Source organism: Pristiophorus japonicus, chromosome 6 (genome assembly GCF_044704955.1).
Source record: "Pristiophorus japonicus isolate sPriJap1 chromosome 6, sPriJap1.hap1, whole genome shotgun sequence".
Lineage (NCBI taxonomy): Eukaryota > Metazoa > Chordata > Chondrichthyes > Pristiophoridae > Pristiophorus > Pristiophorus japonicus.
The window spans coordinates 167,355,931-167,428,019 of NC_091982.1; the positions used below are offsets into that span (position 1 = coordinate 167,355,931).

Below are 72,089 nucleotides of genomic sequence, written 5' to 3' on the forward strand. Positions count from 1 at the left end.
ATGATGAGCGGTTTAGATGCACGTGGCTAGAACATTTGGGTATGAATAATACGGATGAGGAATAGATGAACAAGTGTTTGGACCCCTGAAAGCAGCTTTCGTGGCAGGTCTAAAGCCAGAACTGTCCAAAATGCTTAAGGTAGTGTTACCGGACTGGGAAGGTAGAGGACCTACCTTTGCAGCATTGGTGGATCGATGTAACCATTAGATCGGGATATGGGAGCTAAAGTCCGAGCTGTACAGGCTATGGGATGGAAATCCCAGGATTCCGATAAACAGTTATTCGAAAAATTACCCAGAAAATGTCATTATTGTGGGAAAGAAGGTCACTGGGCCAAGACGTGCAGGGCAAAACAGAAAGGTCGTGGCTGGGGAAGAGGACGCAGCCAGGGATACAATTCAGCCAACAAACCAGGCTTGTCACAAGATAACGACCTCATAGAAGCATTTAAGCGACTGACAATACAACAACAGAAGGAGTTACTTGGGATAGCAAAAAACGATTAGAGCCTACCCTGGCCCCCCTCCTCGCACTAATACAACAAAGGGGAGATGGGCTATATATAACTGTGAGGGTGGGCGATAAGGATGTGGACTGTCTTTTAGACACAGGGGCGGAATTAACGTGCTTACCCCTACAATATGGAGACTTTTTGCCGTTGGATGGTAGGGCACATACAGCCTATGAAGTTGGGGGCCATAAAATGGAAATTAAAAGAACAACACCGATACTTATAGGGCTGGGTCCACATGAACTAACCACGCCGGTCTGAATAGGCCCAGTAGATCAACCCCTTTTGGGAATGGACGTTCTAATCCAAGTAGATTCATCGTTGCATTTCGAGGATGGTCAGGTGACATGGTCAATTAGAACTTTGAAGAAAGAAGAATTGAAGGAACACCTGATATGGGCTAAAGATAAGAACGAGTGTGGCCTACTCCAGATGGAGCCTGCGTCATTTACCGGGACCAAGCCTCCATGCACTAAACAGTATTCCATCAGTCCAACTGCCATCGCGGGAATCTTACCGGTTATTCAGCAATTGGAGAAACAAGGGGTGCTTATTAAAACGCATAGCTCCTCCAATATTCCTGTGTGGCCGGTACAGAAATCTAATGAGACTTGGCGTTTGACCATTGATTATAGGAAAGCTAACCAGTGTATTGATCAAAAAGCTCCTTTGGTCGCAGATCCCTCCACCATTTTTAATGCCCTCAAACCGGAACATAAATATTTCTCGGTTATAGATATGGCCAACGGATTTTGGTCGGTGCCTCTGGCATCGGAGGTTCGACAGTGGTTTGTTTTCACGGTCCAAGGACAACAGTATACTTGGACCCGGTTACCGCAAGGTTTCCACAACAGCCCTACGGTATTCCACATGGCTTTACAACGCCATTTGCGAGAATTACCTCCCCTGTCATCCACAGTCATCCAATATGTAGACGATATCCTGCTAGCTTCAAACATGGTAGAACAGCATGAACAAGATTTACGAGCTTTGCTGGACCACCTTTGGCTGAAAGGACATAAAGCCAGCATTGACAAAGCACAAATATCCCAAGAAGAGGTTGTATACCTGGGACAAAAGATTTCACAAGGAAAGAGAGAACTTACCCAGGATAGAACTGCAGCCATTCGGGCTGCGAATAAACCCACCACTATTCAGGAACTAAGGTCTTTTTTGGGATTGTGTAACTTTAACAGAAATTGGATGGACTCCTTCACACAGCTTTCTCAGCCACTGAATGATATTTTAAAGGGGAAACGTGCTTCTAAAGAAGCCATCACCCTCACTAAGGAACAGCAAGAGGCCTTCCTGAGTTTGAAAAAGGCTTTGTGTTCAGCACCGGCTCTGGGAATCCCCGACAGTGGTAAGCCATTTACCCAGTTTGTCCATGAGAAAGAAGGATACATGACAACTATACTGACACAAGAACATGGGGATCGGCAAAGACCTATTGGCTATTATTCGGCAAAACTAGATGCGGTAGCCCTCGGATGGGGAAGTTGCCTAAGAGCCATGGAAGCTATATGTCGAGCGATAATGATCACTGCGGGTCTAGTCCTCGACCAAAAGCTGATTGTCAAGTGTCCCCATACCATACATGCTTTGCTGTCTATGAATAGATTGTCTCAGGTGACGGCAGCTAGATGGACCTGCTGGACAGTTGTTATGGAAGCTCCTAATCTCCATATCGTCTGGGCCAGCCCGGTTAATCCCACAACTATGCTCCCGATGTCAGAATCGAGGGAGCAAGAGGGAGGAGAATGTGAAGAGCATGACTGCGTGGAGATTTTAAAAGAAACAGAAGAAGCAGCCTTAGCAGCAGAGGAGCCTCTGCACAACCCAGACCTCATCCTGTTTACAGATGGTTCCTCCTTTGATGACAATGGTACCAGAAAAGCAGGATGGGCAGTTACAACCTTATCTGAGGTAGTGGCAAAAGGACGTTTACCCTCAGGAACATCAGCACAACAGGCCGAGTTACGGGCCCTGTCAGAAGCATGTCGAATAGCAGAAGGACAGACAGCTAATGTCTACACAGATTCGCGTTATGCTTTTGGAGTCGCTCACGACTTTGGTCTGTTATGGCAGAAAAGAGGATTCCTCACTGCTGCTGGTACACCTATCCGAAATGGAAAAGAAGTCCGAGACTTACTAGAGGCCATACAATTACCTCAGGAAGTGTCCATCCTGAAGTGTAAGGCCCATACCAAGGAAAATACCACGGAAGCACAGGAAATGCCCTAGCCGACCAGGCAGCTAAAGATGCAGCCTCACAGGGCGTTTCCTCAGACGAACCAACACAGATGTGCAGATTGAAAGCACTCAGGACTCTGACACGAGACCTTCAAACAATGCAAGGCGAGTGCTCCCGAGAGGAAAAATGGACATGGATTGAGGCAGGAATTAAGCTATGCGAAGATGGTGTCTGGAGACAAAGAGTTACCGACAAGCCAGTCGCGCCACAAGCGCTTCTGCCTTTTTTAGCCCAACAGATCCACTCGTGGGGACACTTGGCCTCACAACAGATGATGGCACGGTTCCAGAAAAGCTGGTGGGGTCAGGGATTTAAAAACCATGCCTAGCTGGTAGCAGACCGCTGTGTGGTCTGCCAGAAAAATAATTCTGGACCCATCACGGTAATGCCCCAACTGAGGCCCCCTGCCCCTGTCGGACCATTCCAGCATCTACAGGTTGATTATATATCTCTTCCTTCATGCCAAGGATACACTAACATTTTTATCATGGTCGACAGATTCTCTAGATGGGTAGAAGCTGTCCCAAATAAAACAGCCACAGCCAATCACACTGCAAAGATCTTGTGTAAGGATTACATTCCCCGATGGGGAGTCCCAAGTAGCATTGACTCAGATCAGGGAACACACTTCACAGGTGCTGTCTGCCAAGAAGTCTGTAGGTTACTGAACATTACGTGGGATTTACACTGTCCTTATCATCCACAATCATCAGGACAAGTAGAACGAATGAATCGAACTCTGAAACAACGGGCTTGCCAAATATCACCAACAAGGAACACCATGGCCCCAGGCACTACCAATAGTGCTATGTAGCATTAGGGCAACCCCGAACAGAACTACAGGTCGAAGCCCATTTGAAATTATAACAGGAAGACCCATGTCGCTGCCAGGAACTATTGATTTAAGGAAAGCTGATGTTCACTTAATGAGTGACACGTTGTTATCATACTGTCAAAACCAAACCAATACTATTAGTTCTGTTTCCCGACAGGTATCGGCAGCTTGGGGTAATCCACTCGAAGGAGGACACGACATCATCCCGGGAGTCTGGGTGTATGTGAAAAAGTTGCATAAAGAATCTTTGGGTGCCAAGTGGGAGGGACCTTACCAGGTGTTATTGACCACCCAGGCAACTGTTAAAGTCCAAGGAAAGAAAGCCTGGATCCACGCTTCACACGTTAAATGAGCACCAGTAACTGAAGCTGAAATCTAATAAGGACAATTACTTTTTGCCAAAATGTATAAATTTACTGTATTACTGACTGTAGGTATTCTAGGCATAGGCCTACTTCTTACTAGCCGACCCTCTGCACCAAAGGGAAATAGTAGGATAGCAAGGGGTATAGTAACTGCTCCCAGAATTATAATATAATCAAGCCACGGAACCATCCAAACTGGGCCGATGTGGGAATTTTTAACGTAACGGGGATTCTGAATAAAACAGATGGATAAGCCTGGACAGGCCCCGGACTGTTGCTGACAAAGAAACAGCTAACCTTCATTGCCTATAATGGCACCTATTGGGTATGTGGCCACAAGGCCAATCCTTGGCTGCCCCAGAATTGGACGGGATCCTGCTATTTAGCCTACATTGTGCCTTATATATATCATATAAAGTCACTGTCGGAACATTTACACCGTCCTAAGAGAGCTATCACAGAAACAGAGAGGTTCTTTGCCATTCTGATCCCCAGGCATGGGACCACCAGGCTGGCAAGGGAATCCATTAACATGGCATTCATTGTGGAACGGGTAGCAATGATACCTCAGAGGCCCTAGTTAAAATCAATGCAGAAATGGTAGCAATCCGCACAGTAGCCCTACAGAATAGACTGGCCCTTGATTACATCCTGGCTGAAAAGGGAGGTACTTGCGCTCTACTCGGAACTGAGTGTTGCACATATATCCCAGATAGCTCTGAAGAAATTACCCACTTAGCGGAGCATATCCAAAAGGAGGTAGAAAAACTTAAACAACCCCCATCATTCACTTTGTGGAGCGGAGCCACTGAATGGCTAGGTTCAATAGGAACTTCATTGGTGGAAGGTTTAATTCTAGTCGTTGTAATTATTTTACTTTTATATTGTTCGTTTATGTTGATTAAATGTTGTTGCAACCAGGTGGCTGTAGCTGCTGTCTCGCATGTGAGACACCTTGCAGGTTCCAGCAGACCGTCTGTACATGGCACAGGGGTATGTTATGCTTAAGGGAAGGTTGTTTATTGGTTGAATTAAGATATTGATTTGGATTAAATTGGAATAAGGTTAATTAACCTACTAAAACCAGACTTGCATTGTGGCCATGATGGAACTCGGGTTGGGGGTGTAAATTTGTGTGGAAGCTACTAATCCGGACATGTGGCGAAACACATCAACAAATTTTAAAAGGAAACTCTATTAACATGTATGAAATTATTTTGTAGAATGTTTAACCAGTGATACCTGATGTTTTATGATTCAGTTTGTGAAAGAATCAAAGGGGGGATTGATAGAGAATTCAAACAGACTGCATTTGGACAGGTTGAGAAAACACAGACTCCCATGTCTATGTGCGACAGAGCAGATTGCATTAAGTCATCAATCAACTTGACATTTCAGGACCTTTGACAGTGAGCCAATTCGGGGTTCAGAATATATCAATTGAGCCAATAAGGTCAAAGGAGGCGAGTTCTTTTCTGTAAATTGAACCAGGTATAAGTACAGCCATTTGACCATGTGGTCTCAGAAGGACAAAGGCCTGGCTTAAAGCCAGAAGCTTGTTGCTGCTGCCAAAATAAAGTTACATTAAAATTACAACCGCAGTTCGTATTTCATTGGAAATTAAGAGAGCTAACAGTTGTCAAACTTTTGAATGGACAAACGTGCAGAAAGCATTTGGATCAGACCAAACTGCGATTCACTGACAACAGAGAACAGTTTGAAGAGGACATCACCATCATTGATCCACCAACATACACCCAACCAGCATCCGACCTCGCGGTCAACTATGAGGTTGAATCCACCATGCCCGACAGTCCGATCAGACCAGCCACACTGCAGTGCAGCAATGATCCGACCAACTCAGCCATGCCAGGACTTCAACTCAGGTGATCAACCCGGGAACGTAGAGCCCCGGATCGCCCCAACTTGTAAATAACTTGTATCTAAGACTTTGGGGGGAAGTGATGTTTATGTGAACTTTACCAGTGTGTAAGACATGCCACTAGGAGGCGCACCTGTTGGAGACCCAAGCGTCACCTGCACACACCGGGCAAGTAGCTATAAAAGGCAGTCTACCATGCTGCTTCCTCACTCTGGAGTTACATTAAAGAGACCAAGGTCACAACAGTTTGAGCTTGCAGTATACAGTCTTGTGAAATTATTCTGAACATAACAATGTTCCAAAGAAACTGAGCAGCTGTATGAGGCCCTCAATAAAGAAATGTTCCGCCAGTTCTTCGAACTCAGTTACGGGGATGTGAGTCGGGAAGAGTTGTACGACGTTAGTCTGGGGAGGCAGAGGCAAGGGGTGTTCAATGATGTCGCTAAGGCATTTAGCGCGGGTACATCTCTCATCAATAGTATGGACGACATGCAGCTGCAGATGCAGGTTAGTGGTTTAAAAGACCAGCTGCGGAAGATCCTGCGGGAAGGGAACAAAGTGGTAGGGTTGGAGCTAAAGGAGGACCAGGCGATGACTATTCACTTAAAAGAGGTCATCGCAGAGCTCGAGACACATGCTAAAATAGTTAATTGATTAATACGGGAGGACAGGAATGCCTTGGCACAAGCAGCCATGAATGAAGTGTGCATGTTGTACAGTGCCTGGTTGCTAGGCGAGGGACGCAGTCAGCAAAATCGCTTGCCATCGTGAGTGAGCAACCGCACCTCGCAGCGCTCAGCCCATATCATAATACGATGAGTCTGTGTCAGCTCCGTTTAGCTTCCGAAGCCTACCCAGTCCCAATGAATTGCGGTCGGTCCAACCACTTGGTTATGGGGATTGTAACAATCTACAATGACAGTTCAGAATATCAGTGCCGAGTATGCTGTTAATGGGTGGGACACCAAAGACAGCACTGGTATACAGACTGGAAAACATTGGGGTCTTACAGGAGGGGGTGCACATGCGGTACCATGGGGCCCCACTGTTTGTAATAAAGTGGGAGCATGCCATGACCGGTACTGACCTCATGGGGTGCCAGATCAGGGGCACACACATCATATTGTGTCCCCAGCATTTGAACGTGTTCGATCGGTTTGAATCAGAGAGTGCAGAGCTTATTAATTGCACCTTGGAGGTAATGGCTCAGAGCCATGTTCCACCTCAGGTAGCATATGCGGGACGTACTGTGTCACGGCGAGAGTGGATCAGTACTGGGTGCACCGCGACACTTAGTGTCCAATCACCGACATGACTTTCTGCTTCAAACCCCACACCGAAATACAAGTGGCCCAAGAGCGCATCCTTCCAATCCCAGAGCCATCCACAGTACACATCACGGTGAACGACACAATCCATAATCTGCAGCAGTACATCACACAGTGCGGATATCAGATTCCTTTTCTGGCCGAACACTTCACAACATTAATAAAAGCTGAGGAGCTCTCGCAGAAACATTATTTTACATTGGAACAGACAAACCGGAACACGGAGGTGGGGGCGGTGGGGGGGGGAAATTAAAAGGATAAATTCCCCGCCCTGTTGGGACCTTGGTTTGAATGTGGAAGTTCCTCCGAGGGTCTGGATTTGTTTGCACACTCTTGTAATTACACAGTTTCTCATTGTAATGTATTTGTTGTGGCTGTCTTGCAAAAGGCGAAGCAAGGCACTCCGAAGTCAGTGGGAGGCCTTGGTTAAAGTTTGAACCTGAATGTTTTTCTCTGTAAATATGTTGTACGAATGTGTTTTCATGTTGTATTTTAAGGGATGTATTCAGGGTATTTAAAAGTAATGTATATAGGGTTGGTTGGAGGCCACAATGTTTTTTTCATCAGCGGACATTTGATATTCCAGAGGGATTCTTGAAATATCAAAGGGGGGACTGTAAGAATCGGCATAAACATGAACACAGAATTCAGGATTTTGGACTTTAAGTTTCGGACATTGCTTTTTCATATTTCATATGACAGCATGACTGAGACAGGCCCAGGCATGTTACAAAGAAATACACATCAGATGGGCGGGGATAGTCTGGGATGGCTGTAAACAGATGGAGGACCCTTTTGTCATGTAATGGGAACCCATCAGTGAGAGATCAGGTAAACTGGTCAGTGCTCAAACTATCGAAATGACTGAGAGCCCCGGAACGCGGGAACCTCAGGACAAAGGAAGCTATTTGGCCACCCAGACTTGTTGGAGCCTTTATCCCCAGGAAGAGCCCGGTAACAAAGGCACAGGCCGAAGATGTGATTCATTGCTCTTTAGTTCGGCTGCCTCAGTCACAGGACTGGCCTTTGGCGCGAGGATTCAGCAAGCATTTTTCTGGCGTAAAAATAAAAAAGGGAAGGTGGCTCAACCGTGGCTATCAAGGGAAATCAGGGCTAGTATTAAAGCCAAGGAAGTGGCATACAAACTGGCCAGAAATAGCAGCGAACCCGGGGACTGGGAGAAATTTAGAACTCAGCAGAGGAGGACAAAGGGTTTGATTAGGGCAGGGAAAATAAAGTCCGAGAGGAAGCTTGCAGGGAACATTAAAATGGACCGCAAAAGCTTCTATAGATATGTAAAGAGAAAAAGGTTAGTAAAGACAAATATAGGTCCCCTACAGTCACAAACAGGGGAAGTCATAACTGGGAACAAAGAAATGGCAGAACAATTGAACAAGTACTTTGGTTCGGTATTCACTAAGGAGGACACAAACAACATTCTGGATATAAAAGGAGTCAGAGGGTCAAGTAAGGAGGAGGAACTGAGGGAAATCCTTATTAGTCGGGAAATTGTGTTGGGGAAATTGATGGGATTGAAGGCTGATAAATCCCCAGGGTCTGATGGTCTGCATCCCAGAGTACTTAAGGAGGTGGCCTTGGAAATAGTGGATGCATTGACAGTCATTTTCCAACATTCCATAGACTCTGGATCAGTTTCTATGGAGTGGAGGTCAGCCAATGTAACCCCACTTTTTAAAAAAGGAGGGAGAAAGAAAACAGGGAATTATAGACCGGTCAGCCTGACATCGGTAGTGGGTAAAATGATGGAATCAATTATTAAGGATGTCATAGCAGCGCATTTGGAAAGAGGTGACATGATAGGTCCAAGTCAGCATGGATTTGTGAAAGGGAAATCATGCTTGACAAATCTTCTGGAATTTTTTGAGGATGTTTCCAGTCGAGTGGACAAGGGAGAACCAGTTGATGTGGTGTATTTGGACTTTCAGAAGGCTTTCGACAAGGTCCCACACAAGAGATTAATGTGCAAAGTAAAAGCACATGGGATTGGGGGTAGTGTGCTCACGTGGATTGAGAACTGGTTGGTAGACAGGAAGCAAAGAGTAGGAGTAAATGGGTACTTTTCAGAATGGCAGGCAGTGACTAGTGGGGTACCACAAGGTTCTGTGCTGGGGCCCCAGCTGTTTACATTGTACATTAATGATTTAGACGAGGGGATTAAATGTAGTATCTCCAAATTTGCGGATGACACTAAATTGGGAGGCAGTGTGAGCTGCGAGGAGGATGCTATGAGACTGCAGAGTGACTTGGATAGGTTAGGTGAGTGGGCAAATGCATGGCAGATGAAGTATAATGTGGATAAATGTGAGGTTATCCACTTTGGTGGTAAAAACAGAGAGACAGACTATTATCTGAATGGTGACAGATTAGGAAAAGGGGAGGTGCAACGAGACCTGGGTGTCATGGTACATCAGTCATTGAAGGTTGGCATGCAGGTACAGCAGGCGGTTAAGAAAGCAAATGGCATGTTGGCCTTCATGGCGAATGGATTTGAGTACAGGGGCAGGGAGGTGATGCTACAGTTGTACAGGGCCTTGGTGAGGCCACACCTGGAGTATTGTGTACAGTTTTGGTCTCCTAACTTGAGGAAGGACATTCTTGTTATTGAGGGAGTGCAGTGAAGGTTCACCAGACTGATTCCCGGGATGGCGGGACTGACATATCAAGAAAGACTGGATCAACTGGGCTTGTATTCACTGGAGTTCAGAAGAATGAGAGGGGATCTCATAGAAACATTTAAAATTCTGATGGGTTTGGACAGGTTGGATGCAGGAAGAATGTTCCCAATGTTGGGGAAGTCCAGAACCAGGGGTCACAGTCTAAGGATAAGGGGAAAGCCATTTAGGACCGAGATGAGGAGAAACTTCTTCACCCAGAGAGTGGTGAACCTATGGAATTCTCTACCACAGAATGTTGTTGAGGCTAATTCACTAAATATGTTCAAAAAGGAGTTAGTTGTAGTCCTTACTACTAGGGGGATCAAGGTGTATGGTGAGAAAGCAGGAATGTGGTACTGAAGTTGCATGTTCAGCCATGAACTCATTGAATGGCGGTGCAGGCTCGAAGGGCCGAATGGCCTACTCCTGCACTTATTTTCTATGTTTCTATGTTTCTATGTTTTACTCTACCTCTATCATGATTCTCTTTCTATCAGAATTGTTTCTCTTCTACGGACTGTGCCAAGTTTGCTTTTAACAACGAGGATCTGGTTCGTGGCTGTCGTTTGAGAAACACATCTGCTGGTGTTCTACCAGTAGTTGAATGAAGTTGTGTTACGATAGATAATTAGAAAATTCGCCAATTCGTGGTCCAATGACAAATGTCATTTCTTTGAATTTGGATGTTTGATGTGGGCACGTTTTACAAGTTGTACTGTGTGCGCTGCTGCATGGGTATCTTGGTTCCTACAACATCTATGTGGATTATGATACTTTATGAATCGCTGTTAGTTAACCTCATGCTCCTAATGATGTGTAGCTCTAAAACCTCCTCATACTGTTGTTTTTATTCCATGCTATGTAGTCTCTGGGGATTTCTACTTATAGCTTTGAAAGCTGGTTTACCCTTCAGTCGGCATGCCTTCGCAAGATGCCCACTTTTCCTGCAGAGAAAACACTCTGCCTTCACATATGGACAACTTTGAGCAATGTGTTATCCCAGGCACCAATAGCAGGACTTAAATGCTCTGTTACCATTGCCAGTTTTTGAGACCTTGTGGCCGAACTACCTTTTACTTTTAACCTGTAGGTGATTCACCTCATTGTCTGATGACTGGAAATAGTATGAAATTCTCAAGAATATTGGTCGGACAGATTCATTGACATAACTGTCTGACACGCTAAATCAAAAGTCAAGTTAGGCATTGTCAATAACTTTCTTCTGATCGCATCATTTTTCATCCCACAAAAAAGTGGGTACACAATGCTCGGTCCTGAAAGTTTCCAAAATTACAGTGGATAGCTTTTTTAATGCTACAATGTACTTTCTGATATTTTCTTCGGTTAACTGATCTCGTATTCTGAAATGATAACTTTCAGCAATTTCCAGAGGCTCAGGACTGTAGTGCTGAATCTGCTTAAGAGTTGTATCCTTTGGCTTGACAGGTCCAAGCAAATTTTTCAGTGTTTTATACACCTCGGGCCCTGCTTCAGTTAAGAAAATCGCCTGTTGTCTTTCCAACACCACCCGGTTATGGTTTTCATCATTGTGGACTTCGATGATATTATTTGAGGTGAAAAACATTTCTAGCCGCTCCACATATGCTCCAAAACTTTCACGGTCACGTTGAAACTCCCCCAAGCGCCCTATTATTCCCATAGGCGGAGGCATCTGGACTCTGGCAGTTCAAACAAGTGTGCTTGTAATTTATCTTGGATTTGTAACTGTTAATCGAAACATCAAAGCTCTCAAAGTGTCTCAGTTGGTTAGCTGAATCCTCCACCAACAAAAATTGAAACTTTTTTTTCACGATTATCCCATCTTCATCGCCATTGTTATACTTTCAGTACAACTCACAAACACACACACAGCCTTAAGATGGCAGAACACTCCGGAACTCTAGTCAGGTGACCTGTTCCCTCTTTATTTGTACAGAGCACTGGCTGCAGTGCCACAGTAGTCCACAGGTGGAGCTATATATATTACAGGTTTAATTCTCTCTCCACTTATAGATGGAACTCTCAATATTTGATGTAGTCCCTATTCATCTTATGGGAATATAATTATTTTGTACTGTGTTCTATGTAGGTGTCCCATTGCTAATCTGTCTACCTGGTTACTGATGCCAGTTAATTTAGGCCCGATCCCCAGAAATTCCAGGCGATCATCTTTAGGACAGGAGGATAAAGTAAATGGAAAACACATGGTGAGTTTCAAGGCAGTCTAATGACCTGAAGAAGCGACAAATACATTTTGGCCTCACCTTTACTGGAAATGTACAATTGGCATAGAAACCGGGACAGGAATTTGTTTCAAAATACTGAAGATATGAGCAACCCATTGAAAATACATTCTGGTATTTGAAAACAAACTTTTCAACACTTGAAATAAAAAGAAGAAATTGCAGCTCTTAAACATCCTGTACCACTGTTCACTTTTTCAATGAAGCGTGAAAGGGCATTCACCCATTAACTAAATGCCTGCCTGATACCAATTTATTTTTGTTCAGTTCTATTAGTTTGCTTTACATTACAGCTGATAAAGGGATGATCCTTAAAACGTTAAGTTATCTTTCTCTATTGGCACTGTGGCCTCACCAATATTGAATTAGTATCGACTAACTGTAAGTAAACAGCTGCTAATTCTCATATCTGTTGCTTTGAAAGTCTTATCTAATCCACTAATCTAATCTGAACTCAGAGAGTTGTTAACCTGTGGAATTCCCTACCGCAGAGAGTTGTTGATGCCAGTTCATTGGATATATTCAAGAGGAAGTTAGATATGGCCCATACGGCTAAAGGGATCAATGGGTATGGAGAGAAAGCAGAAAAGGGATACTGAGGTGAATGATCAGTCATGATCTTATTGAATGGTGGTGCAGGTTCGAAGGGCTGAGTGGCCTACTTCTGCACCTATTTTCTATGTTTCTATGTTTCTATGAAACACTTTTGGTGCTCATCTAAACATTCCTCTTTTGTTCCCTTGTAGATCTAAACACTCGTAATGGTGTCTGGATATGAGTTTGCCAGGCCAAAGAAAGGTGGACTTTCCACCGGGATTTTCCGATAGGAAATTACCTGAGCCTCTGGAGAAACAGCATCAATGGCTAAGAACACTATTTATTTGAGTTGTGGGGGGTTTCTCTGATCACTAGTCGTTGTTGCAGGAAATGGGGAGAACATCATGGAAATTCCAGGTACAAGTAACTCTGCATTAACCAGAGATTGGCCTTGGGACCTCTCCGGCCTACATAACTTTGTACCACAACACATGATCCATCCACCAACTGAACCGGCAGCAAACACAGACAGTTTGAATTGGCTGCTCAGGAAAGTCTCAGTGGCTTACGTTTTAAAAACCGACGGCATTATTACCCCCGTTACTGTGTTTGGACACTGTCGTCACAGAGCCTTGTTGTAGTAATACTGCAGAAACCACTTTGCAGCTTGTGCTGGTTAGAAAACATGAATAAATAGGGGGATTCAGAGGAAATGCCCTTTTGTGACATTGTGGTGACGTGTCAGTGCATGAGACTGAACTGTAGGTTTTTAACCAGCAGATAATTTCTGTGTATAAACAGTGACTGCCAGGGTTGAAGAGAAATAACAGAACTGAAAGATAATTGAAAGATAATCATCTCCCTAAGTATGAGGATGTTATTAGGACAATAAAGCACTAAATTGCAACTTGTTTATCATCTTTGGAAATATTAATTGTACCAGTGAATTATGTTCAGTTATATTCAATTACAGCTTAAGTTTGTGACAAAAAATACTCCACCAATCCAGCTATGAAGAGAACAAATCAATTTATGAAGCAATTATCATGTGTTTGGACCACTTATTATTTATATTTAAATGGGATAATTACAAGGCTGATTTTTTTCACCTCTTCACAGCTGCACTTTACACCAGTGAGCCCGAGAACTACAGGTGTAAAGGATCCCACAATTCCTTGCTTTGAGCCAAGGAAACAAAGGCAGCAGATTGGAGAATTCTGGCAGTGTTACCTGGCAAGATGTTTCAGTATTGTCGCTGCCTCAAATCTCCTCAACTTCCAGCAGTCAGTGCTGTTCCTTCAGCCATGCTGATAGACGGTGCCAAATCTGGGATAAGAAGTTTCGGAGTAAATGTTCCCTCTCCCTGTCCTCTCACCTGTTGCCCCTCCCTCCAAGGAGATTTCCAAACAGATGAGAGCAAGCAGCCAGTTTGCCTTCCACTTAATTACATTTAATTTAAGTTTCCATTCAACAGAATTGTTTTATTATCACATAGAATCCCAACATAATGGGTCATCTGAGAAAAATAATGGAACATAAGGTGCAAGTGTTACAAATCAAGCTGGTAATAGGGTATTAAAGTTGTTTGGGGTATTTATTTACGTATCTTTTCAGATTAAATGGAGCCATAAAAATTTCATCATCATCATAAGCAGTCCTTCGGAATCGAGGAAGACTTGCTTCCACTCCTGAAGTGAGTTCTTTGGTGGCTGAACAGTCCAATACGAGAGCACAGACTCTGTCACAGGTGGGATAAATAGTCATTGAGGGAAGGGGTGGCTGCGCTTGATTTCTGCATGCTCTCGGTGTTGAGACTCGAGGTGCTCAGCGCCCTAAAGGATGCACTTCCCCCACTTAGGGCGGTTTTGGGCCAGGGACTCCCAGGCGTCAGTGGGGATGTTGCACTATCAGGGAGGCTTTGAGGGTGTCCTTGTAGCATTTCCGCTGCCCACCTTTGGCGCGTTTGCCATGAAGGAGCTCCGAGTAGAGCACTTGCTTTGGTGTCTGATATGCGGACTATGTGGCCTGCCCAGCGGAGCTGATAGAGTGTGGCTTAGGTAGCGATTGAATTCCCATCTTGGGTTATAGCAAAGGCTAATTATAGAACACAAAGACAATCCATTCATCAAATTATAAATATATATATTTTAGAAACCTGATACAGATACAGGCGAATTACAAACAGAATAAATAACAGAACATGTCACCCTTTAAACCATAGTCCCTGATTTTGGGGGACATTCGAAAATACAGCGAAAAAGTAGCATTGAAGAATAATTTTAAAATTCAGCGGCTATTTCTATGTGCTTCACAGTGCAAAGACTCCGTGAGTTACTGTGCATCATGTCATGAAAATAATCAGCATTGTTCTCTCCAATCAATTGAAAGGGCCACGGCCTTCATTCAATCTGTTTCCAAAATATGTCAACAAACAAAAATGAGTTTTCCTCGCCTGACAGTGAAGATAATTTAAATGTAAGAAGATGTAGTAAAGGTTCATTGTTTTGTTGACGTATGTCTATGGGCTAAAATAGCTATAATTCTATGTTTTACATAGGACAACTATAGGATGTTTTATGGAAGTAAGTTACAATGTAATACATTTAACAAAATAGCACTTTGTAAATGCATATGTCACTCACCATCAATCAGTAATTTAAATGGCTTTCTCCTTTTTATTTTCATTTTCAAATTTTTTAGTTTTTTTATTAAATATAAACAAGGTTTGTCCTGCCTCAGAAAGGCAGGAGTTTTTATTTGTTATAACTCTTTTTGATTTTTTGGCTGCGATACCCACCCCGGCAGTGACCTGGGAACGCTTACTGTGTAGGCCCACACAGGCTGATGTCCCCAATTTCTGACACTGCAGATAGAGTCACGCCCCAGAACAGGTCATTGTCTTCAGGAGGCTAGGTGAGAAAATTGTGTGGGGGAGTGGGAAAGATTCAACTCTTGGTCTGGTTCTCTCAGTGAGAAAGTACCAATTGTTCCTTGTCCATACAGAGGCTGACACACCCGAACAATATTTGTAGCATTAATAAAACCAAATGAGTAAATCAGTGACATGTAGAAGCAACACCAACAGTAAAGAACAGCATCAAATTTGACTGATGGCGGTTCAAAAAATGTAAATTGTATGTTTGAACCTTCCTTGCATTTGTGAATTTTCTGATGACCAGGAATCTTGTGTAAAATGTAGGAAAGCAGACTTTAAAAAGAAAAATGATTTTTGAAATGTTTCTATGCTGTGTAGCCAGTCGTGGTTTCCTCATTAGTCAGAAACAATCCCCTCTGCTCCTTTTGGGAAAGCTTTTCCACAAGTTTCTTCACTCGTTCATCCTTCGGATTGGAGCAGATCCATCTATCCCTCAGTCTGAATCTGAAAAGGAACAGATTAGATTTATTTACAGCGATAACTATGTTTGACACAGGCTCCTAATAATGGTATTTAATGCCAGGCTCCAGAGATGGACAATGTTCTGAAGACTTACACCACCGCGTTAATACTGCAGCTGCCATCATCTTCCTGTATTTCATAATCCTTGATTTTTTTGAAGTTAGGGACCGACTTTGAGTATTTCAGGCAGCAACTCTTCCGTGGTCCAGTCGGAGCTGGAAAGCAAAAATAAAAGGTTTGTGATTCACTGCTTTAAGGAAAGAAAGGGAAAATCCTGCAGTAAATAAATTAAGGCCAGACTGAGGGGATTAACATGTTTTAGTCCGCTGTCTGTAAGGGTCCTTTGTGAAAAACCAAATCGCAATGAGCATGAGCCCGCAGCACAAAATTGCCCTCCTTCATTGCTAATCTGACAATCTCACAGACCGCAGGAGGGCTGGTGTGGCACAGCAACATATCACATTGCTGTATTAGGGCGTATTCTTCTGAGGTTGAGGCACATTGCTGGAGTAGATTAGAGGGAGGTTTAATTGTGCCTTACCTGACTGCTTGATACTGGCACTGGGTGCCTGAAATCTGAAATGGTGTAATTTTCCAGTGCTAAATTTCCCTTACATTAATTGACACAATTATTTTTAAAAAGCTGTTGTTACTTTAATGAGCACTTTTATAGATACCTAGGCTGCCTTGTCTTGTATTAAAAGCAGAATTTAAAAAGGAAATGTACATTGAACATCCTTATAGTCTATCTGGTGATTCTTCTAAACCAATAAAGATATAAGACTTAATATACTGAGCATCAAAAAATGGATTATTGATATCTTGTTGGCCAAAGTGCTGACCATTAATTAAAACATCCTAACTGGGATTGTGCTCAGCTTTAAAGAACAGCTTTTAAAGTTGGCATACGACAGGGGATGGTAGAAAAGTGGTTATGTTACTGGACCAGTAATCCAGAGGCCTGAACAAATAATCCAGAGACGTGAGTTCAAATCCCACCATGGCAGCTGGGGAATTTAAATTCAGTTAATTAGATAAATCTGAAATAAAAATCTAATATCAGTAATGTTGGCTATGGAACTATCGGATTGGCATAAAACCCATCGGGTTCACTAATATCCTATAGGGAATTAAATTTGCAATCCTTACCTGGTCTGACCTATATGTGACAGCAATGTGGTTGTCTTTATACTGCACACTGAAATGGCCACTCAGTTGTAAATAAATGATACAAAAATCAATGAAACTGGATGGACCACCCAGCATTGACCTTGGAACTAACTACAGACACGACAATGGCCCACCCATTCAGTCGACCCTGCAAAGTCCACCTCACAAATATCTGAGGAATTGTGCCAAAGTTGGGAGAGATGTCCCACAGACTAGTCAAGGAACAGCTTGACAGAATCATACTTTTCAGCTAATGTCCTTAACTCCTCCATCACTATCCCTGGGTGTGCCCTGTCCCACCAGCAGGACAGACCTACCAGGGGTTGTGGCATAGTGCTATATAGTCGGGAATGAGTGGCCCTGGTAGTCCTCAACATTGACTCCGGACCCCATGAAGTTTCATGGCTTCAGGTCAAGCATGGGCAAGGAAACCTCCTGCTGATTACCACCCTCCCTCAGTTGATGAAGCAGTACTCCTCCATGTTGAACACCACTTGGAAGAAGTACTGAGAGTAGCAAAGGCACAGAATGTATTCTGGGTGGGGGAATTCAATGTCCATCACTAAGAGTGGCTCGCTAACACCATTACTGTCTGAGCCCTGAAGGACATATCTGCCAGACTGGGCCTGCGAAAGGTGGTGAGAAAACCAAAACAAAGATAAAACCTACTTGACCTCGTGCTCACCAATTTCCATGTTGCTGATGCATCTGTTCATGACAGCATGGGTAGCAGTGACCACTGGACAGTCATTGTGGAGACAAAATCCTGTCTTCACACGGAGGACACTCTTCATTGTGTTGTGTGACAATACCACCATGCTAAATGGGATAGATTCAGAACAGATCTAGCAGCTCAAAACTGGGCATCCATGAGGCACTGTGGGCCATCAGCAGCAGTAGAATTGTATTCCACCACAACCTGTAACCTCATAGCGCGGCATATCCCTCATTCTACCATTATCATCAAGCCAGTGGACCAACCCTGGTTTAAAGAGAATATGCCAGGAGCAGCACTAGGCATAGCTAAAAATGAGGTGCCAATTTGGGGAAGCTGCAATACAGGACTACATGCATCTAAAAAGCAGAAGTAGCATGCTATAAACAGAGCTAAACGATCCCACAATCAACCGACCAGATCAAAGCTCTGAAGTCCTGCCACATCCACTCATGAATGGTGGTGGACAATTAAATAACGAATGGAAGGAGGAGGTTCTATGAAAGCCCCATCCTCAATGATGACAAAGCCCAGCACGTGATTGAAAAAGACAAAGCCGAAACGATTGCAGCCACCTTCAGCCAGAAATGCCATGTGGATGATCCATATCGGCCTCCTCCTGAGGTCCCCATGATCACTACAGTCAATCTTGAGGCATTGACAATCTCCAACAAGCAAGAGTCTAACCACCGCCCCTTGACATTCAACAGCATTACCAAATACAAAATCCCCCACCATCAACATTCTGGTGTGTCACCATTGATCAGAAACTTAACTGGACCAACCACATAAATACTGTGGCAACAAGAGTAGGTCGGAGGCTGGTATTTTATGGCGAGTGTCTCACCTCCTGACTCCCCAAAGCCTTTTCACCATCTACAAGGTGCAAGTCAGGAATGTGATGGAATACTCTCCACTTGCCTGGATGAGTGCCGCTCCAACAACACTCAAGAAGCTCAACACCATCCAGGACAAAACAGCCCACTTGATTGGCAACCCATCCAACACCTTAAACACTCACTTCCTCCACCACTGGTGCACCATGGCTGCAGTGTGTACAACATGCACTGCTGCAACTCGCCAAAGCTTCTTCGGCAGCACCTCCCAAACCCACGACCTCTACCACCTAGAAGGAGAAGGGCAGCAGGCACATGGAAACACCACCACCTCCAAGTCACACACCATCCTGACTTGAAAATATATTGCTATTCCTTCATCGTCAATGGATCAAATTCCTGGAACTCCCTCCCTAATAGCACTGTCGGAGTATGCTCACCACACGGACTGCAGCAGTTGAAGTAGCCGGCTCATCACCACCTTCTCAAGGGTAATTAGGGATGGGCAATGAATGCCAGCGTTGCCAGTAACGCCCACATCCCAGGAATGAATTTAAAAAATGACGGAGGTACAAGATGAGCACTGATCCCGAAACTGTACTGTTGATTCTATCTGTCATTCTAAGACAACAAGTGCATATGTAGATAAGTACATTAGAACATCTGATGTTTTAGTGTTGGTTATGGTTGCCACATGTTCCTTCAGTGGCGTCTTGCTCAGGTCATTGGCAATCCCTCATGACAGCACTTGCTAAAGATTGCAATAGTCCTTGCTGGTATGAGTAAAGACCAGTACTGAACACAAGGTATACTGGAACCACACAGACCAGTACCAGGCTATCGATAAATTAATTAGTCTATAGGGAACGAAGATGCAGTAAACCTCCTGCTCTATTCCAGTAGATAGCTCTATGTTAATGTGGTTGTGGGTTTTGTTGGTTTAGAATCAGTTTGCTTCGAAATACACAGTTAGGTGTTGGAATCTTGCTAACCATCTCCAGCCATCAGTTTTATTTATATCATAATTGCTCTTCCAATAACATGAAATTGAATTGTGCTGTACACACTTTTATAATAAATACTTTATCTCCTTCAGCTCGTTTTCTCCCATGATTTAGTAATTGTTCAATCGAAGAAACTCAATTGAAAAAATGAAACCGTAGATGAACATAAAGAAGGACTGGAATATATTCTGTAACTTTTTAGTTAAAATATGTCTTGCTAGTTTGCATTAAAACTATTGAAGTTTGCTTATATGTTCAGTACAGTCCTATTAATGACATTGTTACACATACTGAAATTCGGGAACCAAAAACTTCAAATCCCACTCAGAGATGGGCAATCTGACAGGATTCTGTAGAATCTACGAGTTGTTACTCTTAAAATTTACTTAAGTTACGAGGTTCCTTAAAATCAGACAGTAATCAGAACTAAGCAATAAACAAGTACGATGGGATTTCACTCACCCGCTAACACAACCAAAGTGAAGACACTGAGGCAAATCAGTACCACAAGAAATTGCTTCATTTCCTCACTGGTGGGACTGTTCCGAAAATCTAAACTTTCTTTGAATCGCAGCTTGTATATATCCTCTCAGATGGTCAGCTTCCTCTCTAAATTCCGTGAAGGGCGGTGGTGATGGGGAGGTGGGCTTACTGTGCCCCTGTGGAAAATCTGATAAGGTAACCATATTAGTACACCCTCATATTTAGCTGTTTCCTTTACATTTCTGTTTGCATGAACCAACTATTCACGGAAGGCAGAGGCTTGGTGGCCAATGACTGAACAGCATTTATTTCTCTCAAACTTCAGGTTGTTTTAGTTTTGATTGATGGCCAAATCTCTTTTAACGTGTTCAGAAAAGTTATTTCTTCCCGCTTGGTTTGATTTCTTAATTTTATGCAGCTTACCTTCTCAGTATATCTCATTAGTATATCTCTGCGCCTCATCTAAACCACACAACTGCCTGCAAAGAGCTGCAGAGAATAAATTGACAACGCTTCCGTACTCAGTGTAAAAGTATGACCGTCAGGTTAGAAAATAGATTTAGTTCTTTGTAGCAAGGTCAACTGAGGTGCAGAAGTTAAATGTCTACATTGACGGACTTTCATGTCATGCAGTGGAACCTCGTTTATCCTGTAGAACCTATAAGGTTGCAGATAATTGAGGCTCCAGCTGACCCAACCTTGCCTACTGGTATTGCAGTACTTCCAGGAATGGTGCAGTGGCTCTCGGCCTTTTGGCTAAGAGCATTGGCGCAGAGTGATCCTTGATGTGTGCAAGGTGACCTCTGGCGTTTGTGATTTGACAAAGAATTGGAAAGATTGGCTACGAATAAAGCTGCATCCAAGGTGGGTAAAAACATTTTCCCGACACAAACCTAAGTTGAAGCCCAATGCAAAAATAAAAGACTGGAGTTGCGTCCCGAAACCAACATGATTCATAGTTGCTGCTCAATGTGGGTAGAAGTTGCAGCAAAGTGCAGGAAAAAGACCCAAAGTTATAGCCAAGAATTTAACAATCCCAACTTGATGTTGCAAATCCCACTCATTCAGTGAGCAGACAATAAAAAATATAAATAATGAGAACTTTCTTTCTTTTTCTCTTTCTTTTTTTCTTTCTTTCTTCCTTTCTTTCTAACGTTCCACATTCTAACATTTCTATGGGTAAAGAATGCTCAGATGAATTCCCTATTAGATTCATTAGTGACTATCATATTTATTCTCCAGAACTGTTAATTCATATTTTAATTTGAAGAACAATATGATTAAAAGTATTCAATTGATTGGACTAAGGAAGGATGGATTAGATTATACAGGATACCTTCTCTGTAATTGTGTAGAGAGCAGTACACATGGAGTGTTGCAAAGTACAGGGGCTTTTAACGATTGTTTTATGTATATGTTCTCTATTGTAAAGGGAGCCATGGGCAGTGTGGTAGATGAGGGCCTTCTGCTATGGAACTAGCTGTGTTTCTTTTGGAACACTGCATCCATTGGCAAAATGAGCTGACCATGTGCCATAATGCTAGGTCAGTTCCTTTATGCAATATTGCCGTGCTCCTGGCATACAGCGCATGAAGCATAGAGTTAGTTATTGGTTTCTGGAGGTTTTGCGGCTCCAGTTTCAATGGCGAGAGTTTTAAAGTTGAAGAGATCATAAATTTCGGTGCAGTTACAATGTTAAGTTCACTGAAAATGTCAACATGTCCGGAAGCCGGCTCCAATCCTGCCGACTTCCGGGATTAACACAGGCACATTCAACTGGTGAGAAAACAAAGCAAATTCACAGGGCTCATTAAAATTCAGGTAAATACTGCAATCAATACTCAGTGCTTACAGCTACTTTCTTACCTACCACTAGGAAAGGGATAGGTCACAGTACTTGTGGTGAGAGGTTAGATTCTACATGTTGGACACTTGAGACTCAGGTCAGGATGTGTGGCGTCGTGACGGCATTGGATTGGACATTGGAGGAGGATGATGATGAGCATCAGGAGGAGCCGCAGGTGTTGGGCAGAGAGGGGAACTGGCAGGAGGCACTACCCATGTAACTGTGTACAGCCAGAGGCTGAGCTCCCTTGGCCTGTGGGAAGAGCAGTGCCTCCGAAGGCCGAAGTTGTCGTGTCAGGTGGTGGCAAAAACCTGCAGCCTCCTAGAAGAAGACCTGCTCTCTGCTGGACCTGGTGTCCACACATTATCAGTGGTTGGCAAGGTCGGGGGGCAGTGGAGAAGGTCAGAGGGTGGGAAGAAGATTGCTGGAGCTTGGGGCAAAGATCGGATGGGGCCCGTGGAGAAGGACATGGGGAGGAAGTCGTGGGCCGTGGAGGACATTGGGAGAGCATCGCATTGCAGAGAGGTTTGGTGTTTGATTAACGGGGAGGTTAACAGGGTACACCGGCAGACTGGAGGGAAGCATTCTTGCTCCTGGACGACAAGCAGTGCTGGAAAGGCACTTACCTGTTCCATCTAGTAGTTCTTCGCTCTCTTCAGCTGTCGGGTTTCCAGAGGCCCGGGACATCCAGCACGCCAGCGTTCAAGCTGGAGCAGTGATAAAATCTGAGGCCCACAGTCTGATTAAAATATTTCAATGAGGGATCCGTCTCCTGAAAGCGGATTGGTTACCCGCCCCATGCCTCATCCCCATCAAAACTGGATGTAGGCAGGTTGGGTTCCAATTTGAAATTGTTTGAATTAGAACTTCCCACCCAACTCAAACCTGCCCACTTCGGGGGTTAAAATTATTCCCTGCATCACTCAGTTTAGGAGTTGGTTTAGAGACATAAATAAGGGAGGATTTTAACTCCCTCCGCTTTGCAGCAATAAACTGCTACAGAAAATAATACGAAGTGATTATCTGCATGAATATTGTCGTGTTCTTCTGCACATGCATGTGGTCGGACCCGTCCATTTCTGCACATGGGCGCTGGCACCGAAGTCCACCGCGCATGTGCAGTACCCCCATAGTGCAGAGCACTGTGGACCCATGCTTTGTCCATCTCTGTGGATCAAGGCTCCGGAGTAGCTTGGATCGAAAGGGGAGAGATGGGGGAGTTCGGAGGGAGAGAAAGAGATGGGGGTCATCGGAGTCAATGAAAGAGACGGAGGAGAGAGATAGTGAGATGGAGGGAGAGAGGGGGGTGATGGGGGAGAGAGAGGATCGGAGGGAGAGAGAGGGGGGGCGGAGAGAGAGAAAAGAAAGACTTGGATTGATATAGCGCATTTCACCACCACCAGACATCTCAAAGTGCTTTACAGTTAATGAAGTACTTTTGGAGTGTATTCACTGAGAGAGGGGAGAGAGAGTGGGACATGGATATAGAGAGAGAAATTAGGAGAGCGTGAGGGGTGAGTGTGGTCAGGAACTTGTGTGGTGGTGGGAGATCATGAACTTGTGCTGGGGGGGGTGAAAAAGATCAGGAACCATGCGATGAGGGATGAGGACAGGAACTTCTTTCGGGGATGATGGAAGGTCTTAACCCGTGAGAGTCAGCCCTGTCTGTTCCAAGTGAACTCTGTTATGTCTGGCAGTCAGAATGGCGCTTACATGTTGCAAAGAGAAACTGCAGGGTGTGTTTTATCCTCCAGAGGGACCAATCAGCAATCAGGACTTGTCATCAAGGGGACCCAATCAGAGATTTAGGTTTTACAAATAAATGTGTCCAAAACAATAAGAATAAAACCGGACAGACTTCGGCACCGGCTTCGGACACGACAACGGAACACCCAGCCCAGTCGACCCTGGAAAGCCCTCCTCACTAACATCTGGAGACTTGTGCCAAAATTGGGAGAGCTGTCCCACAGACTACTCGAGCAACAGTCAGACATAATCATAGTCACAAAATCATACCTTTCAGCCAACGTCCCAAAGTTCTCTATCACCATTCCTGGGTATGTCCTGTCCCACCAGCAGGCGGTGGCACAGTGCCATACAGTCGGGAGGGAATGGCCCTGGGAGTCCTCAACATTGGATCCGGACTCCATGAAGTCTTATGGCTTCAGATCAAGCATGGGCAAACCTCCTGCTGATTATCACACACCAGCTTCCCTCAGTTAATGAATCAGTACTCTTCCATGTTGAACGCCACTTAGAAGAAGCACTGATAGTAACGAGGGCACAGAATGTACTCTGGGTGGGGACTTAGATGAAGGGACTGGGTGTATCCAAGTTTGCTGACGATACAAAGCTAGGTGGCATTGTAAGCTGTGAGGAGGACACAAAGAGCCTGCAAGGGAAAAAAGACAGGTTAAGGTAATGGGCAATAAAGAAAGTCTTGAAATTATTGCATTTATATAGCGCCTTTCACGACCACCGGATGTCTCAAAGCGCTTTACAGCCAATAAATACTTTTAGAAGTGTAGTCACTGTTGCAATGTGGTAAACACGCAGCCAACTTGCGCACAGTGAGCTGCCACAAACAGCAGTGTGTTAAAGATCAGCTGGCCAAACTTGCCTAAATGGCCAGAATTGGCATGGGTGACAGGTTACGCTCCCTTTGGCTGAAAAAAAAACTTACCTAGAAAAATCATAACTAACTGAGTAACGCTGGTGCAAATTGATTGGGGCATTGACGGTTTTTTAAACTTAGGCCAACAAAAAGCCACCTACTCCAAAAAAACGGTGCAAATCACTGGGGAAAATTGAGCCCAATCTGTTTTTGTTAAGTTGATTGAGGGATAAATATTTTACAGGACACCGTTGATAACTCCCCTGCTCTTCTTTGAAATAGTGCCATGGGATTCTGTACGGCCACCTGAAAAGGCAGACGGGGCCTCGATTTAATGTCTCATCCGAAAGATGGTGACAGATGAAGTATAATGTTGGGAAATGTGAGGTTATTCACTTTGGTCGGAATAATAGAAAAGGGACTGACTATTTGTACTGCCCTTTTTCTGTCCTTCGGCGCCTGCGTCCTCTTGAGACTCCGCCCCCTATTCCTCCCGCCCGAAACCTGAACCGGAAGTGGGACCCCGCTATCAGTCCGACCATGTTGTTCCTCAGGAGACAAGCTGTGTGATCGGGCGTGGTGAGAAGTGGTGGGGCAGGGAGAGAAGCAACAGGGCGGGGAGGGAGTGAGCTGAGCCGTAAGCCGCTGAGCCCCGAGCCTCCCGCTGAGCCGCAGTGGTGGCGGCGGCGGGGGCAGGGCAGTGGTGGCGGCGGCTGGCGGCGGGCGGTCGGGAGAGAGAGAGAGAGACACATGGGGTGGGGGGGATGGGGGTTGTGAGAGGAGAGAGAGAGCATGAGGGAGGGAGAGAGAGAGAGAGACATGGGGGAGGGGGTGGTGGTTGTGAGAGGAGAGAGAGAGCATGGGGGAGGGAGGGAGTGAGAGTGAGACACGGGGGGCGGGGGTGGTGGTTGTGAGAGGAGAGAGAGAGCATGGGGGAGGGAGGGAGTGAGTGTGAGACACGGGGGGGGGGGGGGGTTCAGAGGGAATCCGAGGGGAGAGAGTTTCTTCCATCCCCCTTTACACCCACACATGATTTCTTGGAAAGCTCAATGTGTGTGTTCCAAGGGATATCGTTGGAGTGGATGATATCCAGAAGTGACGACACTGTCACTATTCACTTCATACCCAATAAACCTGTTAAAAATCCGCACACAATGCCCCATTTATGGCGGGGGGGGGGGGGCTGGTAAGGGCACCTGTGCTTGGGCAAGGGAATTCAGCTGGGGGAGGCAGCACTTGCGCTGGGTTAAGGGACTTCGGCTAGAACTTGGTGGCTTTTGGGGAGATCTATCCTCTGCGGCTTCTGAAGTCAAAATGGATCGAATCACAAATTGGAAAGTCACTCAGAACTTGGACTGGGTGGTTCCAGTTACACATTCCAGAGGAACTTCAGGGTGTGGCTTATCATCCAAGGGGACCAATCAGCAATTGGTCAAGTGATATTGGAGAGCCAATCAGAGACAAGGATAGAAAAGCAGAATATTTTTTTAAATGTTGGTGTTCAGAGAGATTTAGGTGTCCTCGTACAGGAAACACAGAACGTTAGCATGCAGGAAGACAAATGGCATGGTGGTCTTTATTGCAATGGGGTTGGAGTATAAGCATAATGTAGTCCTGCTACAAGTGTACAGAGCTTTGGTGAGACCACAGCACAGTTTTGTTCTCCTTATCTGAGGAAGAACATATTGCCTCAGAGGCTGTGCATCGAGGATTCACTAGATTGATTCCTGGGATTAGATGGTTGTCCTATGAGGAGAGATTGTCTAGACTGGGACTATACTCTGCAGAGATTAGAAGAATGAGAGGTGATCTCATTGAAGCATATAAGATGCTGAGGGGCATTGATAGGGTAGATGCTGAGAGGTTGTTTTCACTGGCTAGAGAATCGAGAACTAGGGGAACAGTCTCATGGGAAGGGATTGGTCATTTAAGACTGAGAAATGTCTTCACTCAGGATTGTGCATCTTTGGAATTCTCTATCTCAATCATTGAGTATATTCAAGGCTCAGGTAGATAGATTTTTGACTGAAAGAGAGAGAGAGAGAGAAAGAGAGAAACAGACAGACATGGATTTATATAGTGCCTTTCACAACCACCAGACGTCTCAAAGCGCTTTACAGCCACTGAAGTACTTTTGAAGTGCAGGGATTATTATTGGCCAGGACACCGGGGATTAATCCCCTGCTCTTGTTTGAAATAGTGCTATGGGATCTTTTACGTATACTTGAGAGAGAAGATGGGGCCTCGGTTTAACGTCCCATCTCATTACTCTTGATGAATCAAGGGATATATGATCGGGCGGAAAAGTGGAGTTGAGGTTGAAGATAGGCCATGATCTTGATTGAATGTCAGGCTCGTTTCTTGTGTTCTTAATTTCTTACGATGAGCGGAAATGTCATCATTGGACAAATCCAAGGCATGAGATTTTCAGCTGGATAATTTGGGCCAATATAAGGCTGAAAGTAGAGTTGGAGAGTGTCATTCCTATACTCTCTCGCCTTTACTCTTATTTCTCTGTCTGTCCCTCCTTTTTATTGTTTTTCCTTCACTTTCTCTTATTCATTTTTCCTCCATGTGTCTTTCTCCCTAATTGTTAACCGGACTGTGGAAATTTGCGAGTGTCTCCATAACGTTCTCTTTCTTCCTCTCACTCTCCAACAAGAGAAATGCTTGGGAGTTACCATTACGGTCCACAGATGCACGAGGGTGCAGGACTACAATCTCATGCTGAGACTCCTGCCGAGTGTGGGAGAGGTGTTGGAACGGAAATGATCAGCATGATTAAACTTTCCCCTATTGTACAGTAGAGAGCACATCAGGCCCTACTGAATACGTTTTGTGACTCAACTGGTGTTGTGGCAGGAAGCCGGCCACTGTTAGCGTGAATAAAAGCTCCGCAGCATCATTTGACACCTACAGGAATCAATCAAGCCTCAAGCTCATAACCTCAACAAATCTTCTTTCCCGCGTTGCACCCAGCTTTGTTTGTGTTTGCTCACTTTTTCAGCCCTCGTATTGCAGAGTCAATCAACTCTATTTATGGTTGTTAGGAAACTACTGTGACAGACTGGGGTGGAATTCCTGCGGGGGGTGGGGGAGTTGGTCGGGCGTTCTCCTTTTTCATTTTCTTTCTCCCATTCCCTTTTCCTGTATGTCTTTCCCTCCTCATTGCCCACCAGTATCTTCAGCGGAAGATTAGCAGAAACCCTGGAGAAATGGCATCACTGGCCATTGATGCTACTTGTCTGTGTTTCCACCGATGTCCCACGTGATCGGGAGAATTCCCCCCAAAATCCCAACCTAATGTGTTTAAAACTTTAAACACAATACAATGTTTATTATTCTTACATGTAACATAGTATAATTGAGATCTCAATTATCAATGAATTTCACATTTTTTCGATTAACGAACGTTTTCAATTTTCTCTAATAATTTTCGCCGACTTTCTCAACTATGAGGCCAACTTTTCTTCATACGATATATATTTTCAGTAGTGGGCTGCTGGGAAAAGTCAGTAGTTTGAACCTTGACTGATTTTCTTTATGACTTCCTAGTCTGAGGCCGATGTCAGTACCCAACTGCTCCTACAAGTGTGTACGTCTAATCCAGATTAAGAAAAATAAATTCTGGTATTTGAAAACAAACTTTTCAATACTTGAAATAAAAAGAAGAAATTGCAGCTCTTACACATCCTCCACCACTGTTCATCTTTTCACTGAAGTTTGATGAGGCGTTCACCCATTATCACACTTCCTGCCTCACACCAATTTATTTTAATTGAATTCTATTAGTTTGCTTTACATTCCAGCTGATAAAGGGATGATCCTTAAAACATTGGGCTGGATTTTCAGCAAATTTGCACTCCAGGTTTCGCCCTGGAGCGGCAAGAATGGGGCGGCATGGTCTTCTGTGTCCCGTCGTGATCCTCCAGTCCCGTTTTGCGGCGGCGCTTAGAAGCACCGCCGGGAAGAGCTGCGCCAGGAGTGCAATGGCTCTCGTGACACCGGCAGGAGTTTTGACTCGTGCCAGACCCATATGCCCCGAAACGCACCCCGTGATGACCGCCAGGGAAAACACAGCGGTCCAGTCCTGCCAGCGGCAGTGAAGTGGATAAACTGCAATAAAGGCAAGTCTCAGTGTTTATTCTATCATTTTTTTGGAGTAATATGTATTGTGGGCAATGTTTGTGAGATTTTGTGTTTTTTTTCCCCCTCCCAAGGCCTCTCTTGGCACCACACTTTAGTTGGCAAGATTCCCATTTTTGCGCCATGAAAGTTGTACAATGCCTCCCTTTGCGCTGCGCCCCAGATGCCAGGTGGCAAAATTTTCTCCACACAGCGCAGACGTTACTCACAAGAACATAAGAAATAGGAGCAGGAGTAGGCCATTTGGCTCCTCGAGCCTGCTCCACCATTTAATAAGATCATGGCTGATCTGATCATGGGCTCAGCTCCACTTCCCTGCCCGCTCTCCAAAACCCCTTATCCCTTTATCGTTCAAAAAATTGTCTCTCTCCGCCTTAAATATATTCAATGATCCAGCCTCTACAGTTGTCTGAGGCCGAGAAGGCCACAGATTTACAACCCTCAGAGAAGAAATTCCTCCTCATCTCAGTTTTAAATGGGCGGCTCCTTATTCTGAGACGATGAGGAGAAATCTCTTCTCTCAGAGGATTGTAAATCTGTGGAATTTGCTGGCAGAGAGCTGTGGTAGCTGGGACATTAAGACAGAATTAGTTTCTTAAATGATAAGGGGATAAGGGGTTATGGGGAGCGGGCAGGGAAGTGGAGCTGAGTCTATGATCAGATCAGTTATGATCTTATTGAATGGTGCAGCAGGCTGGAAGGGCCGTATGGCCGACTCCTGTTCCTATTTCTTATGTTCTTACGTTCTCATATCATATTATTATTATTACTATTACACAACACAACACAACACACACAACACACAGACAATCCACAATTAGTCATCCCATGCTAATCATCGTCAACGTTAACGTTATATGCTAATATGCTTCGCATGCAATTTAATGCATGGTTATATCTACCGTCTGAGAATAACTTGAATAAGATCGAGGTTAGGATTAAATACATGACACCAAGATTACCAGCCTAACTACAATCCATCATACATTTAAATTAATCATTGTATCTGTTATGTATGTAAACCTGTAAATATCATGTCTAACCACCAAGTCCCAAGGGAGCCCACAATCGCTTGGGAGCACCAGTATCTAAGGAGGCCTCACAGGCTGGAGAGGCACACTGAGATCTGTAATAAAGGACTACGGCCACACCTTACTTTGAACTTGCAGCATCTAGTCTGACTCTTTATTCAAGACATAACAACTGGCGACGAGATACAGATGACGAACCCCACCGCATCAATGCAGAGAACCGTGGGCATCCTGGAGAAATTTTCGGAGGGAGATAATTGGGAAACCTTCGTGGAGCGATTCGATCAATACTTCGTGGCCAACAAGCTGGAAGGAGAAGCGAACGTTGCCAAACGAAAGGCGATCCTCCTCACCGTCTGTGGGGCACCAACGTATGGCCCGATGAAAAATTTGTTCACTCCACCGAAACCCACAGACAAGTCATACGATGAGTTGTGCACATTAGTCCGGGAGCATCTAAACCCGAAAGAAAGCGTTCTGATGGCGAGGTATTGGTTCTACACGTACAAGAGGTCTGAAGGCCAGGAAGTGGCGAGCTACGTCGCCGAGCTAAGGCGCCTTGCAGGACATTGCGAATTTGAAGGACACTTGGAGCACATGCTCAGGGACTTCTTTGTACTTGGCATTGGTCATGAAGTAATACTTCGCAAACTTTTGACTGTAGAGACCCCAACCTTGAGTAAAGTCATAGCGATAGCCCAGGTATTTGTGGCCAACAGTGACAATACCAAACAAATTTCTCAGCACACTAGTGCTGCTGCAAGTACTGTGAACAAAGTAACGTTGTTTTTGAATCGAAATGTACAGGGCAGAACTTCCACGTCTGCAGCTGCACGTCCGCAGATGACTCGGAGTCCACCATCAAGGGTGGTGAATACAAGGCCATTAACACCTTGTTGGCACTGCGGGGGTGATCATCGTTTCCATTCATGCCGCTTCAAAGGATACGTTTGCAAGGGCTGTGGAACAATGGAACACCTCCAACGCATGTGTAGGCAAGCCGCAAACCCTGCTAATCCTGCAGAGGAGGATAGATCCATGGTGGATCATGACGAACCAGAGCCTCAGATTGAGGAGGCAGAGATATATGGGGTGCACACATTTACTACAAAGTGTCGTCCGATAATGGTGAAGATTGAATTAAATGGACTCCCGGTGTCCATGGAGCTGGACACGGGCGCAAGCCAGTCCATAATGAGCAAAAAGACTTTCGATAAATTATGGAGGAGCAAGGCCTCAAGGCCAGTCCTGACTCCCATTCGTACTAAACTGAGAACGTACACAAAGGAATTGATTTCCGTAATCGGCAGTGCTACTGTAAAGGTCTCCTACAATGGAGCGGTGCACGAGTTAGCACTCTGGTTGGTACCGGGCGAAGGCACCATGCTATTCAGCAGGAGCTGGCTGGGAAAGATATGCTGGAACTGGGATGACACCTCGTGCCCAGGTCCTAAACAAGTTCCCCTTGCTGTTCGGACCAGGCATCAGGAAGTTCCAAGGAGTAAAAATGCAGATCCATTTGATTCCAGGACGCAACCCATCCATCACAAGGCGAGAGCGGTACTGTACATGATGAGAGAGAGGGTGGAGATCGAGGTGGACAGGCTGCAACGTGAGGGCATCATTTCGCCAATCAAATTCAATGAGTGGGCCAGTCCGATTGTTCCAGTCCTCAAGGCAGACGGCACCGTCAAAATCTGTGGTGATTACAAAGTAACTATCAATCGTTTCTCCCTGTAGGATCAATACCCACTACCAAAGGCAGACGACCTATTTGCGACGCTGGCGGGAGGGAAAACGTTCACGAAGCTGGACTTGAAGTCAGCCTACATGACGCAGGAGCTGAAGGAATCATCGAAGGGCCTCACCTGCATCAACACACACAAAGGTCTCTTCATTTACAACTGATGCCCATTTAAGATTCGAGCGGCCGTGGCGATATTCCAGAGGAACATGTAAAGCTTGCTGAAGTCAGTTCCGCGCACCGTGGTCTTCCAGGACGACATCTTGGTTACAGGTCGGGACACCGTCGAGCACCTGCAGAACCTGGAGGAGGTTCTTAGTTGGCTTAATCATATGGCGCTCAGGCTAAAATGCTCGAAGTGCGCTTTCCTGGCACCTGAAGTGGAGTTCCTGGGGAGAAGAATCATGGCAGATGGCATCAGGCCCACTGATTCGAAGACAGAGGCAATCAAGAAAGCAACGAGACCACAGAATGTAATGAAGCTGCGGTAGTTTCTAGGACTCCTGAACTATTTTGGTAACTTCTTTCCAGGTCTTAGCACATTGTTAGAACCCCTGCATCCCTTACTGCGTAAAGGAGATGAATGGGTATGGGGGTAAAAGCCAAGAAAATGCCTTTGAGAAAGCTAGGAAGCTGTTATGATCAAACAAATTGCTTGTGTTGTGTGATTCATGTAAGCGTTTGGTACTAGCATGTGATGCGTCGTCGTATGGGGTCGGGTGTGTATTGCAACAATCTAATGAATTTGGGAAATTGCAACTGGTTGCTTATGCATCCAGAAGTCTGTCTAAGGCTGAGAGGGCTTACAATATGATCGAAAAAGAAGCATTAGCGTGTGTTTACGGGGTAAAGAAAATGCATCAATATCTGTTCGGGCTCAAATTTGAATTGGAAACTGACCATAAGCCGCTTATATCCCTCTTTTCTGAAAGCAAGGGGATAAATATGAATGCATCAGTCCGCATCCAGAGATGGGTGCTCACGTTGTCCGCATACAACTATGCCATCCACCACAGGCCAGGCACAGAAAACTGTGCCGATGCTCTCAGTAGGCTGCCATTGCCCACCACCGCGGTGGGGATGGTACAGCCCGCAGATTTAGTTATAGTAATGGAAACATTCAAGAGTGAGCAATCACCTGTTACCGCCCGACAGATTAAAACCTGGACGAGCCAGGACCCCTTACTGTCCTTAGTAAAAAAAACTGTGTGCTCCATGGGAGTTGGTCTAGTGTCCCATTAGAGATGCAGAAAGAAATAATGCCGTACTAGTGGCACAGAGATGAAATGTCTATACAGGCAGACTGCCACCTATGGGGAAATCGGGTAGTGGTGCCAAAAAAGGGCAGGGACACTTTCATTCGTGATCTCCACAGCACCCACCCAGGTATCGTAATGATGAAAGCGATAGCCAGAGCCCACGTGTGGTGGCCAAGTATTGATGCAGACTTAGAGTCCTGCATGCACAAATGTAATACATGTTCACAGTTAAGCAATGCACCCAGGAAGGCCCCACTAAGTTTATGCTCCTGGCTCTCCAAACCGTGGTCCAGGGTCCATGTCGACTATGCAGGCCCATTCTTTGGAAAAATGATCTTAGTGGTTGTAGATGCGTACTCCAAATGGATTGAATGTGTGATAATGTCGGCAAGCACGTCCGTTGCCACTACTGAAAGCCTACGGGCTATGTTTGCCATGCACGGCCTGCCTGATGTCCTTGTAAGTGACAATGGGCCGTGCTTTACCAGTGCCGAGTTCAAGGAGTTCATGACCCACAATGGGATCAAACATATCACATCTGCCCCATTAAAATCAGCTTCCAATGATCAGGCAGAACAAGCAGTTCAAACAATCAAGCAGAGCTTGAAGAGGGTAACTGAAGGCTCACTGCAGACTCGCCTATCCCGAGTCCTGTTTAGTTACCGTACAAGATCCCACTCGCTCACTGGGATCCCTCCCGCTGAACTGCTCATGAAAAGAGCACTTAAGACAAGGCTCTCGCTAGTCCACCCTGCTCTACACGAACAGGTAGAGAGCAGGCAGCTTCAACAGAGTACATATCATGATCGCGCAAATGTGTCATGCGAAATTGAGATAAATGATCCTGTATTTGTGCTGAACTATGGACAAGATCCCAAGTGGCTGCCTGGCACTGTTTTAGCCAAAGAGGGGAGTAGGGTGTTTCTGGTCAAACTCTCAAATGGACTCACCTGCAGGAAACACTTGGACCAAACCAAACTCAGATTTACAGACTATCCAGAACAACCTGCAATAGACTCTACATTTGTCGACCCCCCAACACACACACAAGTGGCAACCGACCCAGCGATTGACCACGAAGCAGAACCCATCACCCGCAGCAGCCCAGTAGGACTCACCACCCCCAGCAACCCAGCAAGGCCAGCTGTGCAGCAGCCCAGTGAGGGCCCAAAAAACGACTCACCAAAACCAGCATTTTCACCGAGACGATCAACCAGGGAAAGGAAGGCCCCAGATCGACTCACATTGGAAATAGTTACACGATTGATTTTGCGGGGGAATGTTGTTATGTATGTAAACCTGTAAACACCATGTCTAACCACCAGAGGGCTTATCCCCTGGAGTCCCAAGGGAGCCCACAATCCCTTGGGAGCATATGTATATAAGGAGGCCTCACAGGCTGGAGAGGCATTCTGAGATCTGTAATAAAGGACTACGGTCACACCTTACTTTGATCTTGCAGTATCTATTCTGACTCTATATTCAAGACATAATAGTATTATTACAATTTATTAAATAAATAAATGTAATACTTACTCTGCTGGAACCAACAAGATCATTCCAGCACTTGCGGCACTGGTTCAGCTCTTTCACTTCATGCATGGCTGACGACACGACCTCCACGATGTCAAACCAGATCCTCTGGTACACCCTGGGGAGTGGCTTCCCTGACCACCCTGGGTCAATTGGGCCCATCGATTCTCCACCTCGGAGACCAGGGCAGCATTGGCCTCTTCGCTGAAGCGCTTTGCACGCCTTCGCCCACCCATCTCACCCACTTTGGCTACTTCCTCCTTTTCATTCAGATTTACCTCCTCAAATAATTCTATATTCACCATTTTTCAAATAAAATTTCCAATAATACCAATACCACTAACATACCAACAATACTCTCCACATGCTTCCTCCTCTCTCATTCTCTTTGCTCCTCTCTCACTCTTTTCTGCGCATGTGCAGATAACCCCTGACCTCCTGAAACACGGGAAAAGACTGTTGCTGTGGAAACCGGCCTTGCACGATGGAATAAATCGCTACGTCCAATTTAACATCATTACGGCTAACGCCCCAATTAAAAAGTGGAAACTAGCGGGTTTTAAAATGGGCGATATTCCGGTGATCACAAAAAAATATATAATCGCTAACACCGAAAATACCGCCCATTTTTGGACAATCTGGACACCAATGCAAAGTCGAGCCCTTGGTGTCCGTAGTTAAGGAAGGATATATTTGCATTGGAGGCTGTTCAGAGAAGGTTCATTAGGTTGATTCTGGAGATGAGGGGGTTGACTTATGAAGATAGGTTGAGTAGTTTGGGCCTATACTCATTGGAGTCCAGAGCAATGAGAGATGATCTGATCGAAACATATAAGATAATGAGGGAGCTCAACAAAGTGGATGCAGAGAGCATATTTCCACACAAGGGAAACTAAAACTAGAGGGACATGGGCCCAAATTTCCACAGGAATTGCTCCATTTTTTTTTGAGCAACGTGATTTTTCTGGAGTATCTTTTTAGTTGCAATTTTGGCCATTTAATTTGCGCCAGTGTAAGTGAATTAGTTAGTTTTTTTTTTAGTTTAGTTTTTTTAACAAAAGGGGGCGTTCCCAGCCACTTACATCTGTTTTGGCCATTTAAGCAAGTTTGGCCAGCAAATCGTTGCTCCAAATTAACTTAGGCCAGTGTATGTTGCCACTTCTGTCCGCACAGAAAAACCTTACCCATAGTTAAGGAATCGGTGCAAGTAACTATATTTAAAGCACCACCAAGCACCAAACAAAGCACAAAAAGTAATAAGCATTCAATAAAAAATAAAGAACTTAATTAAATAATTAAATGAACAAATAAAGAACTGAAGTAAATCCTACCATCAACTAAACTCGGCAGCGGCTGGCCGTGCGGGAGTCCTTTCGGCCTGGGATAGGGGAGGGAGAACACGGCATCTGAACGGGGGTTGGGAGGGAGGGAGAAAGCTCAACGCGGCAGGGCCGGGGGGGCTGGGGGTGGTGGGTGGTGAACGCGGCATCTCAACGGGGGGGAGGGAAGAGATCCACAGTGGGCCCGCCCCGGCCGGGGCAGGAGCCCCCCCCACGGATCAAAACTCCCCCCCCCCCCCCGCCATCAAAACTCATCCTCCCCCCATCAAAACTCTTCTCCCCCCCATCAAAACTCACCCCACCACGATCAAAACTCTTCCCCCCACCAACCTGACTCTTGTAGCCCTCAGCGCGGGAAGGCAGCGGTCGGCCTGTGAGGCAGGCCACTGGGCCTGGGATGGGGGCAGCGAACATCAAGTTGTCCCTTTGGCCACGGATCGGGTCACCCGGAGCTAGGACGCGCTGGGAGGGCAAGGAGCTACTGCGCAAGCACGCAGACTCCACTGTGCACACGCGCAGTTGCCGGCATTCATTTCGGCACAGGGCTGTAGCTCCGCCCACCACGTGTTCCGATGCGCTGCGCCACAGGCCACAGACCTGGAACTAACGGGGACAATACAGAGGTAAGAAGTTGCCGCTGTTTCTGTTCTACAAAGTCGGCACACCACGTGGAGGTGTTGCGGGGGGGCAAACTTAGGCCCAAATAAACTGGGTGAGCATTGACCAGTTAGTCGAATAACAGTTGTGGTACATTCTCTTAAACAATAATGAAAGCATTAACGAGCATTTAGAAATACATGGATTGCATAATGGACAGCTAGCATGAGTTTGTTAACGACAGGTTGTGCCTGACAAATTTAATGATGAAATGATCGATTGGATAGATAAAGGGAATGAAGTAGATGTATAGATAGATTTTCAGAAGGCATCTCACAGAGGCTTGTTAGAAAAATTCAGGCATATGGCATAAAAGGAAATTTAGCATCATGCATAGAAAGTTGGTTGATGGACAGGAAACAAAGTGTTAGGGTAAATGAATGTTGCTTCCCGACAACATCCTTGCTGCAGTGCTGAACAATTGTGCTCCAGAACTAGCCGCACCTCTAGCAAAGCTGTTCCAGTGCAGTTACAACACTGGCATCTACCGACAAAGTGGAAAATTGTCCAGGAATGCCCTGTCCACAAACAAGAGGACAAATCTAATCCGGCCAATTAGCACCCCATCAGTCTACTCTCAATCATCAGCAAAGTGATGGAAGTGGTCATCAAGAATGCTAGCAAGTGGAGATTGAGCAGATTTTTTTTTTAAATGATGAAGGATTTTGTTGGAGAAAATTGGTGAGTTGGTGAAGAGATTTAAAATTACCAATCAGAAAGTGAGAAGAGAAGTTGGGAAAATGTTTTCATGCAAAGAGTTGTTGGAGGATGGAACGCTTTGACATAGGATGTGGTTGAGGGTGAAACCATTGCATTGTTGAGGAAACTAGATAAACATTTGATGCAGGCCCAGACATAGGGCTATGAAGAGATAGTGGGGCAGTGGGTTTAGTTTTAGATTCTACTAGAAAAGAGCTGGCACAGAAGCAATAAACTGAATGACCTCCTTCTGTACTGTAAACTTCGATGTTTCTTGGATTTCATCCAACACTTCTCATGGTGAGAGACACATGTAAAGATAACTTCTTTCTTCAGTAAGTGATGGGGAAGAGCAGACATCACTGAACATTTTTCAGTTAATTATATAGCATTCTAAGAATTCCTAAATTTGTGATTTCACCAATGTTTGCACCCAGGCGCACGAAGATCTGCTCCATTTCATGCACAGGTTTCTTTAATCATTCCAACACAAAATCACCCATCTTTCTAAGCAACTCTAAGAGGGTCCTGTCTTCATCTGTCTTAATCTGGATTGCATGTACTGGCTTGTGGGGACAGGTGGGTACTGACATCGGCCTCAGCCTAGGAAGGAAAAAACAAAATCAGTCAGGATTCCAACTTTTGACTTTTCCCAGTGTCCCACGACTGGAAACGTATATCGGATGAAGAAAAGTTGGCATCAAAGTTGAGAAAGCCGACAAGAGGTGGAGAATATTGAAAAAAGTACATTTATAGAAAGAAAGTGAAATTCATTGATAATTGCGATCTCAATTGTACTATCTAAGGATGACAATAAACATTGTATTGTGTTTAAAGGATTAAACACATTAGGGTGGGATTTTTTGGCATTCTCCCGATCACTTGTCATAACTTCCGTGAGACATCAGTGGAAACCCAGATAAACAGCATCAATGGCCAGTGATGCCATTTCTCCAGGGTTTCTGCTCACCTTCCGCTGAAGATACTGGCGGGTAATGAGGAGGGAAAGAGACACAGGAAAAGGGAATGGGAGAAAGAAAATGAAAAAGGAGAACTCCAACCTCCCTCCACAGGAATTCCACCCCAGTCTGTCACAATAGTTTCCTAACAACCATAAATAGAGTTGATTGACTCTGCAATATGAGGGCTGAAAAAGTGAGCAAACACAAAGCTGGGTGCAAAGCGGCGAAAGAAGCTTTGTTCAGAGTGTGGGCTGAGGTTATGAGCTTGAGGCTGGATTGATTCTTGTAGGTGTCAAATAATGTTGCGGAGCTTTTACACACAATAACGGTGGCCGGCTTCTTGCCACAACACCAGCTGAGTCATGAAACGTGTTCAGGAAGGCCTGATGTGCTCTCTATGGTACATTAGGGGAAAGTTGAATCATGCTGATCTTTTCCGTTCCAACATCTCCTCCATTAGGTCCAGGGGTTTTATTGGCTTTTGGTCCAATTAGTTTCTCAAGTGCTTTTTTTCCTCCTGATCGTCATGACTTTTAAGTTCCTCACTCTCATTAGCTCTTTGGTTCCCCACACACTCGACCAGCTCCATTGGGCGGGCCACATCGTCCTCATGCCCAACACGAGACTCCCTAAGCAAGCGCTCTACACAGAACTCTTACACGCCAAGCAAGCCCCAGGTGGGCAGAGGAAACATTTCAAGGACACCCTCAAAGCCTCCTTGATAAAGTGCAACATCCACACCGGCACCTGGGAATCCCTGGCCCAAGACCGTCCAAAGTGGAGGAAGAGCATCCGGGAGGGCTCTGAGCAGCTCTAGTCACGTCGCCACGAGCATGCAGAAATCAAGCACAGACAGCGGGAGGAGCGTGCGGCAAACCATTCTCACCACCCACTGGTTTCTAAAGTTTTCCCAATTTTCAGGTATGGCGGACAGGGAAGTGGAGCTGAGTCCATGATCAGATCAGCCATGATCTTATTAAATGGCGGAGCAGGCTCGAGAGGCCAAATGGCCTACTCCTGCTCCTATTTCGTATGTTCTTATGTTCTTATGTTTCCTTCAACCACTGTCTGTCCCACCTATGACAGAGACTGCAATTCCCGCATTGGCCTGTACAGTCACCTGAGAACTCACTAGAGTGGAAGCAAGTCTTCCTCGATTTTGAGGGACTGCCTATGATGATGATTTTTGGTCTGTTTTTTGTGTCTTCTACAATTATTTCCCCATTAAAATTTCTCCTGTCTCAGCCACTAAGGGACCAACGCGTACTTTGGCTACTCTCCTCATTATTACATACTTTGTAGAAGCTCTTACAATCTGTTTTTATATGCATTGCTAGTTTGCTCTCATATTCTATTTTCCCCTTTTTATCAATGTTTTGGTCATGCTTTTCTGGTTTCTAAAGTTTTCCCAATTCTCAGGTATGGTGGCAGCAGTGCACAGAGGAAACCTTCCCCATGTAAAGATTAACAAAACCATAACAGGAAGGGAGAGAATGAATACAGGGCAAAGTTCTGTAGCCTGAATGAGCCACGGTTGAAGATAATTCCATAACATCCAGTGTATCAGGTGTTTGATATTGATAAGGATTGATCACTGAAAATATAACAGAAAAGAAAAACAATACATTTGGTTGAAAGCAGTGTTGTAAATCCATATTAAATATAATAAGCTTTAAAATGATGAATCACTTTGAATTCAATTGATTGGTAACCTATGAAATTGATTGGTAATTTCAATCCTGTGTCTCATTATGGATCATTCCCTTCAGTAACCTTGACAAGCCTCTGATTCGAGAATGACTACAGTTCCACAGCTGGCAAACTATTCAATAAATAACCCTTTAGGGCTGTTCTGCCATTCAATGAGATCACGGCTGTATCTTAGCTCCATCTACTCACCTTGACACAACACCCTTTCGTACCCTTGTGTCGCTGAAATATATTGATCGCAGATTTAAAATTATTAATTGAGCTAGCAGCCATTGCATTTTATGGGAGAGAGTTCAATACTTCTACCACCCTTTGTGTGAGGAAGTATTACCTAACATTTCTTCTGAATGGGCTGGTTCTGACTTTAAGATTATGTCCCCTTGCCCGAGACTCCCCCACCAGCAGTAAACGTTTCTCTCTATCTACCCTATTAATTCCTTTCAAAATGAAAATATCTTCAGTCAAGTCACCCCTTAACCTTCGATATTCCAGAGAATACAGGCCTAGATTATGTAATCTCTCCTCATAATCTAACCCTTGGAGCCCTGGTAACATTCAGACGATCTGCGCCACACTCTTTCCAAGGCCAATATATGTTTTCTAAATACAGTGCCCAAAACTATACACAGTGCTCCAGATGTGGTCTAACCAGTTGTCTTGGTTAATCCTTGCCACTGGAGCAAGACCTAGCTCTGTCAAGCCCATGTGGTGGCTGGTGTGCAACGGCCACTACACATTAAAAAAATACACACACCGGCATCTTCCACCCTTAAAGATTTAAATTCGGGACCTGGAATTTTAGGTCCTTCATTGAAACACCTGTGAACCTTTTGACATGGAAGCAAGTTGGAATTCTGGGGGAGTCCGAGTTTGGGTGAGCCTGAGTTGAGTCCGAGTTCCGGGAGAGTCAGAGTTCGGGAGAGTCGGAGTTTTGGGCGAGGCCGAGTTCAGGAGGTTGGTGAGTTTGGTAGGCCGCAGAGGTTAGTGATTCGGTAGACCGCAGAGGTCGGCGAGTCGGTAGGCCCTGTGAGGTCGGCGAGTCAGGGTGCGGAGGCCGGGAATTCGGAGGTGTCGGAGGTTGGTGAGGTAAGTTGGTAAGTAGCTCTTTTTTCTCTATTTCTTTTAAGTAGGTTGGGAGTTCGGAGGCCAAGAGGTAGGGAGGCCACAGAGGTCGGTGAGGTGAGTTGGTAAGTAGCTCTCTTTTCTCTATTTCTTTTAAAGTAGATTTTAAACTAGATAAGGTTAACTAGAGGGAAGGCAGTGCAGCTCAGTCCTGTGGAGTGCACATCCTGTGGTATGTGGTAAGTCCTGGACGCTTCGCACAGCCTAGGCAATCATGTGTGCAGGAGGTGTCTCCAGCTTCAACTGCTCGAGCTCCGAATTTTGGAGCTGGAGCAGCGGGTGGAGTCAATACGGTGCATCCGTGAGGCTGAGAGCTATGTGGCTAGCACGTTTCAGGAGGTGGTCACTGTTATGTATCTGGACTTGTATATACTCTGTACAGCCACCAGAGTGCTCATTCCCCGGAGTCTCAAGGGATCTCATAGTCCCTTGGGAGCACAGGTATTTAAAAGTGCTTCACAGGTTGGAGAGGCACTCTTGAGACCTGCAATAAAAGACCACGGTCACACTTTAGTTTGAGCTCACAGTGTTCAGTCTGACTCTTTCTCCATACACTACAACTGGCGACGAGATACAGATAGCGAACCCAAAGATGCAGAGAACAGTGGGCATCCTGGAGAAATTCTCGGAGGGAGATGATTGGGAATCATTTGTGGAGCGACTCGACCAATACTTCGTGGCCAATGAGCTAGATGGGGAAGAGAACGCTGCCAAACGAAGGGCGATCCTCCTCACCATGTGTGGGGCACCAACGTATGGCTTCTGAAGAATCTGCTCACTCCAGCGAAACCCACGGAGAAATCATACGACGATTTCTGCACACTGGTCCGAGAGCATTTGAACCCGAAGGAAAGCGTTCTGATGGCGATGTATCGGTTCTACACCTACAAAAGTTCTGAAGGCCAGGAAGTGGCGAGTTGTGTCACCGAACTAAGACGCCTTGCAGGACATTGCAAATTTGAAGGACATTTGGAGCACATGCTCAGAGACTTTTTTGTACTTGGCATTGGCCACAAAACCATAATTCACAAACTTTTGACTGTAGTGACCCCAACCTTGAGTAAGGCCATAGTGATAGCCCAGGCGTTCATTGCCACCAGTGACAATACTAAGCAAATCTCTCAGTACACAAGTGCTGCTACAAGTACTGTGAACAAAGTGATGTTTTTTTCGAATCATAACGGACAGGGCAGGTCACACATACCTGCAGCTGCATGTCCGCAGATGTCTCAGAGTCCACCATCAAGGGTGATGAATGCAAGGCCATTAACACCTTGTTGGCGCTGCGGGGGTAATCATTGTTTCCATTCATGCCGATTCAAAGGATACATTTGCAAGGGCTGTGGAACAATGTGACACCTCCAACGAGTGTGCAGGTGAGCTGCTAGGCCTGCTAAACCTGCAAACCACCACGTTGCAGAGGAGGACAGATCAACGCAGGACCACGACGAAACAGAACCTCTGATAGAGGAGGCAGAGGTACATAGGGTGCAAACATTCACCACGAATTGTCCCCCGATAATGCTGAAGGTTGAACTAAATGGACTCCCGGTGTCAATGGAGCTGGACACGGGCACGAGCCAGTCCATCATGGGCAAAAAGACTTTCAAAAGGTTGTGGTGCAACAAGGCCTCAAGGCCAGTCTTAACTCCAATTCGCACAAAACTAAGAACTTACACTAAAGAACTGATTCCTATAATCGGCAGTGCTACTGTAAAGATCTCCTACGATGGAGCGGTGCACAAGCTACCACTCTGGGTGGTACCAGGCGATGATCCCATGCTGCTCGGCAGGAGCTGGCTGGGAAAAATACGCTGGAACTGGGACGCCATCCGAGCGCTATCGCCCACTGACAACACTTCGTGTGCACAGGTCTCAAACAAATTTCCTTTGCTGTTCGAACCAGGCAGAGGGAAATTCCAAAGAGCAAAAGTGCAGATCCACCTAATTCCGGGGGCACGACCCATCCATCACAATGTGAGAGCAATTTCGTACATGATGAGAGAAAGGATAGAAATCGAGCTACAAAGAGAGGGCATCATCTCACCGATCAAGTTCAACGATTGGGCCAGTCCTATTGTCCCAGTCCTCAAGGGAAAGGGCACCATCAGAATCTGTGGTTACAAAGTAACTATCAATCGTTTCTCCCTGCTGGACCAATACCCACTTCCAAAAGCCGATGACCGCTTTGCAACACTGGCGAGAGGAAAGAGGTTCACGAAGCTGGAACTGACCTCAGCCTACATGAAGCAGGAACTGGAGGAATCATCGAAGGCCCTCACCTGCATCAACACGCACAAAGGTCTTTTTGTTTATAACAGATGCCCGTTTGGAATCCGATCAGCAGCGGCGATATTCCAGAGAAACATAGAAAGTTTACTGAAGTCGGTCCCGCACACCGTGGTCTTCCAGGACGAAATCTTGATCACAGGTCGGAACACTGCCGAGCATCTGCAGAACATGGACGAGGTTCTTAGTCGACTCAACCATGGGGCTCAGGTTAAAACGCTCTTAGTGTGTTTTCCCGGCGCCTGAAGCGGAGTTCTTGGGAAGGAGGATTGCGGCGGACGGCCTCAGGCCCACCAATGCGAAGATGGAGGCAATCGAGAATGCACCGAGTCCACAGAACGTGCTGGAGCTGCGGTCGTTCCTGGGACTCTTGAACTACTTGGTAACTTCTTACCAGGTCTCAGCACACTGTTAGAACCACTGCATGTCTTACTACAAAAAGGAGACGAATGGGTTCAGAGCAAAAGCCAAGAAAATGCCTTTGTAAAAGCGAGAAAATTGTTATGCTCAAACAAATTGCTTGTGTTGTATTATCCATGTAAGCTTTTGGTACTAGCATAAGATGCGTCGTCATATGGTGTCGTGTTTGTATTGCAACAAGCCAATGATTTCGGGATACTGCAACCGGTTGCTTATGCACTCAGGAGTCTGTCTACGGCCAAAAGAGCCTACAGCATGATTGAAAAAGAAGCGTTAGCATGTGTCTATGGGGTAAAGAAAATGCATCAATACCTCTTTGGGCTAAAATTCGAATTGGAAACTGACCATAAGCCACTTATATCCCTGTTTTCCGAGAGCAAAGGGATAAATACCAACGCATCGGCCCGCATCCAGAGATGGGCGCTCACATTGTCCGCATACAACTACGCCATCCGCCACAGGCCAGGCACAGAAAACTGCGCTGATGCTCTCAGTAGGCTGCCATTGCCCAACACGGGGGTGGAAATGGCGCAGCCCGCAGATCTAACCATGGTTATGGAAGCATTTGAGAGTGAGCAATCACCCATCACTGCCAGGCAGATCAAAACCTGGACAAGCCAGGACCCCTTATTATCTCTAGTCAAAAGCTGTGTGCTTCACAGGAGCTGGTCCAATGTCCCACTGGAAATGCAGGAAGAGATAAAGCCGTTCCAGATGAAATGTCTATACAGGCAGACTGCCTTCTGTGGGGCAATCGAGTAGTGGTCCCCAAAAAGAGCAGAGACACCTTCATCAATGACCTCCACAGTACCCACCCAGGCATCGTAATGATGAAAACGATAGCCAGATCCCATGTGTGGTGGCCCGGCATCGATGCGGACTTAGAGTCCTGCGTTCACAGATGTAATACATGCTCGCAGTTAAGCAATGTACCCAGGGAGGCGCCGCTAAGTTTATGGTCTTGGCCCTCCAAACCGTGGTCTAGTGTACATGTCGACTATGCAGGCCCGTTCTTGGGTAAAATGTTCCTTGTGACTGTAGACGCGTACTCCAAGTGGATTGAATGTGAGATAATGTCGGCTAGCACGACGCTGCCACCACTGAAAGCCTGCGGGCCATCTTTGCCACACATGGCTTACCCGCTGTCCTGGTGAGCGACAACGGGCCATGTTTTACCAGTGCTGAGTTCAAAGAATTTATGACCCGTAACGGGATCAAACATGTCACATCTGCCCCGTTTAAACCAGCGTCCAATGGTCAGGCAGGGAGAGCAGTGCAAACCATCAAGCAAGGCTTGAAGAGGGTAACTGAAGGCTCGCTGCAGACTCGCCTATCCCGAGTCCTGCTTAGCTACTGCACAAGACCACACTCACTCGCTGGTATCTCACCTGCTGAACTGCTCATAAAAAGAGCGCTTAAGACAAAGCTCTTGTTAGTTCACGCTGATCTACATGAACAGGTAGAGAGCAGGCGGCTTCAGTGCATACCATGATAGCGCAAATGTGTCATGCGAGATTGAAGTCAATGATCCTGTATTTGTATTAAATTATGGGCAAGGTCCCAAGTGGCTTCCCGGCACTGATGTGACCAAAGAGGGGAGCAGGGTGTTTCCATTCACCGGAAACACTTGGACCAAATCAAACTCAGAATCACGGACTACCCTGAGCAACCCACCTTGGACCCTAGCTTTTTTAATCCCCCAACACACACACCAGTGGCTATCGACACCACGGTTGACCACGAAACAGAATCCATCATCCACAGCAGCCCTGCAGGGCCCAACACACCAGGCAGCCCAGCAAGGCCAGCTGCACAGCAGCCCAGCGAGAGCCCAACAAATGATTCAACAACACCAGCCTTCACACCGAATCGATCAACCAGGGCAAGAAGGGCCCCAGATCGACTCACATTGTAAATAGTTACAGTATTGACTTTAAGGGGGAAAGTTGTTATGTATCTAGACTTGTATATACTCTGTACCGCCACCGGAGGGCGCATTACATAAGAACATAAGAACATAAGAAATAGGAGCAGGAGTCGGCCATTTGGCCCCTCGAGCCTGCTCCACCATGCAATCAGATCATGGCTGATCTGATCATGGACTCAGCTCCACTTCCCTGCCTGCTCCCCATAACACTTTATTCCCTTATCGCTCAAAAAACTGTCTATCTCCGCCTTAAATATATTCAATGACCCAGCCTCCACAGCTCTCTGGGGCAGAGAATTCCATAGATTTACAACCCTCTGAGAGAAGAAATTTCTCCTCATCTCAATTTTAAATGGGCGGCCCCTTATTCTAAGATTATGTCCTCTAGTTTTAGTTTCCCCTATGATTGGAAATATCTTCTCTGCATCCACCTTGTCGAGCCCCCTCATAATCTTATACGTTTCGATAAGCTCACCTGAACTCCAATGTGTATAGGCCCAACGTACTCAACTTATCCTCAGAAGTCAACCCCCTCATCTCCGGAATCAACTTAGTGAACCTTCTCTGAACAGCCTCCAATGCAAGTATATCCTTCCTTAAATACAGAGAACAAAACTGTATGTATTACTCCAGGTATAGCCTCACCAATACCCTGTGCAGTTGTAGCAGGACTTCTCTGCTTTTATACTCTATCCCCCTTGCAATAACGACCAACATTCCATTTGCCTTCCTGATTACTTGCTGTACCTGCATACTAACATTTTGTGTTTCATGCACAAGGACCCCCAGATCTCTCTGTGCTGCAACACTTTGCAATTTTTCTCCATTTAAATTATAATTTGCTTTTCTATTATTTCTGCCAAAATTGATAACCTCACATTTTCCCACATTATACTCCATCTGCCAAATTTTTGCCCACTCACTTAGCCTGTCTATATCCCTTTGCAGATAAGAAATTCAGAATTAGGAACAGGAGTAGGCCATCTTGCCCCTCGAGCCTGCTCTGCCACTCAACAAGACCATGGCTGATCTGGCCGTGGACTCAGCTCCACTTCCCCGCCCACTCCCCATAACCCTTAATTCCCTTATTGGTTAAAAATCTATCTATCTGTGATTTGAATACATTCAATGAGCTCGCCTCAACTGCTTCCCTGGGCAGAGAATTCCACATATTCACAACCTTCTGGGAGAAGAAATTCCTTCTCAACTCGGTTTTAAATTGGCTCCCCGGTAGTTTGAGGCTGTGCCCCCTAGTTCTAGTCTCCCCGACCAGTGGAAACAACCTCTTTGCCTCTATCTTGTCTATCCCTTTCATTATTTTAAATGTTTCTATAAGATCACCCCTCATCCTTCTGATCTCCAACGAGTAAAGACCCAGTCTACTCAATCTATCATCATAAGGTAACCCCCTCATCTTCGGAATCAGCCTAGTGAAACGTCTCTGTACCCCCTCCAAAGCTAGTATATCCTTCCTTAAGTAAGGTGACCAAAACTGCACGCAGTACTCCAGGTGCGGCCTTACCAATACCCTGTACAGTTGCAGCAGGACCTCCCTGCTTTTGCGTAACCCGTCAGAAGCTGGGAGAGTGGAGAGCACCAATTCAAACTGTCACAGGAGCATCCAGTCATGCCCCGGTAACTGCCCCCAAAGGAAGTGGAGTGTGGGAAATTGCACTCCGCTTCCATTGAGGGGTGGTAAGGCCAATTCTGCGGCGGGAGCAGGACTTCCACAATGGGGGCTAAAATTCCCTACCCCAGAAGGTTACCACCCCCAAGATGGGAGCCTGTGCGGGGAAGCAAAGGGAAGTTGAGGGGAGACGGGGGCGGGGGATGGAGGGGAGAGTGGTGGAGGTGTGGGGCGGAGAAACCCAGGGCGGGGGACAGGAGGGGCCACATTGCAGCGGAGGTCTGGGGGGGGCGAAGTGTGTTGGAGGGGCGAGCCTGGGGGCTCTGTGCCTCGGTGCGGGGAATGTTCAGAGTGGGGTGGACGGGTTGACTGCGCAGATGGCGGTTGGTGGATGTGGTGTGGTTGGCATCGCGGGGGCGTGGCTCCGGGGTGGCTGGGGCTGGTGGCTCGACATCCGGGGGTGTTCGGCATTTGGGAAGGATTCTGACGGGACGGGCGGGTTGGGTGCGGGGGGAGTGTTCCCGGTGATGGGTGGGTCCGGAGGAGTGGGGGGCACGCTTTTGGGATGGGGGGTGGGCTGTTGGGGCTGGGATTGGGAGAGACTTCTTCACTCGGCGAGTTGTTGGCCTGTGGGGTTCCCTGCCATGGAGAGTTGTTGATGCCAGTTCATTGGATGTGTTCGGGAGGGAGTTGGATGTGGTCCTTGCGGCTGGGGGGGTCGGCGGAGTGTGGAGGGGACGTGGGGGGGAGGTTCTGGGGTGGGTGATCAGCCATGATCTTATTGAATGGCGGTGCAGGCTCGAAGGGCCGAATGGCCTACTCCTGCACCTATTTTCTATGTTTCTATGTACTCCATCCCTCTCGCAATGAAGGCCAACATTCCATTCGCCTTCCTGATTACCTACTGCACCTGCAAGCTAACTTTTTGGGATTCATGCACAAGGACCCCCAGATCCCTCTGCACCGCAGCATGTTGTAATTTCTCCCCATTCAAATAATATTCCCTTTTACTGTTTTTTTTTCCAAGGTGGATGACCTCACATTTTCCGACATTGTATTCCATCTGCCAAACCTTAGCCCATTCGCTTAACCTAGCTAAATCTCTTTGCAGCCTCTCTGTGTCCTCTACACAACCCGCTTTCCCACTAATCTTTGTGTCATCTGCAAATTTTGTTACACTACACTCTGTCCCCTCTTCCAGGTCATCTATGTATATTGTAAACAGTTGTGGTCCCAGCACCGATCCCTGTGGCACATCACTAACCACCGATTTCCAACCCAAAAAGGACCCATTTATCCCGACTCTCTGCTTTCTGTTAGCCAGCCAATTCTCTATCCATGCTAATACATTTCCTCTGACCGTGTACCTTTATCTTCTGCAGTAACCTTTTGTGTGGCACCTTATCGAATACCTTTTGCAAATCTAAATACACCACATCCATCTGTGGTGTATGTAGCACACAAATCACTGACTCCACACGGTCTGATGTAAGTCTAACTGCTGTGACCTTCGTCCTTTATTGTTCAGCTCCAGAGTGCCTCCCAGGTGTGGTGGTCAGCCTTATATAGCCTTTGTTACAGGTACTACCAGGGTTTCCCACTGCAGCGCTCTCTGTGGTGTGGCATAGTACTTACAATACATTTAAGGTACTGGGACGATGCACACATCATTACATAACATCACCTTCCCCCCCCCACCTGGACACAGGACAACGATACACACATCATTACATAACATCACACTTGTCCAACGGAAGGCAGGTGGGCATAGACAGTGCGTTAGTATGGTACATTTTATCTGGTTATTGACTGGTAGCGGAACCTTGATTTCCTTGTTAGCCGTTATCATTAATTGTACTTCATCCATTATTTTACACAAATACAGTGGCCATTCAGCATAAAGAAAAAAGTAATTCTTATTATAAATTCACTATCTCACATTAACATAGCTCATTTTAGACTCGCTCTGCCAAACAGAAGTACTTTGTGGGGACCACCTCTTTGTAAGACCCTTTTAAGGCTCCCGGGTGCATTTCCTCTTTAAGGCACCATCTTTGATGCAGGAGGATTCCACGAGGCTTCTCCTTGGGCGCCGCCATCTTTGATGCTCTGCAACTCCGACACGATGCCGCCGCCATCTTCTTCTCCGCCGCTCCGAATACCCTCCGCCGTCGCAGCGTTCGCTCCCCTCTGCTGCCACCTGACTTGCCGCCTCTCCTGCGGCCGTCATGGCCTCTCCAGTGGCCGCACTTGCCGCGTCCCCCGCGGCCTCCGTAGCGGCCTCCCCTGTGGCTGCCATGGCTGCCGACCGACGCTACCAGCTCCTCGGGGGGGGGGGGCCCGCCCAACGGGCCTCTTCCTCCACGGGGCCCTTCTGAACCACCGGCCCCTGGATCCCTCAGCACCCCGCCTGCAGCGCCCTGCCGGCTCAACCCCCACCCCCCCTTAGGCCCCTCTGTGCAGGGCTGCTTGCCTGTGGGGGCTGGGGCTGCAGGGTCTCTGTGTGAGATCCGGGCCTGGGGCTTGCCTGTGGGGATTAAGGCTGCAGGGTCTCTGTGTGAGGCCCGGGCCTGGGACTTGCCTGTGGTTGGATTGAGGCTGCAGCTCCAGCTCGATCGGCGCTGCTCTCTGGGGACCTGGGGCACGGCAGCACCCCGGGGAGCAGCAGCCTGTGGAGGAATTAAGTCTTCCCAGCTCCCACGGACCTTCCCCATCCACCTCCGGCCAAGGAGTGTCGGCCCATCGCCTGCAACGACCCACAGAGGTAAAGCGTGCATCTCGTCCCCGTGGGATACCTGCACCATCGCTCTGCCGAGAACAGGTATCAGTTCCCTGGTGTAGGTACGCAGCCTCACCGTGACCGGGACCAGCTTGGGTCGTGCAGCTGGGTTAATCCACAGTTTATCAAAAGTTCTCCGACTCATCAACGACGGACCCGAGCCCATGTCCACTTCCATACTCACTGGGGCTCCGTTGATTTTTACTTCACTTATCACTGGGGGCGAATCGTCGGTGCACGTATATAGTCCAAGCACCTCATCTTCTTCTACCTGCTCCTCGCTGAACAGTGGATCATCCCCCATCTCCTCAGCCACATGGTGAGTCCGATTTCTTTTACACATACGCTGAAGGTGGCCTTTAACGTGGCAGGTATTGCACGTACACTCCGCAAACCTGCACCGGTGAGCCCCATGGCTTCCTCCACAACGCCAGCATGGTGCTGCTTGATTGGCCCCCCTCGGCGGACTCTGAGCTCCAGGACTCTGAGGTCCGTGCTCTCTGCCCCGGACAGAGCCACGTTCTGCAGTTTTGTCCGTGGTGGGCACTATCCTGTGGACAGTGCCTGCCGGGTTCGAGACTGTGTGGATTATTTGCTTGGTGCTGCAAGTCGAGGTCATATATGCCGGGCTGATGGTGATGGCCTTTGTCAGAGTGACTGTGGGTTCCGTGGCCAGCAGCTTGTGAAGGAGGCCCTCGTGGCCAATCCCCATAACGAAAACGTCCCGCAAAGCCTCGTCAAGGTGTGCCCCAAAATCACACGGCGCCGCAAGTCTCCTGAGGTCTGCAGCATATTTGATGACATCCTGGCCCTTAGATCTGCAGTGATGGTAAAATTTGTATCTGGCCATGAGGATGCTCTCCTTCGGTTTCAACTGGTCACGAATGAGTTCAGTCAGCTCCTCGTATGACTTGTCCCTGGCGCTCCCAGGTGCCAGCAAATCCCTGACGAGACAGTAAACCTCATCTCCACAATTGGAGAGCACTATCGCCTTACGCTTCTCTCTCATTGTGTATGTGTCCTCCGTCAGGTCATTTGCTGTGAAGTAGTACTCGAGCCTTTCCGTAAAGGCCTCCCAATCATTGCCCATGGTAAAATCCTTTAGCGAGCCCAGAGTAGCCATGGTTGCATGGAGTTCGTCTGCTGCCTCGTTGCCAATGTGGTGTATGTAGCACACAAATCACTGACTCCACACGGTCTGAAGTAAGTCTAACTGCTGTGACCTTCGTCCTTTATTGTTCAGCTCCAGAGTGCCTCCCAGGTGTGGTGGTCAGCCTTATGTAGCCTTTGTTACAGGTACTACCAGGGTTTCCCACCGCAGCGCCCTCTGTGGTGTGGCATAGTACTTACATTACATTTAAGGTACTGGGACGATGCACACATCATTACATAACACCATCGGTACACCTCTATCCACCATGCTCGTTATATCCTCAAAGAATTCCAGTAAATTAGTTAAACATGATTTCCCCTTCATGAATCCATGTTGCGTCTGCTTGATTGCACTATTCCTATCTAGATGTCCCGCCATTTCTTCCTTAATGATAGCTTCAAGCATTTTCCCCACTACAGATGTTAAACTAACCGGCCTATAGTTACCTGACTTTTGTCTGGCCCCTTTTTTAAACAGAGGCGTTACATTAGCTGCTATCCAATCCGATGGTACCTCCCCAGAGTCCAGAGAATTTTGGTAGATTATAACGAATGCATCTGCTATAACTTCCGCCATCTCTTTTAATACCCTGGGATGCATTTCATCAGGATCACGGGACTTGTCTACCTTGAGATCCATTAGCCTGTCCAGCACTACCTCCCTCGTGATAGTGATTGTCTCAAGGTCCTCCCTTCCCACATTCCCGTGACCAGCAATTTTTGGCATGGTTTTTGTGTCTTCCACTGTGAAGATCGAAGCAAAATAATTGTTTAAGGTCTCAGCCATTTCCACATTTCCCATTATTAAATCCCCCTTCTCATCTTCTAAAGGACCAACATTTACTTTAGTCACTCTTTTCCGTTTTATATATCTCATAATCCCTTGGGAACACCGGTATTTAAGAGTGCTTCACAGGTTGGAGAGGCACTCTGGAGAGGTCACACTTTACTTTGAGCTCACAGTGTTCAGTCTGACTCTTTCTCCATACACTGCACCCTGTAGCTTAAAAGCGTGTAGGTAGAGAGGAAGTGGGTGACCATCAGATGGAGTAAGTGTGCTAGGCAGGTAGCGCAGGAGTCTCCCCGTGAGTCCATCTCGCTTTCAAACCGATATTCACATCTGAGTATCAGAAAAATGATGGTGCCTCTGGGGAGTGCTGCCAGAGCCAATTCCAAGGCACCACGGGTGGCTCAGCTGCACAGCGGGGAGGGATGAAGAACAAAATAGCCCTAGTGATAGGGGATTCTATAGTTAGGGGAACAGACAGGTGTTTCTGCGGCCGTAGATGTGACTCCTGAACAGTTTTTTGCCTGCCTGGTGCCAGGGTCAAGGATGTCACAGAGCGGATGCAGGGCATCCTGCGTGGGGAGTGGAGTGGGGGGAAGCGGGAATGGGGGAGAGGGTAAACAGCTAGAGGTTGTGGTCTATATCGGGACGAATGACATAGGTAAAATGAGGGATGATGTCCTACACAAAGAATTCAGGGAGCTAGGAAGAAAATTAAAGGGTAGGACCTCAAAGGTAGTAACCTCCAGGTTACTACCAGTGCCACATGCTAATGAGTATAAGAATAGAAGGATAGAGAGAATGAACACATGGCTGGAAAGTTGTTGTAGGATGGAGGGCTTTAAATTTTTGAGGCATTGGGACCGCTTCTGGGGGAGATGGGACCTGTACAAACCAGACTGGTTGCACCTGAACAGCGCCGGGACCAATATCCTCATGGGGAGTTTTGCTAGTGCTGTTGGGGAGAGTTTAAACTAGCTTGGCAGGGGGATGGGAACCTGAGAACGAATTCAAAAATGAAGGAAGTAAAGCAGAAATTGGATAGCAAGAATCTAGAAAGCGAATCTGTAAGACAGAGGAAACAGGGTTTAGTGTGTAGCAAGTGATATGTATGTAAACAGTACCAATGTGTGAGACTTGCCACCAGGGGGCGCACTTGTGGGAGACCCAAGGGTTACCTGCACACCCTGGGCAAGCAGGTATAAAAGGTAGTCTACCATGTTGTTCCTCATTCTGGAGTTACATTAAAGAGACCAAGGCCACAACAGTTTGAGCTTACAACATACAGCCTTGTGGAATTATTCTGAACATAACAATTGGCGACGAGTAGAAGATCACGATCTTTCACGCGGTTATGGCTGCTGATGGTATTCTTGAGAGATTTGTTGAGGGTGATGATTGGGAAGCCTTCGTTGAGCGTCTTGACCAGTACTTCATGGCCAACGAGCTGGAAAAGGAAGAAACCGCGGTCAAACGCAGGGCGATTCTCCTCACCGTTTGCGGGTCCACGATATATGGCCTCATCAGAAATCTGCTAGCACCGACGAAACCAACAGAGAAGACATATGAAGAGTTGTGCACGCTGGATCGGGAACACCTCAAGCCGAAGGAGAACATCTTGATGACCAGGTATCGCTTTTATATGCACCATCGCTCCGAGGGCCAGGACGTGGTGAGCTATGTTGCCGACCCAAGATGCCTTGCGGGACCGTGCGAATTTGCTGGATTTTTGGGTGAAGTGTTGTGGGACTTTTTCATGCTTGGAATCGGCCACGAGGTCATTCTTCGCAAACTACTGTCTGCCAAATCCCTATACCTGAGCATGGCCATCACGATAGTCCAGGCTTTCATGTCCACGAATTATAACACTAAACAGATATCATTGCAGCATTGAAGCTCACCGGCAAGTACTGTGCATAAAATAACGCCTTCAGCAGACAGAACTGTGCATGGCAGGGCCTACACGCCTGCAGAGGCCAGACTAGGATGATTCAGAGTCCGCCGTGGGGCGTGAATGTGAATTGATTAACACCATGTTGGCGCTGCGGGGGTAATCATCGAGCCCATCAATGTCAATCCAAGCACCACCTGTGCAAGGGCTGTGGAACAATGGGGCACCTCCAGCGAATGTGCAGACGTGCTGCGACTCACCACGTGGCAGAGTTGGCATGGATCCCACTGAATGAGTAAGAGAGGCAACTCAACCCGAGGCTGAGGAGGAAGTGTATGGGGTACTCACCTTCACCACCAAAAGCCCTCCAATAATGTTAAAAGTCAAATTAAACGGCATTCCAGTTTCCATGGAATTGGACATGGGAGCGAGTCAGTCAATTATGAGCCAGAAGGCTTTTGAGAAACTGTGGGTCAACAAGGCACAAAAGCCAAAACTAAGCCCGATCAACTCCAAGCTGCGCACTTACACCAAAGAGCTCATACCACTCATTGGCAGTGCGGCAGTGAAGGTATCGTACGATGGAGCTGTGCATGATTTACCAATATGGATTGTACCAGGCAATGGCCCAACGCTGTTCGGCAGAAGCTGGCTTGGAAAGATCCGATGGAATTGGGACGACATCAGAGCACTGTCTTCAGTGGACGACGCCTCGTGCACTCAAGTGCGAAACTAATTCCCGTTGTTATTTAAGCCAGGCATCGACAACTTCACAGGCGCCAAAGTGCAGATCCATCTAATCCCTGATGCATGACCCGTTCATCACAAGGCCCGAGCGGTTCCATAAATGATGCGAGAGAAAGTCGAGATCGAGCTGGACAGACTTCAACGAGAGGGGGTCATATCACCAATCGAGTTCAATGAGTAGGCCAGTCCAATTGCTCCGGTGTTGAAAAGCGATGGGACAGTCAGAATCTGCGGGGACTACAAGGTAACGATCAACCAAGTCTCGTTACAGAACCAGTACTCACTATCCAAAGCGGATGACCTGTTCGCACTGCTAGAAGTGGGGAATTTGTTCACCAAGCTGGATCTAACCTCTGCTTACATGACACAGGAATTGGCTGAACCTTCGAAAAAATTGACATGCATCAACACGCACAGAGGACTGCTCAAATACCACAGATGCCCTTTTGGGATTCGCTCAGCTGCGGCCATCTTCCACAGGAACCTGGAGAGTCTGCTGAAATCAGTTCCGCGCACCGTGGTGTTTCAAGACGACATCTTGATCATTAGCCGCAACACCACCGAACACTTGCAGAACCTGGAAGAGGTTCTCAAGCGACTGGACAGAGTGGGACTCAGGCTGAAATGCTCCAATTGTACTTTCCTGGCGCCAGAGGCTGAATTTCTGGGGAGAAAGATTGCGGCAGATGGCATCAGACTCACAGACTCCAAGACGGAGACCATCAAAAATGCACCCAGACCACAGAATGTGACGGAGCTGCATTCGTTCCTGGGACTCAACTATTTTTAACTTTCTATCAGGGTTGAGCACTTTGCTGGAACCATTGCATTCATTGCTACGCAAGGGTGACGACTAGATTTAGGGTAAATCTCAAGAAACAGCCTTCAACAAGGCCAGAAACCTGCCACGTGCTAACAAGTTACTTGTATTGTATGACCCGTTTAAATATTTAGTACTAACTTGTGATGCATCTTCGTACGGGGTCGGTTGTGTATTACAGCAAGCCAATGTGTCAGGCAAACTGCAACTGGTTGCATAAGCGTCCAAAAATTTATCTAAGGCTGAAAGAGCCTATAGTATGGTTGAGAAAGAAGCATTAACATGCGTATACGGGATTAAGAAAATGCACCAATACCTATTTGGACTCTGGTTCGAGCTTGAAACCGACTACAAGCTGCTCATTTCGCTGTTCTCATAAAGCAAAGGTATTAATACCAATGCTTCGTCCTGCATCCAAAGATGGGCACTAACGCTATCTGCATGTGACTATGTAATCTGCCACAGACAAGGCACTGAGAACTGTGCTGATGCCCTCAGTCGGCTACCATTGCCCACCACCGGGATGGAAATGGCGCAACCCGTAGACTTGTTTCTTGTAATGGATGCTTTTGAGAACAAGGGGTCATCCATCACGGCTCACCAGATCAGGACCTGGACCAGCCAGGACTCTGTGCTATCACCAGTAAAAAGCTGCGTCCTCAATGGGAGCTGGTCGGCGGTTCCCGGGGAAATGCAAGACGAAATTAAGCCGTTCCACCAACGCAAGGACGAAATCTCCATCCATTCGGATTGTCTCCTATGGGGGAATCATGTAGTTTTGCCAAAAAAAGGCAGGGAAACGTTTATACGCAACCTTCACAGTACCCACCCAGGCATAGACATGATGAAGGCTATCGCCAGGTTGCACGTTTGGTGACCCGGCATTGACTCGGAATTGGAGTCATGCATATACCAATGTAATACTTACTCACAGTTGAGCAATGCACCAAGGGAGGCCCCACTGGGTCTGGTCATGGCCCTCCAAACTGTGGTCAAGAGTCCATGTAGATTTTGCTGGCCCCTTTCTAAGAAAGATTTCCTAGTAGCAGTGGACGCTTACTCTAAATGGATTGAATGTATAATAATGTCGTCATGTACGTCCACTGCCACCATTGAAAGCCTCCGGGCCATGTTCGCCACCCATGGTTTACCCGACGTCTTTGTTAGTGACAATGGACCATGTTTCACCAGCTCGGAATTCAACGAGTTCATGACCTGCAATGGCATCAAGTATGTCAGGTCTACGCTGTTTAAGCCCGCATCCAATGGTCAAGCGGAACGGGCAGTCCAAACTATCAAGCAGAGCTTGAAACACATGACGGACAGTTCCCTGCAGACCCGGTTATCTTGGATTCTGCTCAGCTACCGCACACGACCCCACTCACTTCCTGGTGTTCTCCCTGCAGAATTGCTAATGAAGAGAGCTCTCCTTAGTCCACCTGGATCTCAATGATCATGTAGAAACCCAGCGTCACCGGCATAACGTGTACCACAATCGCGCGGCTGTATCGTGTGACATTGAGGTTAATGACCCTGTGTTTGTTCTTAATTACGGTCATGGTACCAAATAGGTTGCTGGCACTGTGTTAGCCAAGGAGGGGAATAGAGTGTTTGTTGTCAAACTTTTGAATGGACAAATGTGCAGAAAGCATTTGGATCAGACCAAACTGCAGTTCACTGACAACCAAGAACAGTTTGAAGAGGACATTACCATCAATGAGCCACCCACACACACCCAACCAGCAATTGACCTCGTGGTCAACCACGATGATGAACCCACCATGCCTGACAGTCCGATCAGACCAACTGCGCTGCAGTGCAGCAATGATCCGACCGACTCACCCATGCCAGGACTTCAACTCAGATGATCAACCCTGGAACGCACAGCTCCGGATCGCCTCAATTTGTAAATAACTTGTATCTACGTTTTTGGGGGGAATGATGTTATGTATGTAAACATTAACAATGTGTAAGACTTGCCACCAGGAGGCGCACCTGTGGGAGACCCAAGAGTTACCTGTACATCCTGGGCAAGCAGGTATAAAAGGCAGTCTACCAAGCTGCTTCCTTACTCTGGAGTTACATTAAAGAGACCAAGGTCACAACAGTTTGAACTTACAATATACAGTCTTGTGCAGTTATTCTGAACATAACAGTAAGCAAGGAGGTCTTCCTGTGCTGAATGGTATATACTTTAATGCAAGGAGTATAGCGAATAAGTCGGATGAGCTAAGAGCACAGGTAGACACTTGGGAGTATGACATTATAGCCATTACAGAAACATGGCTGAAAGAGGGCAGGTTTGGCAGATCAATATTCCTGGTTACAGGATTTTTAGACAAGATAGAGAGGGGGGTAAAAAAAATGGTGGGGGTGTTGCGGTACTGATTAAAGAAACTATTAGTGGTGAGGAGGGATGATATGTTAGAGGGATCATCAAATGAGGCTATATGGGTCAAATTGAAAAATAAAAAAGGGGTGATCACACTGCTGGGCATGTATTATAGACTCCCAAACAGTGGGAGGGAGATAGAGGAGCAAACATGTAGACAAATTACTGTGAAGTCTAAAAACCATAGGGTAGTAATAGTCGGGGATTTTAACTATCCAAGTATTGATTGGGACAAATTTAGTGTGAAGGATATAGAGGGTGCAGAATTCTTGAAATGCATTCAAGAGAACTTTTTTAGTCAGTATGTAGCAAGCCCAACACGAGAGGGGGCGGTCTTGGATTTCGTTTTGGCGATTGAAGCTGGACAGATTGAAGGGGTATTAGTGGGAGAGCACTTGGGTGCCAGTGACCATAATTCAGTCAGATTTAAGTTGGTTATGGATAAGGACAAGAATAGACCTGGAATAAAAGTTCCGAATTGGGGAAAAGCTAATTTTGCTAAGTTAAGGAATGATTTGGCCATAGTGGACTGGAAATAACTACTTGTGGATAAATCAGTGTCGGAACAGTGGGAGACATTCAAGGAGGAGAACAGGAAGGTTCAAGCCAACCATGTGCTCTTAAAGAAAAAGGCTGGGAAAAATAATTCTAGAGGCCCCTGGATACAGGGGAGGAGTAAGAAAAAAAGGGACACTTATGTCATATACCAACGGCTAAATACTTTAGAATCTTTAGAGGAATATAGAAAGTTAAGAGGCAAAAAAAAAAGGATATTAGGAATGCGAAGAGGGAACACGAGAAATTCTTGGCCAGTAAAATTAAGGGAAACCCTAAGATGTTCCATAAATATATTAAGAGTAAGAGGGTAACAAAAGAAAAGGTAGGGCCTATGTTGCCAGTTGAAGCAGGCAGTGTGGTCCTGATGGTGCTATTTCCCGACAAAGTTGTCGGTGAGTGATCAGCCCGGCGACAGCTACAACCTTTTGGTTCTACAGGATAAACGAGGTTCCACTGCATGACATGAAAGTCTGTCAATATGGGCATCTAACTTCTGCACCTCAGTTGACCTTGCTACAAAGAACTAAATCTATTTTCTAACCTGATGGTCATACTTTTACACTGAGTATGGAAGCGTTGTCAATTTGTTCTCTGTAGCTCTTTGCAGGCAGTTGTGTGGTTTAGATGAGGCGCAGAGATATGCTCATGAGATATACTGAGAAGGTAAGCTGCAGAAAATTAAGAAATTAATCCAAGCGGGAAGAAATAACTTTTCTGAACACGATAAAAAATAGAATAGATTTGGCCATCAACCAAAACAACCTGCAAATTGAAATAAATGAATGGTGTACATTATTGGCCACCAATATTGACCTTCTGTGAGCAGTTGGTTCATGCAAACAGAAATGTAAAGGAAACAGCTAAATATGAGCAGGCAGGGTATACTAATCTGGTTACCTTATCAGAGTTTACACAGGGGCACAGTAAACCCACCTCCCCATCACCACCTCCCTTCACAGACTTTAGGAAGGAAGCTGAACGTCTGCAAGGATATATACAAGCTGCGATTCAAAAAAAAGTTTAGATTTTTGGATCAGTCCCACCAGTGAGGAAACCTTTTTGGAGAAAATGAAGCAATTTCTTGTGGTACTGATTGGCCTCAGTGTCTTCACCTTGGTTGTGTTAGCGGGTGAGTGAAATCCCATTGTACCTCTTTATTGCTTAGTTCTGTTTACTGTCTGCTTTTAAGAAACCTCATCACATAAGCAAATTTTCAAGAGTAACATTCTACAGAAGCCTGTCAGATTGCCTGTCTCGGAGTGGGATTTGAAAGTTGTTGGATATCGAATGGCAGAACGTGTAACAATGTCAGTTACAGGACTGTACTGAACATCTAAGCAAACTTCAGTAGTTTTTAAGCGAACTAACAAGATATATTTTATCCCAAGAGCTACAGATATATTCCAGTCCTTGTTTATGTTTTTCTGTGGTTTCATTTCTTTCATTGAGTTTCTTCCATTGAAACAATGACTAACTCATGTAAGAAAACTAGCTGAAGGGGATAAATTCAGTCTCGAGTTATTGGAAGAGCAATTTTGATATATAATAAAAAATTACTACTTGCTGGAGATGGTTAGCATGGTTCCAGAACCTAATTGCGTATTTCAAAGCACACTGATTCTAAACCGACAAAATCCACAACAACCACATTAACGTAGAATTATCTACTGGAATAGTGCTGGAGATTTACTGCACCTTCGTTACCTATAGACTAATTAACTTATCGATAGCCTGGTACTGGTCTGTGTGGTTCCAGTACAATTTGTGTTCAGTACTGGTCTTTACTCATACCAGAAAGGATTATTGCAATCTTTAGCAAATGCTGTCATGAGGGATCACCAATGACCAGAGCAAGACACTACTGAAGGAACATGTGCCAATCATAACCAACACTAAAACTTCATATGTTCTAATGGTGCTAATATACTTAAGGAATTCTCTTACACTAACAGGTAGAATCAGCAGCACAGTGTTGTGATCCGTGCGTTTCCTGTACCTCCGTCATTTTTTTTATTCATTCCTGGCATGTGGGCGTCACTGGGAAGGCCATCATTTATTGCCTACTTGCCCTTGAGATGGTGGTGAGCCAGCTTCTGAACCGCTGTAGTTTGTGTGCTCAAGGTACTCCCACAGTGCTGTTATGAAGGGAGTTGCAGGATTTTGAAACAGCAAAGATGAAGGAACGGCAATATATTTCTAAGTCAGGATGGTGTGTGACTTGGAGGGGAACTTGGAGGTGGTGGTGTTCCCATGCACCTGCTGCCCTTGTCCTTCTAGGTGATAGAGGGCGCAAGTTTGGGAGGTGCTGCTGAAGAAGCCTTAGTGGGTTGCTACAGTGCATCTTGTAGATGGTACACACTGCAGCCACGGTACACCGATGGTAGAGGGAGTGAATGTTTAAAGTGGTAGATGGGGTGCCAATCAAGCAGGCAGGTTTTTCCTGGATGGTGTCAAAGCTTTTTGAGGGCTGTTGGAGCTGCACTTATCCAGGCAAGAGGAGAGTATACCATCACACTTCTGACTTGTGCCTTGTAGATTGTGGAAAGGTTTGGGGAATCATGAGGTGAGACACTTGCCACAGAATACCCAACATCTGACGAATTTACTTGCCACGGTATTTATGTGGCTGCTCCAGTTAAGTTTCTGGTCAATGGTGATCTGCCAGGTGCTGATGGTGGGGAATTCGGCAATTGTGATGCCGTTCAATGTCAAGGGGCGGTGGTTAGACTCTCATTTGTTCGAGCTAGTCAATGCCTGACACTTGTGTGGCACGAATATTACCTGTCACTTATAAGCCCAAACCTCAATGTCATCCATGTCTTGCTGCTTGCAGGAATGGACTGCTTCATTGTCTAAGGAGTTGTAAATGGCTCTTGAACACTGTGCAGTCATCAGCGGACATTCTAACTTCTGACCTTATGTTGGAGGTAGGGTCATTGATGAAGCAGCTGAAGATGTTGGGCTTAGGGCACTGCCCTGAGGAACTCCTGGAGTGATGTCCTGGGGCTGTGATGATTGACCTCCAACCACCACAACCATCTTCCTTTCTGTTAATTATGACCTGCCAGTGAAGAGTTTTCCCCCTAATTCCCATTGACTTCAGTTTTACTAGGGCTCATTTATGCCACATTCGGTCAAATGCTGCATTGATTTTGGAGGCAGTCACTTCCACCACACCTCTGGAATTCAGCTCCTTTGTCCGTGTTTGGACCAAACTATAATGAGGTCTCGAGCCAAGTGGTCCTGGCAGAACCCAAACTGGGTATCAGTGAGCAGGTTATTGGTGAGTAAGTGTCGCTTGATAGCGCTGTCGATGACACTTTCTGTCACTTTGCTGATGATTGAGAGTAGATTGATGAGGCGGTAATTGGCTGGATTGGATTTGTCCTGATTTTTGTGGACAGTACATATCTGTGCAATTTTCTACATTGATGTATAGATGCCAGTGTTTTAGCTTTATTGTAACAACTTGGCTAGTGATATGCCTAATTCTGGAGCATATGTCTTCAAAACAACAACCGGGATGTTGTTGGAGCCCATTGCCTTTGCTGTATTCAGTCCGCTCAGCAGTTTCTTGATATCATGTGGAGTGAATCGAATTGGCTAAAGACTGATTTCTGTGATGGTGAGACCTCAGGCGGAGGCCAATATGAATCATCCACTTGGCATTTCTGACTGAAGATGGTTGCAAACGCTTCAGGGTAAACCTCCCTCTACTCTACCCCAGCAATGTGCCTCAGCCTCAGGAGAATACCCCCTACTGCAGCAATGTGATATGTAGTGTATGTAGGCACCTTTAGTAATGACTCCACGAGGCAGAGTATGGTGCTTAAACTCTGCAGGCCTGCAGTCTTTTATTAGCAGCTCCTGAGTGCCCACAACAAGCTGTGTGTTCCTTTTTATACTGGGTTTCCTGCCATGTGCAGGCAACCCCTGGGTCTCCAGCAACAGCACCCTCTAGTGTACCGGTAAGGTGTGTACAGTACAAGGGTACATTCAATGTTGCAAACAGTGTTACAGACATCACACAGTAAACAGGCATGCATACACATCAATACTCCCACCTGAGCATTTTTCATATCCTAGTTGTCATGACCAGGGGAGGTTATCAGTGGTGGGCTATGGGAGGTTGTGGTGAGGGTTGTGTTGTTGCCAGGTGTGACCCCTGTGCTTGAGGCTGGCCTCGTACGTTTCTCCTCCCTCACACACAAACCAAGTGGGTGTCACTGTTGTGGGATCCCTCGGGGAGATAGCCACGGCAGTAGGGGTGGTGTGTATACACTGTGATGTGGGTAGTTGTGGAGTGGTGGGCAGGGCCACAAGACTGGGTGGGCTCCTTGTCCACCAATGGGGATGAGGGTCAGGTCATCCCAGGGTTTGCCAGGGAAGCTGGGGGGTATTGGCCTCATGCTTCTGGTGTTGGCCCTGGTGGCCAGGGGCTGTAGGGCTGGTCTGGTGCCAGTTGCCATTGGTGGTGGCTGGGCTGCCCATTGACCACTGTCCCTGTAGTGGATCTGCTCCCACTGCCTGTGTGTGTGTCCTGCAAGGGGCATCACATTCGTTCCAAAGGTCCAGGCTACATGGTCAGGTAGCCTGCTGGACCTGGGGGCCTCTCACAGGGGGATTCCATTGGCATTAGCATGGACCCTGTAGTGCTTCATTAAGGTGGTCGCCAAACTCACACGGTGCAGCTAGTCTTCTTAAGTGTGCAGCATACTTGGCAATTTCTTGGCCCTCAGGTCGCCGGTAAGTATAGAACCGGTGCCTGGCTGTGAGGATGCTTTCTTTCAGTTTTAGTTGTTCCTGTACGAGTGTTACAAGTTCCTTATAGCTCTTGGTGGTTGTCTTCTCCGGGGCTAGTAAGTCCCTGACGAGACCATAGATGGTGGGCCCACAATTGCTAAGCAGGATGGCCCTGCGTTTGTTCGGTAGTATGGCCGGTGTGTCTCCGTCCAGGTCGTTGGCTATGAAGAAGTGTTCCAATCTTTCCATAAAAGCATCCCAATCTTCCCCTTCCGTAAATTGCTGAAAGTTGCTGAGGTTAGACATGTTGAGCGTGTAGTTCGTGATCCCGTATTCCTGTTGCCAGTCGTAGTGTATGTAGGCACCTTTAGTAATGTCTCCACGAGGCAGGGTATGGTGTTTAAACTCTGCAGACTTGCAGTCCTTTATTAGCAGCTCCTGAGTGCCCACAACAAGCTGTGTGTTCCTTTTTACACTGGGTTTCCTGCCGTGTGCAGGCAACCCCTGGGTTCCAGCAACAGCACCCTCTAGTGTACCGGTAAGGTGTGTATAGTACAAGGGTACATTCAATGTTGCATACAGTGCTACAGACATCACACAGTAAACAGGCATGCATACACAACAAGCCCTCCTGCGGTCTGAGTGCGATTGTCAGTTTAGCACTGAAGGGGGGCAATTTTGTGCTGCCCGCTCGTGCTCACTGGGATTTGGTTTTTCACAAAGGACCCTTACAGACAGCGGACTAAAGAATGTTAATCTCATCAGTCTGGCCTTAATTTATTTACTCCAGGATTTTCCTTTTCTTTCCTTAAAGCATTGAATCACAAGCCTTTTATTTTTGCTTCCCAGCTCCTCGAGGACCATGGGACAGCTGCTGCCTGAAATACTCAAAGATGGTGCCTCGCCTCAACAATATCGAGGACTATAAAATACAGGAAAATGATGGTCGCTGCAGAATTAAAGCGGTGGTGTAAGTACTTAGAACACTGTCCGTCTCTGGAGCCTGGCATTATATACAATTATTAGGAGCCTGTATCGTATATCGTTAGCCCTGTAAGTAAATATAGTTTGTTCCTTTTCAGATTCAGACTGAAGGATAGATGGATTTGCTCCAATCCGAAGGATGACCAAGTGAAGAAACTTGTGGAAAAGCTTTCCCAAAAGGAGCAAGTGGGGATGAAGATGAACATGATGAAAATGAAGTGGATTGTTTGTGATTAACGTGGAAACCACGACGGGCTACACAGTGAAGAAAGCTTTCAAAATCATTTTTTTTTTAAGTCTGCTTTCCAACATTTTACACAGGTTTCCTGGTCATCAAAAAATTCACAAATGCAGGGAAGGTTCAAATAAACAACTTAAATTTTTTTGTACCGACATCAGTCAAATTTGATGTTGTTCTTTACTGTCGGTGCTGCTTCTACTCGTCACTGATTTACTCATTTGTTTTTATTAATGCTACAAATATTGTTAGGGTATGTCAGCCTCTGTGTGGACAAGGAACAATTGGTACTTTCTCACTGAGAGAAGCAGACCAAGGGCATCCATCTGCTCATTTTACCGCCGAGAAGCTCTTTACTGCCCATATATGTGTTTAAAAGATTGTTTATAATGGAAACTACCACCCGTATACCGCCCAAATTATCGCATGCCCAAACAAATCGTTCAGGAAAAGTTGCACTCATCTGACCTTAACCCGGTGCCATTTTGTAAATCAGATGAAGTTGAAGAAAAGGCTGCTTCAAGTTGATGGGAGCTTTGAAGTAATTTGTGAGTGATGTTAAGGGTGTTTTAAAATCTTAAAAATTATCTGATCACATTGTGGCTAATCTTGATTAAATTTGTGGTTGTTTAAGGACAATGCAAGAATTGTGAAAACAGATTAGGGCATTTATGGTAATGGGGCCTGTAATTCCTCAGCCAGTATTGATGACTAATCACATGCTGCACAATAGAGATGGGAGAAGGTTCATTGAAGAGCATTATGTGCCCAATGAAAGAGGTGGCAGACTGCTGAGGAGGAGGAGACCTTACACCCAACGCATTTACAGGAAGAAGCATTAATAGCTGCATCTTTCCGATACAACATGTGCTAGAAGGCTGCGCTTCCAAAAGGAGGTCATCAGTGAGATATACCAGCTAATTAGGAGATCTGCAGCCTACCAGCACCAGCAGGACCGCATTGCCCGTTGAGGTTAATGTTACTGCGGCTCTTTCCTTCTATACATCGGGCTTCTTTCAGGCCTCAGCTGGCGACATTTGCTGCATCTTTTTAGCATGCCACACATTGCTGCATACACCAGGTGACTGAAGCCCTTTACGCATGCAGGATGGACTTTATAAAATTCCCCATGACCAGGGAGGCACAGAGTGAGAGGGCTTTGGGGTTTTCGAGAATAGCAAAATTCCCCAAGGTCCAGGGCACAATAGACTGTATGCACATCACCATGCGAGCACCTTTAGAGGAATCAGTGGTAACCGAAAGGGATTCCATTCCCTGAACGTGCAGCTTGTTGTCGGCCACAAGCAAATAATCATGGCAGTAAATGCCAATTTTCCAGGGAGCATTCATGATGTGCACATCTTGTGTGAGAGCACTGCCTCCAACCTTTTTAAGAGTCAGTCACAAGTCAATGCTGGATGCTATATGACATAGGATACGGCCTCACCACCTGGCTCTTGACCCCCATCTGTAAGCCCCAGACAGTTGCCGAGCATCGCTACAATAAAAGCCATATAGCCACACGTAATATTGTCGAAAAGACATTTGGAGTGCTGAAGTAGCGCTTCAGATGTCTGGACCACTCTGGAGGCATCCTACAAGAACACCCTGAACAGATCGCTGAGTTCATTGTGGTGTGCTGCATGTTGCACAACTTAGCTATCAGGAGGAGCCCGGAATTGCCAGATAAGACTGCCGGTCCACCTCAGGCAAGAGGAGAGGCGGAAGAGGAGGAGGAAGAGGAGGAGGAAGAGGAGGAGGAGGACCTCAGGGAGGATAATCAGCCTAGCGATGAACCCATGCTATCACCACAACCCCACCCCCCCAACACGACAGGAGAAGCCTGGTAGTTATGCAACTGCAAGACTGTTGCATCAGCAGCTCATAAATGAACGCTTTGCTTGAAGTTACGTTGGTGACAGTTACGCTACGTTACATTTCATCCTGGCCTGGCCATTGTTTGCAACCCTTGTATTGATGGTTAACCTACTGTTTGTAAAAGACACTACACAAGAATTGCAAGTGTAATAAAAATCTTTTTTAATTTCACACAATTGAAAAAATCTTTTTTAGAAATGTATATTTCCATAGAATTTTTAAACAGAAAAAAACAATTAACAACACCAGCCCCCCGCCCCCCCGCCCACCAACCCACCAACCAGGCAAAATTTCTACCTGCGCCCACTGTTCCCTCTGCCTCTACCGCGCCTTACCTTTACACACCCTTTCCCCCGAATATTGCCCCTGGTCCTACTTGCATTTACTCCAAGACGTCTTGTAGCAGGGCACCTCGAGTGCTGCTGCTGCTGCTGCTGTTAGGGAGGGTGGGGGGATGTGACAGTGGCGGAGTCACTTCTTGGGATCCCGGAGAAGAATCGGTATCCGAAGACTTGTCTCCAGAGTCAGAAGCAACTGCTTCCTCCTGACTTTCAGCTGCTGGCATAGGTGGTACGGCACCTTGGGGTGCAGTGCCGTGTACCGAGTCCATCATCTGCTGCTTGGCATCGACGGAATCGGCGGTTTGTCACATAACCGCAATCAGCTGCGCCATGTCCTCCGAATAACGAGCTGAAAGCGTGGCAATGTTGCCGGTTAGCCCGCCTATCGCCTGGAGGAGCTCTCGACCGATGTCGATGCTCGCCCTCGACAGTGAGACCATGTCCAGGTTAACGTCTGTCTGTCTCCGAGCTGTCTACCTCGCCGAACCAACCTCCGCGGATTCGGCATCGGTGCTGGACCACTCGGTGTGCCCTGCTGCAAGCCGCTTGGTCCCGCTACTTCCTCAGTTGAGGAAGAGGTGGCAACAGGGAGATTGGACCCATGAGTCCCCGAGTCCCCGTCCTCCACATGTTGGGTTGAGCAGCTGGGTTGAGGCTCATCCATAGGATCCTCCTCCTCTGTGGTCTCCCCTCTGGTGGTGAGTACCACACTGCAGTACAGGCGGCGCTCCAGGGAGCTCCAAAGGTCTCCGATGCTCTTGGGTAACTAGAAAACATAAAATGAGAGGTTAGCAGAGGAGGAGGGGAGGGCCAGGGTGACATGAGAATGCTTACGCTGTGTAGGCACATGTAGGAGGAGCAACACTAATGCATTAGATATCACCGACAGTCGTTACATTTAATTAACAGGAACAGAAAGTACAGAAACTGCATGGTATTATAATAAGATTTCGTGATCCCAGCAATAATTACATTACATTACATAATTCATATATTATACTCAAATAGCATTAAATTACACTAAATTACGCGGGGGCTATAGCTGACTTACCTGGCGCCACAATTGGATCTGTACCACCACGGGTGGCCGAGCGATTGTGGACACCAACGAAGGCTGTGGCCCGCTCCTCGAGGTCAGTCAGTTCTGCCAACTCTGGGGCTCTCCTCCCATGCGCCGACGCGCTGCACGATTGACAGATATCTTCTTCTGCAAAGATGACAAGACCGTGGTATGAGCTAATTGCCCAGGCACTATCACAGAACACACAGATAGACATCCACAATTAGCCATCACCAATGCTTTTCATCAATGTCCCATTAACGTTATATTTCACATGTTTTATGCTAATACAGTTAGGATGCAATTGATGCATGATTAACACATCTATGTTCAGAGAAACAATGTAATAAGATCGTGGATAGGAAGTAATGCGTGACACCATGCTTACCCATCTTACCAAGCTTAATTACAATCGGGCAAATTTACATTTTAAGTAATGAGCCAGTGCATGATTAAAGTTATTAATGATATTAAAGTAATTAAAGTTAATACTTACTCTCGCAGATGCAACCAGGTTGTTCCAACGTTTGCGGCACTGGCTCGGCTCCCATTAATCATGGGCGGCCGACAACACCATCTCCGCAATCTCCGCCCAAATCTGTTGGTAAACATTTGGGGGTGGGTGGGGGGGGGGGGTTCCCATACCCACCCTGGGTTAATTGGCTCCACCGAGTTTTGACTTCGTGGATCAAGGCTGTGTTCGCCTCGTCAGAAAAACGTTTGGCCCTTTTCCTCCCTCCCACCTCAGCCATCTCACACACGTCACTCATAACTACTTCTTCTATGTCCATATTTTTATTTCAAATGTTGTAAAATTTTTTCTAACTTTTAAATCCTCGAATATCTGATGCTTCCCTCTCCACCTGCTCTACTCTCTGCCTGTGTGTCTCGCTCTCTCTCTCTCTCTCTCTCTCCCTCCCTTCCTCTTCTGCGCAAACGCAGGTGACCCCTGACCTCCTGAGTCGTGGGAAAAGTGAAGTGCCGAGATAAACAAATAAATGAATAAATTGCGCATGCGCAGAACGGCCGTTGCAAGGTACGCTAGCCTTGCACGATGGAATAGATTGCTACTGCCCACTTGTTATCACGACCGCTACCACTCCCCAAAAAAGGCAAAACTAGCGGTTTTTAAAATGGGCAACATTCCGGCGGTTCTTAAAAGTGGGACAACCACTACCGCCGGAAATATCGCCCATATATAGCCGGTAGCGATCTGTGCCTAAAGTCTAGCTCCAAGAGTCGAATCTTTCCTCCTCCACCACCCAATTTTCTCACCTAGTCTCCTGAAAACAGTAACTTGTGCTGGGGCGTGACTCTATCTGCAGTATCAGAAATTGGGTACCTCAGCCTGTGTGGGCCTACACAGTAAGTGTTCCCTGGCTGCTCCCGGGGTGGGTATCGCAGCTAAAACATCACATTTTATTTTTGGAACAAAACATCACATTTTATTTTTGGCACCGTCTATCAGCATGGCTGAAGGAACATCACTGACTGCTGGAAGTTGAGGAGATTTGAGGCAGCGACAATATTGAAACACCTTGCCAGGTAACACTGCCAGAATTCTCCAATCTGCTGCCTTTGTTTCTGTGGTGTTCCTGCACCGTACTACAAACTCACACGAGGCATGTACTGCAGACACAGTCACTACGTGACCTTAACCTTTATTCCCTGGAGCAAGGAGTGCTGACCCTGGGTGGGACCTCCCCTTTTATACCTGGAAACCCAGATGAGGAGTGTCTCCCACATGTTCACCCCCTGTGGTCAGGGTGTGCATTTCTAGAGTATAAGTACAGTGTATAGAAGTTGCATGAAGGTTACAGTTACATGAAGGTTACCATTGCATGATGGTTACATACATGACATCACCTTCCCCCTTATGTCTTTTTGTGTCAAAGGTTAAGTCTTTCAGGTGGTCGACGCTCTCTCGTGGAGCGCCGCAGTTGTGGCTCTGGTGGCTGAGCCTTGGCATGCGTCTCTGTCACCTGAGGTAATTCCGGCCTGTCCGGTTGGCCTCAGGGACTGTGCATGCTGTGGACTGTCCTTGTTGCTCGTCCACTGCCAGTGGTGTGGGTGACATCTCATGCTCTTCTTCAGGTTCCTCGGTGCCTATGCTGAACCTTTTCTTTACTTGGTCCAAGTGTTTGCGGCATATCTGTCCATTGTTTAGTCTGACCACTATGACCCTATTCCCTTCTTTGCCAATTACGGTGCTCTCAAGCCACTTGGGTCCCAAAGCATGGTTAAGAACAAATACCGGGTCATCCATTTCTATACATCTCCCCCTTGAGTTTCGATCATGGAACTCGGTTTGGGACTGGCGCTTGCCCTCAACAATGTCTGCTAGGGTTGGGTGAATGAGGGACAGCCGTGTTTTAAGCGTGTGTTTCATGAGGAGTTCCGCTGGCGGGACTCCCGTGAGCGAGTGCGGGCGGGACCTGTAGGCCAGCAGGAGGCGCGATAGGCAGTACTGAAGGGAGGGTCCTTGGATATGTAGCATGCCCTGTTTTATGACTTGGACCGCACGTTCCACCTGGCCATTGGAAGCCGGCTTGAACGGCGCTGTCCGCACGTGTTTGATACCATTGCCCAACATAAACTCCTGGAATTCATGGCTGGTGAAACACGGGCCATTGTCACTGACCAGGATGTCCGGCAAGCCGTGGCTCGCGAAAACCGTACGCAGACTCTCCATGGTGATGGATGTCATGCATGAGTTTAATATGATGCACTCGATCCATTTTGAGTATGCATCGACAACGATCAGAAACATTTTCCCCATGAACGGGCCCACATAGTCTATGTGAATACGTGACCATGGCCTGGTGGGCCAGGGCCACGGGCTGAGTGGAGCCTCCCTGGAGGCATTGCCCAGCTGGGCACACGTTGTGCACCTGCGAACCCAGTGTTCCAGGTCTGAGTCAATCCCCGGCCACCGTACATGTGACTGGGCAATGGCCTTCATTAACGCTTGGCCTTGATAAACGCTTCTCTGCCTTTCTGGGGCATGACTACCTGGCTGACCCATAGCAGGCAGTCGGCTTGGATGGAGAGCTCATCCATCCGTCTCTGAAACGGTCTGACCTCCTCGGGGCACGCCCTGTGTGCGGGCGCCCAATCCCCAGTCAGGACACATTTCTTTATCATGGATAGGAGGGGGTCTCTGTTGGTCCAGAGTTTGATCTGGCGGGCTGTGATGGGGTAGCCTGCGGTGTCAAAAGCCTCAACGGTCATGACCATCTCAGCGCTTTGCTCCGCTGCCCCCTTGGTGGTGGTCAGTGGGAGCCTGCTGAGCGTGTCAGTGCAATTTTCGGTGCCTGGCTGGTGCCGTAAGGTGTAGTCATATGCAACCAGCGTGAGAGCCCATCGCTGTATGTGAGCTGACGCATTGGTATTGACAGCCTTGCTGTCGGACAACAGGGGTGTTAATGGCTTGTGGTCCGTCTCTAGCTCGAACTATCTACCGAAAAGGTACTGGTGCATCTTTTTCACACCATAAACACAAGCGAGTGCTTCCTTTTCGACCATGCCGTATTCATGCTCTGCCTGGGAGAGTGACCTGGAGGCATAAGCCACCGGTTGGAGTCAGCCGTCGTCATTACCCTGCTGCAACACACACCCAACCCCGTAGGACGATGCATCGCACGTTAAAACCATTTTTTTACAGGGGTCATACAAAGTCAACAGTTTGTTAGAACACGCCTTATTGAAAGCCCGTTCTTGACAGTCCCCCCAAAGCCATTCACAACCTTTATGCAGGAGCATGTGTAACGGCTCCAACAATGTGCTTAAGTTCAGCAGAAAGTTCCCGAAATAGTTAAAAAGTCCCAGGAATGATCACAACTCCGAAGTGTTGCCGGGCCTGGGCGCTCGGCGGATCGCCTCCGTTTTTGATTCAGTGGGCCGGATCCCATCTGCGGCAACCCTCCTGCCCAAAATCTCGACTTCTGGGGCCAAAAACACACACTTGGCCTTTTTCAGCCGCAAGTCTACCCGGTCCAGTCGGCGTAGCACCTCCTCCAGGTTGTGGAGGTGTTTCTCGGTGTCTCGACCCATTATAAGTATGTCGTCTTGGAATACGATTGTTCCAGGAATGGATTTGAGCAAGCTTTCCATGTTCCGCTGAAAGATAGCTGCCGCCGAACGAATGACAAACGGACACCTGTTGTAGATAAATAATCCCTTGTGCGTCATGATGGTGGTCAGAAGCTTGGATTCTTCAGCCAGTTCCTGAGTCATGTAGGCTGAAGTGAGGTCCAGCTTTATGAACAGCTTGCCACGTGCCAGCGTGGCAAAAAGGTCCTCCGCTCTTGGGAGCGGGTATTGGTCTTGCAGTGACACTCGGTTGATGGTGGCTTTGCAGTCGCCACAAATCCTGACCGAGCCATCTGCTTTAAGGACAGGAACGATGGGACTTACCCAGTCGCTGAATTCAACGGCCAAAATTATGCCCTCTCTGAGCAGCCTGTCCAGTTCACTTTCAATTTTCTCATGCATCACATACGGCACCGCTCTGGCTTTGTGGTGCACTGGTCTGGTGTCCGGAGTGATGCGTATCAT

General features: G+C 46.6%; 1 protein-coding gene across 2 annotated transcripts; it reads right to left on the bottom strand.

Annotated features, from left to right (window-relative positions):
- Nucleotides 1-14,807: 14,807 nt before the first annotated feature.
- LOC139265854 (C-C motif chemokine 17-like) lies at nt 14,808-25,168 on the bottom strand. 2 transcript variants are annotated; one of them, XM_070883363.1, is made up of 4 exons: nt 24,099-25,168; nt 20,216-20,423; nt 16,123-16,243; nt 14,808-16,010 (listed from the first exon to the last, which is right to left on the bottom strand). In XM_070883363.1, exons 2-4 carry the CDS (start codon nt 20,274-20,276, stop codon nt 15,872-15,874), a joined length of 321 nt encoding a protein of 106 aa, XP_070739464.1. In that variant the 5' UTR covers nt 20,277-20,423; nt 24,099-25,168; the 3' UTR covers nt 14,808-15,871. The 2 variants fall into 2 exon arrangements, with proteins under 2 accessions (XP_070739464.1, XP_070739463.1); XM_070883362.1 differs by having other exon boundaries at nt 20,216-25,168.
- Nucleotides 25,169-72,089: the final 46,921 nt, after the last annotated feature.

Coding starts and splice junctions, on each gene's coding strand:
- LOC139265854 (XM_070883363.1), bottom strand. CDS start 20,276: ATGAAGCAATTTCTTGTGGTACTGATTTGCCTCAGTGTCTTCACTTTG. Junction 16,244..20,215: donor CACTTTGGTTGTGTTAGCGG/GTGAGTGAAATC, acceptor TTTGCTTTCCAG/CTCCGACTGGACCACGGAAG. Junction 16,011..16,122: donor TGCAGTATTAACGCGGTGGT/GTAAGTCTTCAG, acceptor GTTCCTTTTCAG/ATTCAGACTGAGGGATAGAT.